General features: G+C 37.9%; 1 protein-coding gene across 1 annotated transcript; it reads right to left on the reverse strand.

The window, feature by feature from the left end:
• Positions 1–11,415: 11,415 nt before the first annotated feature.
• On the reverse strand, positions 11,416–41,881 carry LOC149265037 (calcium-binding protein CBP-like). Its single transcript, XM_089429099.1, has 5 exons — positions 41,204–41,881; positions 40,670–40,716; positions 12,446–12,618; positions 12,066–12,084; positions 11,416–11,806 (listed from the first exon to the last, which is right to left on the reverse strand). The coding sequence occupies exons 1-5, from the start codon at positions 41,628–41,630 to the stop codon at positions 11,702–11,704; spliced, it is 771 nt and encodes a 256-aa protein (XP_089285225.1). The 5' UTR covers positions 41,631–41,881; the 3' UTR covers positions 11,416–11,701.
• Between the last annotated feature and the right edge of the window lie 30,208 nt (positions 41,882–72,089).

The following is a 72,089-nucleotide window of genomic DNA, read 5'->3' on the forward strand; positions in this document are numbered from 1 at the left end:
TGGAAAACCCGTAAATATCTTCTATTCTTATAGATATTTCAATTGTCGAATACCATGACCTAAAGACTTAGACAAATACCCTCCAAGATCAATTTTATTATGACCTCCTTCTGCAATATCTTCGACCTCCTAGTAGATCCGAAATTTTTCCCCCAGCAACTGCTGCAACTATTGTTGCATCTCTTGGAGACTTCAATCTCCCTCTAATAGCCTTCCTCTTGACTTCACTTGTCTTGCATTGAGTCTTAGGGCTAATAAGATACCCTAAGAGACCTTCGCTTTCCTTGCCTTCTCTTCTTCTTCCAAGATCGAACCACATAAATTCCTAGCGCAAAAACCCTAACTTTGATCTTCATAAGAGAGATAAATAAGACCCAAAAACACTTCAACTTCCTCTTCTTCACACTTCCTTCTACGAATAATTCTCTTCTTCTTCTTCACATATCAAGAGATGAGTGAGTGATCCAATGGAGGATGAGTTCCTCTCTATATATAGGCTCTACAAGGGTGGGCGTGGCTCTTCATGTAGGTCAACTTGACAGTTCTTTAGGCCGACTTGATCTTGGAGATATTTTGACACTTTAAAGACAAATAAATTTTTCTTTGAAATTTATAATGTGCCCATAGGGTCTTCAATATATTACAATGACTCTTATACCTAGGACAAACCCTATAAGCACTCAATGGGTGCTTGACCTATAAAATAAAATAACTTGAGCATGAAACCCATGCTCCAATAATAATAAAAATTTCTTTTCATTTTATAAATTACAAGAATACATTTCATACTTATGAAAACCAAACCTAGTTACACATTTTTCAACAAAGATCTCCTCTACAATGAAGAAGGTCATCAAGAAAATTGCAAGCCATCTCAAGAAAGGTATCAAGGAAGCATGGAGTTTATTATTCTCTTCAAAGAAGGCATCATTCAAAGAAAGGGATGAAGGTCTCTTCTCGACCCTCTCTGGAACATTCCAAGATTAAGGCATTTGGGTAATTAATAGTGGTGCATCAAGGCACATGAATGGCCACTCCAACCGATTGAAGACCTTATCGAAAGGAAAATTAGCATACTTTGTGGAACTTGGAGACAACAAAAGCTATCATGTAAAAGGAATTATATCAACTTCCATAAAACTTGAAGATGGAAGCAACATACTCCTCAACAACATTTTATTTGTTCTAGGTTTCCACAAAAAATTACTTTCTATTTCAAGTTTAGAATACAGAGGAGATAGAGTAGCCTTCATTGTTGGAAAAGTAGTTGTTTGGGGAAAAAACTCAATCATAGATCAATCTAAGGTTATTGCTATCCGAGAAGGAAGGCTTTACATATTAATATCTCCTATAAACCAGGTCCTAGTTCACACTGAGATTAGTCCATGTGAACTTTGGCATCGAAGATTTGGTCATCTAAATTTCAAAATACTTCCAACTTTAAGTTCCATAGTAAATGGAATCCTGAATCTAAAGGAGGATCATGAAGGTGTCTACAAGGGATTTTCATTAGGTAAAAATACCAAGAGAGCATTTGGAAGCAGTGCTTCGCGGACGAAATAAATCTTGGATATCATTCACTTTGATGTGTGTGGCCCTATGACTCCAAAATCACTTGGAGGCCATCTATACTATGTCAGATTCATATATGATCATTCAAGAAAGACCTAGTTTTACTTAATGAAAACCAAGGATGAAGTATTTACAAAATTTCAAGAATTCAAGGCTGAAGTGGAGAACCTTATAGAAAGAATAATCAAGATACTAAGATTTGATAATGGAGGAGAATATACATCTAAAAATATTATAGCATTCTGTAAGGAGTTTGGTATTAAGAGGGAGTTGATAGTCCCATACAATCCCGAACAAAATGGAATCACGGAAAGAAAGAATAGATCCATTTAAGAAAGTCTAAAAGCAATGTTACACGATCAAGATCTACCTAAGTTATATGGGGAGAGGCAACAAAGACAGCAATCTACATTCAGACTCGATGTCCTCGCGGATCTCTAGATAACCAAACCCCGGAAGAAGTGTTCACTGAAAGAATCCATCTGTAGATCATCTTCGGATCTCTGGGTGTCTTGTGTATATTCATATACCAAAGGACAAAAGAAAGAAGTTGGATCCTTCTGGTATGAAGGGTATATTTCTTGGGTATAGTAACTCATCAAAAGCTTATAGAATCTATATGAAAGATGGACATCACATTGAATTTAGTTGTGATGTCATACTTGATGAAAGTATAGCATTAAAAAAGTCAAAAGAAATTTCCATAAATTCTGATGATGAAGAACTTCTGATATTTGAGGAGGAAGTTGACAAGGAAGGGGAAGAATCACACCATGAAGAAGAAGGGCCTAGTGAACCTATTCAACCCGTGGTCACCACAGAAACAAGGAAAACACCTAATTGGTTGAAATCTACACTACTTGATGTAGAAGGTCATGGGACAGCACAAGGATCATTTAGAGAAAGTAAGAAGCCCAAGAGATATTTTGGGTATGTTGCATACATGACAAAATTAATAGAATCATAACCATCCACCTTTGAATAGGTTGTAAAACATCGAGAATGGAGAGATGCCATGAATGAAGAGTATCAATATTTAATGAAGAATGGAGTATGGGAGATCGTACCTAGGCCCAAAGAGTGGATCTATAAGATCAAACATGTAGTTGATGGAAGTATAGATAAGTATAAAGCAAGATTTGTGGCTAGAGGATTCTTTCATTTTGAAGGCATCAACTATGAAGAGACATTTTCTCCAATAGCAAGATATACAACAATTCGATCATTAGTCTCTCTAGCAGCATTGAAGGGATGGAACATCCACCAAATGGATGTCAAGAATGCATTTCTGAATGGCACTATAGATGAAGTCTATATAGAACAACCTTTGGGATTTGAAGTCAAAGATAGGAAGGCATATGTTTGCAGATTGAAGAAAGCATTATATGGCCTCAAGCAAGCACCAAGGGCATGGTATGTTAGAACGGATGCATACCTACAGAGAATAGGCTTCACAAAAACTTATGTTGACTCAAACCTTTATATTATGGTTTTAAATAGTGAACTTGTAATTATTCTTCTGTATGTAGATGATTTTCTCTTGACAGGTGTAGAAGGTCGAATTGAAGAATGTAAGAAGCAACTGACAGCAAAATTTGACATGAAGGATCTTGGGTTGATGCATTACTATTTGGGACTAGAAGTCTGGCAAGGACCGAATGAAGTCTATTTGGGTCAAGGAAAGTATGTGGTCGAGATACTAAATACGTTTGACATGATGAACTGTAAACATGTGACCACTCCAATGATAACAAACTTGAAGAGACTAAGGAGTTCCAAATTAGGGCATGTGGATCATTCCAAGTATAAGCAATTTGTTGGCTCATTGATGTACTTGGTGAATACTCTACCAGACATATGTTTTGCAGTAAATGTTCTCATTCAATTCCAAGTGGAGCCAAAGCATGATCATTGGATAGCAGCAAAAGATATTCTGATATATTTGCAAGGAACCATCAACCACTGTCTGAAATATGATAGAAGGAATGAAGTCCAATTGATTGGATATGCAGATTCCAACTAGGGAGGCAGTGAACAGGAGTCCTAGAAGCACTACAGGAGGATGGTTCAGTTTAGGATCCAATGTTTCATGGAAAAGCAAACCACAATAACAACAAATATCACTATATTCACGAGCTAGTACAAAATGGTGTGTTGCAACTACGGTATATCTCCACTGATGAATAGGTAGCTGACATATTGACAAAATCACTTCTGAATAAGAAGCTTGTATACTTAAGAGACAAGCTTGTTTTGGTTTATTTGTCCTCCCTAATTGAGAGGGAGAGATAGACACAACATTCTTGTCTTCACTTGGGAAGAAAGAATGGAGGAATGGGTAACCATCTGGCATTTGATACTCTTTGAGAATGTGGTAGGGAATTCAAGACAAGAGTATTCGTGGGCCGATATTTTTTTTAGGAATAGCTACCCAAGATAAGAGTAGTCCAATGGAAGGTCATACTCTGTGAACACCCGGGTGGAGTATGTACCTTGAAAAACAATGATGATGGTGTCTATAAATCATTGGTCTCGCCAGCATTGTGCTCTAATCTTGTGGAGAGATAGAGTTGTTAGTCAAGGCCTTGCTATGTGACAGTTGGTTAATATGATGCTAGACATATGGGTTACCAATCCGACTCTTCTTATGAGATCTCGTCAAATTGAGAATGACCATTTACCTCCTATGAATACCTCCCTAGTTAAGAGGGAGTGTTGAAAAATGTGTAACTAGGATAGGTCTTCATAATTATGAAATGTATTCTTGTAATTTATAAAATGAAAAGAAATTATTATTATTATTGGAGGATGGGTTTCATGTTCAAGTTCTTTTATTGTATAGGTTAAGCACCCATTGAGTGCTTCTAGGGTTTGTCCTAGGTAAGATTCATTTTCATATATTGAAGACCCTATGGGCACATTGTAAATTGTAAAGAAAAAATTATTTTGTCTTTAAAGTGTCAAAATACCTCCAAGATCAAATCGGCCTAAAGATTTGTCAAGTTGGCCTACATGAAGAGCCACGTCCACCCTTGAAAAGCCTATATATAGAGAGGAACTCGTCCTTCATTGGATCACTCACTCATCTCTTGATATGTGAAGAAGTAGAAGAGAAGTCAAAGAAGGAAGTGCGAAGAAGAGGAAGTCAAAGAAGTTGAAGTGTTTTTAGGCCTTATCTATCTCTCTTGTGAAGATCGAAGTTAGGGTTTATGCATTGGAATCATCTGTGGTTCAATCTTGGAAGAAGAAGAGAAGGGAAGGGAAGCGAAGGTCTCTTAGGGTAACAAGTCAACCGAAGTCAAGAGGAAGGTTATTAGAGGGAGATCAAAGTCTCTAATAGAAGCAACAGCAGTTGTTGGGGACAAAATTTCGAATCTACTGGGAGTTCGAAGATATTGCAATGGGAGGCCGCGGTAAACTTGATCTTGGAGGGTATTTGTCTGAGTCTCTAGATCATGGTGTTCGTCAATTGAAAGATCTATAAGAAGAGAAGAGATTTACAGGTTTTCCCCAGTCAAGAGGAGGGGTTTTGGCCCTAGCTTGCAGCCTATATACTGTCACTATTCTTATTGTTTTAGTATTTGCTTGATATATTGCACACTGGAATAATAATGAACAAAGCTAATAAGTAAAAAATAACACAAACAGTTATCAATTTAAGAGAATTAACATATTCATTGCCCTATTGAATTCTCAACTCTCATGTAGAGTTGATGATGCAGGAGCATTCTTCAAAGCCTATAAGACCCATGAGTCTTATTTCACATTTACTAAAGGGAGTGGATTCCCTTAATCATTTTATTTATTTTCCTAAGTTTAGTTGAGATGAGGGGATTTTAATTGTAACTTTGATTAATGGAGAATATGTTGTGAATGTAGAGATTTTAAAGATAGTTGAGTAATCCTAGGAAGAGTGAGGATTTGAGGGATCTAAATTATTAATTTGGGTTTCTGTTTGAGAAAAGAGTGGAGCTGGAGAGATACTTTGGGAGAGAGTGAGAGAGTGTTGGATCTGAATTAAATTGGTTCATGAATCCATTTAAGTATAAATTATGATCTTTTGAATAATTCGAGAGGTTAGCCAAAGGTTAGCTAGGGCTAGAAAGCTAAGATGATAGTAAGAGCAAGAGTGAGGAGTTAGAAATAGCAGTAGATGGATTTTATGGAAAAGAGTTGAACCAGTCGAATGTGGTTGTTTCATTGTAAATATTATATAAAGATACCAAAACAGTGTGGATTTGTGTATATCATGTGTGGGAATTTGTATTTGTATGTGTCTTAATAGCCTTATGGTACATTGATTGTGAAACTGAGAAATATTGTGGAATTTTGCATTGAATAGCATGAATGTCTGATGGAATTTCCTTTCCAAGGTTAGTATTCAATTGTTTAATAAGCCCTATGTTTAGGAATGTAGAAATCATGATACTTTTTTGAATGGATGGAGCGATTAGCCAGAAGTGAGCGTTGTTGGATTTTACAATAGGCAGAGTAAGATTGAGAATATCTTATATAGTGGAGAACACAGGGTTTTTTTAAAGGATTGTAAAGAAACAGTGGAGGACAAACGAAAGGTGATGATTAGATCGCATCGTTGAAAATGGAGGATGGACGGCTCAAATTAAGTGTAGATCGCATGTTATATTGTTTAACACTTCACAAGTCAACAATCGTGAGTGTGTTGTGATCGTTGATCAAAGGAGATCTACGGGCATTACGTGGTGAAGACGCGCAAGTGTTAAGAAAGAAGAGAAGGCGGTTTTTGTAGGCGGAAACGGATTCTCGCGCGGCCTCAAAACCGTAAGCAAGATCTGAAAAATGGACCCGATGAAGTTATGAACCACAACTTAATTCAGTTGAAGTCCGAAGGTGATTGAGCCATCTGTTGAACCGGTGCGATCGGACGGATATCGCATTGCACGAGCGATAATTTAAAATCAGACAAGATGAGGGTTCATTCAACGGGCTTAAAACCTCGTTTAGATCCAGCGATCTGGATCGTTCGTCGTGGGACTGATCGGACCGTGATCGTGCACGAATATGTGCGGAGGGTAATGGCATTTTCGGACCCGATGTGTTTATCAACGCATGTTAATTTGATTTGAGATCTGGTCTTAAGCGTTCAGAGTGGGACCGACGTTCATTGGCGGGTTTTCTTTGTATTTTCGTCGTTTGTTCGTTTGCGGGTTTTATGTTAAGTCTGCCTATAAAAGCGCTTCCGATGTAAATGTGGGCCCTAACTCACACGCCACACGTGGACAATTTAAAAGACGCAGTTTGGCTGCGTCAGTTGATAGAGGATATAATTTTGCATACTCATCTAAAACAACATGATAAGAGCAGCAAGACCTTTAGTAGAGTGGGTTGAAAGAACAACTTCCATGCAAGGTTAAATGGTACATCCAATATAAGATGGAGGAAAATTTTCCTCACCTCATTCAGTAAAAGATTTTTTGACCAAAATCTTCCCAAAATGGAGAGGTGTGATCTAGATTGGATCAGTGTATTACTTGTTATCCATATTGATGCTTTCAAAGTGCAAAAATTGGAGGAATCAACTTAGATAACCAATTTTACGAAGGGATCTTAGTTTGAGGCATCAAACAGTTTTTTTAGGGTAAAACCTTTTCACTTAAGCGGGGACCCACTAGCACCATTCTACACACAGATATCTTTCGACAAGTGAAAGAATCACCTCAATCAGAGTCCATATGCAAATGTTATGCCACCCGAAAGTTGAGCTTCATGTTTTGACCACCATGATTCCAGAGGATGCCAGGACAACCCTCATTATTCATCGAAAAGGGGCTAGTCACGTGATCATGATGAAGAAGACTCTAGAAGAGTCAATATTGTGGCTCGAGTTAAGAGTTGGAGGATTCAAACTTAACCAATAGTCAGCGATCAAATTGTGGAATAATCAAGCCATTAAGAGGAAAAGGGGTTTCATTCTATTCGAGTGCATTTTGTTCCATAGATGAGAAAAAGTCACTGTGCATGGATCAAATGTGAGAGAAAACAAAGATGGCTTGTATATTGTAGCAACCCACGAGCCACGAGTCTCACATCTTTGTACTTGCAACTAGTTCCATTATGAGAAAGAGAGAGTAGAGCAATGTCACCTTCTAGTTGTGTCTTCTCCCATAAGGGTTTCCCAAGTCATCTCTTATGTTATTATGGTTGTGAGTGCTTGTATGTCTATTCTCTATTTTCCATCATTCATATATCGCATACATAAACATAACACTGTAATTAACAAATCTAGAAATTTATAGAAAAATAACCCTCATAATGTAGATTTCAAATTTTCATTATATCTTAGTAGATCCGTTGGGACAAATTGTCCAGTGGAATATCCACGACAATTTACGAATCACTTATTTAGGAGGATCTTGATTCTCTTAAGGATGCCTTGCAATTTTACATCTCCTAGAAAAGTGTCAAAGACTAGACGACATATTAGATTCCTGGAGTAGCATGTGATGATCAAATTATTTATATTATGGACACATACCTGAAGTAAACCTTGGAAAAGGGCATATGCTTCAACTTGGTTGTTTGTACCATTGCCCCATCGTCCCCCTGCCATGCATGCCACCCTTGGATATGTTCCTTTTGTTATGCATAAATAGATAACCTTATTTCTAAGAGATAGTCGTCTCTTTTGTGAAGCTCGAGAGATAATTTTTCTTCCTTTAAAGAATTAAGAGATAACTTGTTCTTTTTCTTCATCGATAATTTTTCTTCCTTTCAGGAATTAAGAGATAACTTGTTCTTTTTCTTCATTTTTAAATGAAGTTATAAGAGGGAAAGATTACCTCCACTTTTCTATTTGGAAAACATGATTGTATTAATAAAATTACATTTTTCCTTCCTCTTTAAATTAAGCTATAATAAGGTGAAGGATGGATAGACCCCTGTTTTATGTGGAAAACATAACCCTAATAAAAAAATGAAGGATGGATAGACTCCTCTTTTATGTGTGGAAAACGTAACCCTAACAAAAAATTGCATTCATTGATAGTATTCTTTATAAGGTTAAACCATTTTTTTTGGGGTGAAGGGTATATTTTACAAGAAAAGGAGAACATTACTCGAATGTATCAGAGTAGGGGAGATATTACTTGAGTGTGGTAAAATTTGATTTCTTTGTTACATATAGAGAAAGTAAGGCCACCTTTCATATGGGTAAGTGGTCATATTTTACTAAGAAAAAGATAATTTTGTTTATACGTAGAGCGACTTTGATTTAAATGTAGCGAAGTAAGAAATATATTATTCAAGTAAAGTGAAATTATTACTGCTCCTTCACAAAAAACGACAATAAAACCACTTGATTAGTCTTGAAAGTAAGAAATATCTTTACAAAAATAACCTTAGGGGAAAGGACTTTTTTAATATATAGAGGAGGTCTAACCATAAGTGAAAGGGCTTTTTTAATATATAGAAGGATAACCTTGAGAGAAATGGTTATTTTTTTTTATTTATAGAGGGATAACGTTAAGTGAAAGGGCTTTTTTAACCTCTATAAAGGGGGTATAACCATAAAGGAAAAGCCCTTTCCTTTGCAAAAGGGATAGATTAAGAAAAGGGTTTTTTTGGGAAAATGGATAAACTTTGGCTACCTTACCAAAATGAAGGTAAGCATAGGTTAACTTGTGATATGATATTACTTTTACATGTTTAGTTTAATAAGTCCTACGCATCCATATTGACAAAACATTGGTTAGGATATGTATCTTGTTTTCCTTTACAAAATTTCTTAGCATATATACTCATGTTTTGGCATATATCTATTGTACCCTTGAAGGCATACACAATTTTTGTTATTGTTGTTTTGAAAAGATTGTAATCTTTATCTTTCAGCAATTGAAATACAAATACTTTGTGGAGACGATGTTCACTTGACACATTGTCACAAGATTTTACCAAGTAAATCTGTCTTGTTAATATTATTTTGTTTTATCCTTCACATTACTACCTCACAATTAATTTGTCCTGCAAAGTTATATGATTCTATGGACTCACCCTTTTTTTTTTTCAAGAACTAGTTTACAAATTTATATGATTCTATGGACTCACTTTTTTTTTCAAAAATTAGTCAGTGTACATTCAAGTGACTGTGTACATTCAAGTGATTACACAAGTGACTGTGTACATTCAAGTGATTAGTGATGATGGAGTTGAACCTAGTTTACAAATTTATATGATTCTATGGACTCACCTTTTTTTTTCAAAAATTAGTCGACTTACTGTGTACATTCAAGTGATTGTGCACATTCAAGTGATTAGTGATGATGGAGTTGAACCCTTTTCATGTGTACGTGTGAGCATTTTTTTTATAAATAACTCTCTCATACAACTCAGGATTGTTCCAATTTTCTTATTCAAGTGAATAGTCATGTTATGGAGTTGAACCTTTTCATGTGCATGTGTGACCAATTTATTTATCAATAACTCACTCATACAACTCAAATTTCGCTCGTCACAAATTTCTTATTCACTTTTGTAACTAGAAACATTTCGAATTTCTTATTCACTTTGTAACTAAAAACATTTCGAGTGTAGAGTCTGAAATGCTCAACTTGAGTCGAACTGCTATCAAAACTCCCACTCTAGCCTTTTATTCTTCGTGCTCACGAGTCACAACCCTTATCAGAATCCATTGGCTCCTATACAAAATAATGAAATGCCAGGAATGTTGAACAATAGCCAATGCTTTGCTACGAAACCATATTAACCTGCAAAAAAGTAATCTGATTTGCTAATCCACGACACAACTCGAACTGCTACCAAAACTCCCACTCTAGCCTTACACTCTTTGTGCTCAAATCCATTGGCTCCTAAAATGATGGAATGCCAGAAATGTGGAAGAATGGATAATGCTTCCTATGAAACGAGACTAACCTGCAAAAAAATATCAGCTCACACTACACTACTCATTAGGGAACACATGCATTCAAGAAAACATTGTAGGGCGCAAAATTCTATTGGTTCTTCATAACAATTGCTCAATTTACATTGCAAATCAAACATTCGTTGATCTCTTGCCACTTGTCATTAACTCACATTCTAAAGCAATACACTATAACTCAAGCATAAGTTACAAGGATTGAGACTTTCTTTTCATTAATGCATATATAAAGTGACTTTGCTTTATTACAGAACCCAACCGTTTACATGCAAAACATTCTAAGATCACTTAAGAAAGCCATCATTAATCATTAACTTGATGGATTGCATGCAAGCCTTCACCAAACTAAGCACTGCGAGAATCTGTCACCACTTGCTACCATGAGATGCTATCTTTAAATTATTAAAAGAAAATATAGTATCTGAAATATACATTCTTTATAGCCTTAACGATTTCAGCAAAGCTTGAATCGCTGAAAATTCCCCTTGTTACTATTGACACAAACTCAACAATTTCCTGTTGTAAATTTGTTTCATCAATTATTATGCATGATGAATGAATATTAAGGTCCCATCAGGCAAAAACATCCTTTTAAATTCTCATATTACTTAAAATATTTATTTAAGTTCTTAAACCAGAGCGAAGTATTATTTAGAAATATGAAAAAAATTAAAGAGAATAATATTTCAATACTGATCCTTTCTTTTCTATAATCAGACAAAGGGGTCACTTTAATAAGGATAGCTTTTGAAAGAGCAGGAATTTCAATGTTTAAGTTCACAGGCAATTAAGGACCTTCATATTTTGAATTGGTGGAGGACAGAGGGAATGGATTGGAGTTGAGGGAAAGATAAATATAAAAAACGCATATATGAACAACATAAAAATCATAATTTTAAAACATGGTAAGAACAAAGAAACGCAAAACATAGCCCAAAAGATGCTACCTTATCTATTCATGATAACTAATTACTTATCAATACTGTTATACTCAGTGCGATGATAATAATATGATTACTCCATCAAGTACACTACGCTTTGTCTGTATAATGACGCAATTGAATTTCTTTAAGTTGTTATATGTAACCAACTTTAACCAGACAAAGCAAGTCAAACAAATCCTATGCGAAAAGAGCAACCTTTATTATCACACGGCACAATCTCTTTCTAATAAAGTACATGCAACTATGGTATCACAATCAAGTCAAAACCTCTCTAGGCAACAATAAATGGTAAGACTATTTGCATGTACTCCTCATAGGTCAAAGTGGCTGTACCAACATAACTCTTGTCTTTCTCCTTGAACTTATCAGTAAGTCCCTGCAGTAAGTGGACGTAGAATATATCAGAGATTAATTCCAAAAATAAAAACATAATACAAAATCAAAAATTTATATTCAGATATATTTCCTTTCTAGTGGATTTGCTAAAATGAAGTGCCCAACGATATCTGCAACTACTTATAATTATATTTACAGCCACTATCCATTATCACTTCCCATTTTTGTTGCTTTGACAGAACAAGGCATCTTGCTATGTCTAACTGGGACATGGGTAAACTGGTTTTCCTGAAATTTACCTTAACAACAAGGCTGCACCTGCACATTCAAAAGTGATACAGAAATTCTAGTTAGAAAGATATCAAAATGGGTGCCCTCAAACTTTGTCGGTTCCCAGTAAGCACCCCATCTGACATATAATACCCCTGAATAATTCATGAACCAGTATGCCCATGCTTTGGCTCCATGATATATAATTCTTGAAATATTATCGTTCACTTATGAAATACAAGATGCATTTACCAACAAAATGAAGAAGAAAATTCCTATTGCACCATAAAGATATCAGCTTTAAACCAAAATAACGGTCCTTTGGTAGATACCTTTATAGCATCATCATCCATTGTTTTTTAAATTATACATCATAAAGAAGTCCTGATTGAAATGCCACAGAACTTACTCTATGAAGTTATCATAATCAATTCCCCTGGATTGGCCTGTCTTGTCATATTTTGAAACCAGAATTTGCAAAATTGTTGGTGATACCGAATATCCCAAACTAAGAAGTGCATCTCGCAATTCCATCGATTCAATCTTCCCACTACGATCTCTGTCAAACCTCTCAAAGATTGCCTGCATTTATAATACCCAAAAAAAAAAATGATTTGCAATCTTGGACAGAACAACCTCGATATCTCTATCTAATTAATACATTTTAAGTTGCAGATGAAGAAACTAGGCTCAAACAACAGGAAAATATGTAGCATAGCAAAGTATTCACATGTCTAAGTGGGAAATATTAGACAATGCTTTAATTTTAACCTTTTAACTGAAAAAAGATCATTACTTGAAATAGAATGCACACTCTATAGCAACAGGTGTTTCATGGCGAGAACAATTACTTAACAGGTACATTGAGGCAAGCAATTAAACTAGACAATGAGCCCAGTCATTGTCACAAAAGGTGTCCCTTGAATATCACATTTGTCAATCTCAGGGCCCCCACTAATTAGTGTTTATGTTTACTTCTATGAAGAAAGAAAAAATGATTTCATGCCAACCATGTGAAATAATTAAACAACGATGAGACTTGGAAGAATATGGTGGAATGACGAGGGAGGATTTCACCCACCTAGGCTTTTGAAGCCACAATGAACACTATGAAGTCTAAAATGTGTCAACAGTATTCATGCAAGTCTTGCAAAACTGCAGTAATCAAGCCAATGTTGCAAAACTGGATTCAGGAAAATCTCAGCAAGCATAAATTCGGAAAAACAAGGAAAATTTGTCACCTCGGAAACTGGGAAAAAAATTCAAAAAGGTTGTGAGAAATTGTAGAGTTTTGTAACACTGATTCATGGACAAGAGTTTTCAATATAACCAACCACAAATGACATCTACCAAATAAATACAAATAATATAAATCAGGAGTTGTTCAAAGATAATCTAGTCTATAAAATACTTAATGATAGATGAAGAACTACGAGATACACAGACTTTTGGATACTCTTCGCATACCAATTGAAGCTAGAACTGGAGAATTTAAGTCAAAGTAATCATCATTCATAATTTATTGTCATGGTTCAAACTTTGTTTGATGCCAAATAGTACTGCCAATTTTCTTGTTGCAAAATATTGGAGAACAACTCTAGCCAATATTTTGAATGAACTTTCTAACCAAAAGACTAACAGTTTTTTGAATACGAATGCACATACTCTGTAGCAATAGGCTTTTCATGACAGGTCCTCTTACATACCAGGAATAGATGAGGCAAGCAATTAAACTAAAAAATAAGGCCCCCTCATTAATCACAAAAGGTGACCCTTGAGTATCATTGTTCTCAATCTCATTGGTGTTAATTTTCAGCAAACCTAGCACCCAGCAATTCATTGATCTAGAAGATTACAGATCTACTGAATGAAAGCACAACTAGATTCTTAACTTAGTGAGCGGAAGCAAATTTCACACAACCAATCTCAAACAGAATGACAGAAACAGATTCTGCCCAATCAACGGTTCTTCATTAATATTCATAACTTACTTACGCTACCGTCCTGGGATAATGGCCCAACTAAGAAAGATTACAGATATAAAATCTTTTGGATCTGATCGAGCAGATCAGGGCCTAGATCGGTCATCAGTCTCCTTGGCTGATCCAGATCTCCAATGCTCCCTTCTACACTTCCTCGAACCCGACACACTAGAGTATCACACTCCTGACTGAGATGCCTTTCTCAATGTCTTGTGATGCTGCCATGGTGTGTCTTCTCTCCTTAGCTTTGATTTTATAACTTTATAGAGATGAATCCCTAACCCTAATCTCCAAAGTGATTGACAAGCCCTCCTACCTTTCACAGTGCTCAGCAGTTGGGGTTCTGCCACTGTCGTCTAGATAAGATCTAGTAGTTGGGGTTTCTGCCGCCATCATCCAAATCAAATCCAGCAGTTAGGATTTTGGTTTCCACAGTGCAGATTCTTTGTGCAGTTAGGGTTTTGACCACTACAGACCAACTCAAATTTTCACTGGACATTTTGTAGTATCGTGCATTTTGGATTTCGGTCGCCGCAGTATTAATCAGCGAGGAGTAAGACTCCTTTCAGAGTAATTAATACAAAAAACAAAAACAAAGACAAAAAAAGTCGACGAGTTGAACGCAGTGGTACCATTCGCCTATAAGCCCCCCAATTTTCATGCAATCAAAAGATTTTTCCAGGAGCGCCTTCAAGTGACCCACATGAATAGATCCTGAGCTCTCCCTCTTTCCTACCATACTACTCTTAAGTAAACTTAAAATTTGACTAGGGCCAGTATATGACAGGTACCCGGCTCAAACTATGGCTACGGAGCAGGTGGAAAAATTAGAGAAACAATTCTAGGACTTCCAGGAGTCCTTTGATGCTAAAGTCCAAGCAACAGTACTAAGCGCCTTGAACAAGGCTAAAGAACCCATGGGGGATGAGCACAGTATTGATGCCTACGTAGAGGGAGAATCCAGCCACTGCCTTCATTTCAACGGGGGTCACCAATATTCGAGCCACAAGACACCCAAGCTTGACATGTACAAATTTGATGGCTCTAACCCAGCAATATGGGTGGCGCAAATGGAACAATATTTCCAACTCAACAATATATGGGATGATGATACTAAACTACATGTGGGAGCTCTTTACTTGGACCAAGAGCAATGGAAATGGTGGCAATGGCATTAGAAATGTTATCCGGGAGGCCAACTTGGAACATGTTCTCGAAAGCCATCTATGCCCGTTTTGATAGGGAATCTCACTTTTTGGGATGCCTCACTAAGCTTAGACAAACTAGTACAATACGAGACTACATTACAGCCTTTGAACAATTTCTCATCCGGACTAAGGGCCTAGGAGATGCCTTTTACATGGAATGTTTCATTAGCGACCTAAAGGAAGCCATCCAAGCCAATGTTTGAAGGCATCAACCGGGTACTTGGTTGGAAGCATGTCGCAAGGCCTTAGATGCAGAAACTGCGCTAAATGCCCAATCCAACCATCGAACTTTTGCCCCCCAGGATCATCCAACCCAAACACTTCAGGTTCAAAAGATGTCGCCAGCAGAAATAGCCGAAAGACAGAAACAAGGGCTATGCTACCACTGTGATGACAAATACTCCCCTAGACATAAATGCAAGGAACCAAAATTCTTTCAAATCAATGCTATTGAAAACAGCTCCGCAAATGAGGATCTGTCAACTGAACTGAATGAGGAGGAAGAGAGTGCACCTCAAACAGCAACAGACATTGTCATGGATACTACAGATCCACTAGATGAGCCAGTTATCTCACTCCATGCCTTAGCAAGCATTTCTTCTCCACAAACGCTCAAAATCAGAAATTTCATTAACATAGGTCAGTGGTGGTGTTGATTGATTGCCGCAGCACACATAATTTTGTCCATAAGAGGGTAGCAAAGGTCGTTTATTGTTTTGTGAGGGTGGTATCTAATTTCCAAGTCCTTTTTGTCGATGGGCGGACCATGAAATGAAGGATGTTGTGAAAATGTTAAGCTTCATATGGTGGATTATCACCTTAAAAACCCACATGTTTGTCATTGAAATGGGTGGTTGTGACATTGTTCTTGGCGTTGAATGGCTCCACACACTGGGCCCTATCACCATGGACTTTCAAGAGCTCTATATGAGCTTTAAGCAGAATGACCACACTCATACACTGTGGGGACTCCAAGCAAGTGCTCCTACTATCCTCAGCTCGCATCGAATGGAGAAGCTTTTAAAAAAGGGCCATCATGGGGTAATAGCGCAATTCAATGCCATCCATGCCATTGAATCCACTCCTGCTAACATTCATCCAGATATGCAAAAGGTATTGGATCACCACCAACGGGTTTTTGACAAACCCAAGGAGCTTCCACCCTCTAGGGGTGAACATGATCATAACATCCCTTTTCTTCTAGGGACCTAGCCACCTAATGTACGCCACTATAGATATCCTTTTGCAAAAAAGAATGAGATTGAAAAAATTATCAAGGAACTCCTCAAAGCAGGTGTTATTTGTCCCAACACCAACCCTTATTCATCCCCGGTGGTCATAGTTTAAAGAAAGATGGCGAATGGCACATGTGCCCAGACTTTTGGGACCTCAACAAGCTCATGGTAAAGGTCAAATCTCCTATCCCAATAGTTGATGATCTACTTGATGAACTACATGGTGCCAAAAATTTTACCAAACTAGACCTTCACTCAGGCTATCACCAAATACGGATGAAGTTGACCTTCTCTCCCCTCACTCTGCCCATACCAGCTTGGATTGAAGAGGCCCAACATGAATGGTCCTCCCACCCCTCTGTCCCAGCACATCAACAGGTTACGAGTAGATCCCAATTACTCAAAAGGTTACTCTTGGAAGAATGATATTCTTTGCTAGAAGGATCGCGTGGTGCCCTCCCTGAACTCCACCCTCAAAACTCGCATCTTGGAAGAGCTGCACTCCTCACCCATCACAGGACATTCAAGCTTTTGGAAGACTTATGCACGCGCACGACGTTCTTTCTTTTAGGCAGGAATGAAACACGACATTCTCACTTTTGTAGTTGAATGTGGAGTCTCCCAGCGCAACAAAGGGGAAATGACCAAGCTACCAGGCACTTTACAACCCTTTGTCGCTACCTGCTTCCGTTTGGATAGATGTCTCCATGGATTTCATTACAGGTCTCCCAAAGTCAAGCAATAAATCAATCATCATGGTGGTTGTTGACAAACTTTCCAAATATGCTCATTTTTGCGCTTTACCACACCCATTTACCCTGACATTGGTGGCTCAAGTTTTCATGGATCAAATATTCAAACTACACAGCACGCCGACTTTCATTGTGTCTGATCAAGATCCCACTTTCACCAACAATTTTTGGCAAGAATTATTCAAGCTATAGGGCACGAAACTCCAAATGAGTATCGCTTATCATCCCCAAACAGATGGCCAGACAGAAGCAGTCAACAAATGTATGGAGACCTATCTACAGTGCTTCACTTCAGACAAGCAGCGTCAATGGGTACAGTGGCTACCTTTAGCTGAATGGTGGTATAACACTAACTATCATAAAGCCACCAAGATGATGTCATATGAGGCAGTGTATGGCCAACTTCCACCTTCACCAGCTTCTTATCTCCCAAGATCTTCCAAAGTGCAGGCAATTGATAAGCTCCTTCAGAACTGTGCCACCATGATAACTCATCTCAAAGATAATCTCCATCAAGCTCAAAACCGGATGAAGCAACAAGGCCAACAACACCGATCAAAGAGGTCATTTCAAGTGGGTGACCAAGTGTTTTTGTGACTCCAACCTTATAAGCAGACCTCTCTCAAAGAAAAGGGCTGCCAGAAATTAGCCCCAAAATTATATGGGCCTTATCAGGTAATTCAACGTATCGGCATCGTCGCTTACAAACTGGCATTGTCGGCCACTTCAAAAATCCACCCAGTCTTCCATGTATCCTGCCTCAAGAAAGTTGTGGGGAACAATTACAAGGTTCAAACAGTTCTACCAAAATTGGACGAGGAAGGTTCACTTTGGCTCAGACCCGAATAGGTCCTAGATGCTCAAGAAAGACATCTTCGTGGTTGCACGATCAAGGAAGTCCTCATCAAATGGAAAGACACTTCTTCGGAAGATGCAACATGGGAGCCCGCCACTATTCTTCAACAGTTTCCACGGCTTCAGCCTTAAGGACAAGATTGCTTTTGAAGGGGGAGGGCATGTTAGGGTCCAACACTAAGCCCTTTATTTATGTAATAAGCCCAAGGGGCCTCGTTAGATAGCAAAGAAAGTCTTGTCGAGTTTTATTGTAATTGAGCTCTACTTTGTTGGAAATTGCCCCCTCGAAGAGGCAAAAGAACATTGCATTATGCTTCTGAATCAGTGTTACTTGGGAGCAGGAATGAAAGCGGGGAGCGGGAGCGAAAACGGGTGTGGGAGCGACATTTTCAAAAGCTCCCGATATAGGAGCGAATCCCTGAGCGTTTTTATATATATATATATATATACATATATATAGATATATATATATATATATATATATATATATATATATATATATATATATATTTTGATACACATATGTCAACAAAAACATGTAGAATGATGAATTAGATATAAAAAAAAAACATAAATTGAACCATATAACAACAATCATCTAGAAGTTATAATCTTCATCAACCACGTCCACAAGTTAGTAACATACAACATATTGAATCTCACGATTCTTCAATCTTAAAGTTTCAAGCTTTCAAAACAATATATAACATTTATCATCATTGATCACCAAAGTTGTACTTGTAAGCTAAGTGTAACCATTACAACAAATAATATCTAACATGAAATGAAATGTTATAAAATGAAATGAAACAACTTTCAACTTTCATGAAGGATCATATTCATAATTCATTACTAATGAGTTGGAATTGCCAACTTCAAACTTAAATTGTCATATATTGTTTAAAAAAATATCATAATAAATATGAAAGAGTCAATAGTTATAAAAACTACTAGAATCTCGAAATGACAAGTAAATCTATTATCTATTGCTTATGCTTGGGCCTCTTGCCACCACGAGAAATGTATAATTTTTTCGTCTTGTTGGAAAATCAGGATCTTTGTCATTAATATCACCCTCTAAGCATTAATATCCAGAGGTATCTTTGGCATTACCTCTGTATCTGTATAGGGATCTTTGTCATTAATATCACCCTCTAAGCATTAACATAAGATAGAAAAAGCATAGCATGTCAAGTCAAGATTTTGTTTGAGTGATGCCTACATTTTTAGGAGGGTCATGATAGAGGAGTTCGACAACCAATGTCACTAACATCAAGGTACATAGAGGGATTGGTGCTCTTGATTAAATACGAGTTCCATACCCTAATACATGACAAAATTCACTGGAAACGTTGCAATCCTGAAATCCTGAAAAATTGATAAGTCTGCTGGATTTTGAATGAAATCTAAAATTCTACTTTCTCCATATGAAATCCAATGAGGTCGGAACCACTCTCAAACATCCTGAGTCATTTCATGGTAATGTTAAATTCTTAAAGTAAAAGGATGAAAATGAATATTAAGGAGAATGTCACTTTTACTTTAAGAATTTAACATTACCATGAATCGCATATCAATACTAGGGCCATAGACTTGATCATTAAGCTGCCCCACTCAAAACTTATTTGTTTCTTTGAAAAAAATTGCATTTGGAACATCATTGCAAAAAAAAAAATTGCAAAAAAGGCAAAACACTCTCAAAAACGCTCCCGAAAAGATAGGGAGCGTTTTTTTTTATAGGGAGCACGCTCCCGAAATCGCTCCCTTTTCGGGAGCGATTTCGGGAACGCGCTCCCGACCCGCTCCCGAGTCGCTCCCGCCCGAAGCGCGGATTGGGAAGGGGATCGAGGGGGTGGGAGGCGCTCCCTCGCAACACTGTTCTGAATAATATAATATCTTTGCAACTTGTCTCATTTCATGTGTTATTTCTGTGTTTCTGGCAATATTGTCCTCGTATGTCTGGCATTCTAATATTATTCACAGGTCAAGTGTATAAAACAATAGCTAGGGCACTATCCACCATGTGCATACATCAATAATGAACTCCCAAAATAACCAAAGCACTCAAGCAATAAAGGTGGGATGATCCTCAAATGCTTGGTCAAAATGCAGCAAAAAATTTCCCACGACAAATTTTAAAAGCACCATAACTATGTCAATTCTTACGTAATATCCATTATAACCACATTTTGGAAGCCCAGTGACCATTTTGGATCTAATGGCATTGATCTAGTAAAAATCTGGACAATCTGTCAAAACATAAAAGATATTTGCTCCTCACGCTAGATCGCGCTCAAAATATGCAATGAATCCCACATAGCGCACACATGTGGATCAGGTAGGTGACACATTCCTCCTAAAAATAACATGTAACAGTGGTCTCCAAGGTGTATCATCATCTAATTATGTGTAAGTAGCTAGATTCCCCCAACATCAAGGTTAAACCACCTAACTCATCAATCCTCGTCGAAAATGCCAACAACCAACCATAGAAAAGGGTATGGCCCCTTCCTAGCCATAAACAATGATATAAGTGATGAGCTATCATACAAGTCTGACAAAGAAAATCAGTGTTCCATCTAGAAGCTCTTCAAATGTGGAAATCCATATGCTAACCACTTTCTCTAACAGCCAAGGTATACATCACCGCTCCCAATGCAATGACACCACACTCAAATGCAATGTCACAACTCCCAATGTAGCGACAATGCTACAACTCCTAACCCAATGTCATAACACTCAAGGCAATGGCACAATTCAAAATAAAAATCATACTCTCGATGTAGCATCATGGCTCCTAATGCAAGTGTTGCAATGCCCAAGGCAAGTAGTAAATGGATCCCTATGCGTCTACACAACGCCCAAGGTAAGGTGACCCAAAGGTTGCAATTTGTATAAGACTATCAAGATGAGTCATGAGAAGCCATCCTCAAAGCACTAGGGTGCTCCAAAACAAACTCAAATAAGTCAACTATTTGTTGTGAGGGCTAGGCTTACCTCAAAATAGCTACACAAAAAGAGCATTTCACTAGGAGTGAATAGTCCATGTCATCATAAAGTATCCCATGTGTCAAAACCTTTCAAGGACACTTGAGTGCTTAAGAGATATGAAGTGTACATCCATCACAAAGTGCAATCTCAATGTCAAAACGTGTAGAAAAAGCCAAACTCTCTAGCATTAAAGCAATGAGTGGCACATGGAGTACGTTGACCACTCAAAACATGACATATCACCAAAACTATGCTCTATAGGGTGCACTCTATGAAGGTTCTTGTTTATTTTGTCATAGTGTCACAATAGGAACATCACAAACACCTCTAACACTAGAGCACTCTCACTAGCAAGTACAGCATCATCATCCATGAGTACCAAGAATCTGAACCATTGATGTGATGGTGTCACAAAAACTTAGGCATACCCACTATATGAAAGGAGCTCATCATGTAGCAAAAGCATAGCATCAACCAAAGAATCTCATAATCATCAACCAGAACATGAGATGAATCCATAAGACCTAAAGATCCATCAATCATAGATGTGCAACAATAAAGATGAACCATCAACAAAGGAGAAAACACCATCCAAAAATGCTACCTCCAAGTCAATCCCAAAAATCCATGAAATAAAATGATGCACAACTAAAATAGCCTCTACCAAAATTCCAACCTTTGGAAGGCTATAATTACCAACCACCCAAGAAACCTCTGAGACTTGATGAAATCACATGTTAAATCATTGTATCAAATGTTGGATAACAAATACCACAATGAATACAAAGACAGAATTTTCCTTGTTATTTGTTCCTCTACTACCTTTCAAATGTACCCTTTACAAGAATCCCAATGTCGCGATTGACCACATTTTTAATAACTTAGAGAACGATATTGCTACCATGAAAATTAAAAAGTATATTCTTCTTCTTGGAAATTTTAATGCTAAAACTAGCAAGGCTCAATCCAACATTCTAACTCATAATTCTAACCACAACCCATTATGTATACAAGACAATGCTAACATAACCCTTAAATACAAAAGAATCTATGAAGATATTGAAACAAATTCATATGGCATTGAGATTATTGGGATGGTTTTGACTTACCCTAATCATTTGTAATGGGATGGATCACTAGCCTCACTTGCATTCACGAGATGGATAAAAGTGCCAGATTATGTGTCTACAATTCAACTCAATATCAATATTGCATGCAAGGAACATCTCAATGAACCTTTAAATTGTTCACATCAAAATTCAAAATACGAACCAATTTTTCATCAAGTAAACCAAATGCAAATTTATTTGTATATAAGTTGTGGATAACAATGATAAAAGAATCCTCTGGGGGAAGGCACCAATAATGAAATGGAGTTTGCAGCACTGGAAAAAGGGTTGAAGATCCTCCAAACTAATCAAACAGGCAAGGCAGTAATTGAAGGACACTCAGAGGTGACCATTAATGTAGCCAGGAGAATCCAGGGAAGAACGCCAACTAGCAAAGTAACCAAACATTGGCGACTGTCCAAAGTCACAGACAACATTGCCAAAATGATCGGGGCAATGAAAGGACTCATCTTTCATGCAGTAAGGCGTAATGCCACTTGGCTAATCATGGGATTGAACACCCCAACGAAATATGGGACAGTTGTTGGCAGCAGGTCGACAACCCGCAATTAAAGAGCAAGTGCATCCAGCTCTCACAATTGGATATGGTGACGACAGTGGAGCCCGTCCGGAGGGTCGAATAGACCTTCTCCATAATGGCATGAACAGGCTGACTAGGCGTATACCATTTATTCCAAGCAGCATGCGAAGGACATACAGGATGAGGGCAACCATGAAAGCAGCAGGTGACAAAGATTTGGGCAGGGCCATAATCTGGAGTGATATGAGCCGCCGAATCATTACAACGACCAAGGACACATGGCACATTTCGGGGCATGCAGGGCGCGGCGACTGTAGGAGGGCTCAATTATCCCAAATCCCAAACAAAAATCCTTCACGTCGCAATAATGGTGATCAGACGTGCAAGTTGCACAAATTTATCCGATCACTCGCCGGAAACCTCCCCGATTTTGATTATATAATCACTCTCAATTACCCAACGACAGACATTGTTTCTGTGGATAGCATTCTCGTCCCTCCTCTTTCTGCAATTAACGATCGAGATTCTGCTAGGCAAGAAAGCAGCACTATGGCTGGGGAGACTAGCCGCAATCAATCTGCCAACAAAGATTTGCAGCAGGCCAAGGAGATGTTCGAGAGGCGAACCTCGCAACGAAACAAGCGCAGAATTATTGATTTAGAGGCCACGGTCAAGGATGAGGAAATCAAACTCTCTGATCAGCAAATCGAAAATGAGGTCGACTGGATCCAGGACCCGGGAACTCCCAGCACCCGGGCCACTCAGTTCGTAAGAACTCAGGCAGAAGCTTGGCGAATGAAGACCCTCCTTGCCAAAGCCATGGACGTCCAGGGGGAGCACGCGGATCAGCTGCGTAAACTCAAGCAGTTTGTTGAAACTATTGCGCATGATCACATGGCAGTGGTGGAAAGCAGCGAGTTCAAACTGAGTGCAATCCAACAAGTCGACACCATGACGAAGAAACTCACTGTGTTGATCAAGATTCTGCAGCAATTCATTGGGAAAGACAACAAGCCAGCCGACGAGCAGAAGACTGAACCTTCAGGTGACCAGCAGGGTGCCTCTTCCAGGCCTGGGCAAAGCTACATGACAAAACCCATCATCATCAGGTGCTAAATGCATAGAGTTGGAGTTTCAATTAAGTGGAAATCTTCATCAGTTTGACTACAGGATGAGGTGGCATTTACAAGTTTACTTAGAGCAAGTTAGTCTTCAGTCTTGATTGAAGGAAGAACGATTTAGTCTCCAATGTTGATTGGAGAAAGAACAAGTTAAGAACTCTAGTGTTGATTGGAGAAAGGACGAGAAGAACTCTAAGTAGCTCTTAATCAGAACTCAACTTCTAAAAGAGAACTAGGCCTCCTTGCATGTTCGAATTCGGTATATAAAGAGGAGGAGAGAGGCAGAGGAATTTGTAAGTTTTGTGCACAAGGTTTGTGAGACAAGATAGTTCACAAGTTTGTGAGAGTATCTTTGATTATGGAGAGTGTAGAACTTGTGTCCTAAGAAATAGGAGATCACAAGTGTGCTAGAATTTAGGAGATTGATTGTGCGCATAGCTTGTGTCCCAAGGAGTAGGAAGTCACAAGTGTGCAAGAGAATAGGAGGAATTGCACTACAAGATAGGAGCCAAATATGCGCAAGGAAATAAAGGCAAATTTGCGCTAGGATTTAGGAGCCTTGTATGCACTAGGAAATAGGGACCTAGTGCGCAAGGATTTAGGATTCTTCCAGTGCGCAAAGATAAAGGGGAAGAGCGCAGGGTTTGCAGAGCAAGCCAAGAAGGCAATAGAGGAACAGTTGTGTGCTAGAGGGTTGAGATCAAGCAATGATCAAGGCAAGCTGATATCAAATGTATCAGTTAAGATTTGTGAGAAGAAGCAAAATGGTTTATCAGAGACAGGTTGCTTTGTAGTAGATCCAATTGCTCTAGAACAATCAATAAAAATACCACATCAAGGAAACAGGTTTTAATTGTTGGGTTCCCTGAGAAAATAAGTGTTAATTTGTGTACATGTGTTTTTATCACAGGTGTTTTATTCTACTGCTTCTAATTTGTTAAGAAACTCTATATCTTCGTGAAAGTAAATTTGGTTTCACTGTTCAGTGCCCTAGTTTTCAGAAATTCACTAAGTAGTTGTAGAGTTTCATGGAAATTTAACAGTGCATTATTTGTGTACAAATTTCCTAGTTTTGGGCAATTAATTCAACTTCAAAAATTTCACCTTTCCTAAAGATTTCCTAAATCTTAACCCTGTGAGTTTTCAAAGTTAAAGTTGTTGCGAAATATGATAAAGATTGCACAATAGGCAATATTTCACCTCTTAACAACCCAAACCAATAATGTTATCTAAGAGAAAAGATACCAAACATGTGTCCCAATAAGGCTCAACCCTCTAGGCCAAGCTTATCATACAAAAACCAAATCCAAAATTCACTTATGGTAGCTAAATATGCTCTCTTCAATATTAATGCTAAATCATTCAACAATTTCAACTTGACTTATGTCAAATCAGCTTGACATACAAGCGTTGAGTATTACCAAACCATGAAGATATAGATAGCGAAAAATCAAGTATGCAATAATTTTTTAATGATGGACCACTTTATATATATATATATATATATATATATATATATATATATACATATATATATACACACAAAATTCATGTACATACCATAACCTCATCGCAAGTCTAGTGCAATCCTCTAGCTCTCAACTCTAGTTAGCAAAAACCCAAAAAAGACCTAGCCAACACCAAGAAACAACAAGCAAGCATGACCCTAGAAAGTCCTACAAGGAAAGACAAATTCAATCATACATTTTTTGCTCTCAACCCTGTTGTCTTGCTAAAATAGTGTTTTTCAGCATTTGAAGTTACTGTTGTAGCCCCACTTCCAACAAATGGAGTACTAACAAGCACTGAAGAAAATGGAGGGAAAACAACACCAATGGGGGCATTCCTCTCTTTCCTCTGATTTTTTCAGAATGCCCTTGATGATTGAGCCATGATTTCTATGGACTGAGGAAGAGAATGGACTTTTATAGGAAAAAACTTGAAGAACGGTGGATAAATCCACTTGTCAAACATTTGGAATCCCTTCTAACATTGCATAATAACCATCAATTGCACTCTAAAACGTCTCACACCTCCAACCTCTTAAGTGAAATTACCTCAAATGAAAGGGAAAACATGTTTTTATATGTTGGGGGCCTCTTTTATAAGGCCCATAGTGAGGGCACATGTATGACACATAGGATACAAGACATGGGCCCTATTTGGATGTATCTTGTTACTTAGAGCTCAAGTGATAAGTGTCAAATAACGTAATTTGTACAAGTTGCAAAGTGAAACTGTTTAAGCCTTGGTGCATAATAATAACAACTTGTGCGAGTTGTGGCACAAGAGGATAGGGCACTTGCATCACAAGGCATTGTGTATTCCAAGGGAGATAGTCACAAATCTTCTAGAGTTTAGTACTGAGCAGGATGGTGTATGCAAAAGGTGCACACTTGGCAAGCATGCCAAGGTTGCTTTCCCAAGTAGCGAACATAGGTCTAAGGGGATTCTAAACCTTGTATAATTGGGATATTTGTGGAGCAATGTCAATAGCATCCATAAGAGAAAGCACATATTATGTTTCCTTTATTGATGATTATTTCCCAAGACTTTGGATCTACTTCTTAAAGGCCAAATATGAGGTCTCTGGCAAGTCTCATGAGTTCAAAGCTCTAGTCGAAGACAAAACAAGAAAGAAGATCAAAGTCTTGAGATCAGACAGTGGAGAAGAGTATATCTGTAAGGAGTTTGTGGGTTTCTACAAGGAGGCAAGAATCAAGAGGGAGCTAACAATTCCATACAACCCATAGCAAAATGGGTTTATAGAGTGTTGACCACTCTATGTCAACGACCACATAGCAATACACCATTATTTCGCAAAAGGGATCTATCATGTGCAAGTGTTTGCATCATTCAGATTTCATCATCAGTCGACAATTTGTTGAAGATGTAGACGCATTCTGCATGTTTATAGTGTAAATGATCTTAGTAAGACCATCATGTATGTAACAACCTAAGCAAGCATAGTATTCTAGTGACGATTTCTATCCTAAGAGGTTTTTTGTCTCACTGATTCATCTATCTCTAGACACAAATGATCGACAGAGTTTTTCCCTCCAACCTCACCCTAAAGCTAGAGTGGATTTTGTCATCAAAATATTAAGTGAGTCCTAGTGTTTTTTATTGAGTCCTTGTAAATGTAATTTGAGAATAATCCTAGCTAATTGGCTAAATGATTTTATTACAAATTATTTAGTCTACTAGATCATATTTTGAGTCGCAGAATTGAGTAGATTTTTTAGGGTCTATAACAAACAGATGTCCCCCTTTCATGTATTAAATTGTAATATCTTCATATGAAAAATATTTAGTGCATGGTCCCTCATAATTAGACACCATGGCTAAATATTAGAGGATTGGGAAAAAAAATTAATCCTCTCATCAGTCAATTAATTAAATTTTCTGGCAAAATTAAATTAGAATCCTAAAGCCAGAAATTTAATTAATTTTGTGTCCTAGGTCAAATTAAATTCTCCAAAGGTAAAATTCGTGGGTTTTAAAGAAAATATTTTTGGAGGTCCCGGACCAAGGGAATATTGAAGAAATCAAAAAAAATTGGACCCTTGGGCCTTGTTGGTTAAGTCAAAGTCACTTTTTTTAAGAAATCAACTCAAAATAATTAATTTTGAGTTAATTAAAAATCAATTAAATGAAAAATTCACAATTCCAATGGTGATAATTAAAAGTCAATTAAATCTTTATGAACGGTCGAGATTAATTTGACAGGGATCAAGCCAACTAATCATTAGAGAATTTATCTATAAATTAGAAGTTGGTGTCAGTCTATTGGATCTGATCATTGAATGGTGTACTAGCTCTTGAAGCTCTCATAAACTTTTCTGGAATAATAAAACGCAAAGTCTTTGGGGTCTTACTTGATGGCAGTGTTCCTCTATGGTATCTTATGGTAACGTGTGTTTAAATTTTGTTGATCTTATTTATAAGTTGTTGGTTAATAGCTCTTGTAGATCAATTTATTGCACAGGTATCTTGCTTAAATTGTTGGGTTTTAAGATAGCATTAAGATTTTTATTCGATTAGCAAGTATCTCCAATCTTTGAAGATTTGATTGCTATTTTATACCTCTATTAATTTGACGGCTTATATTTTAAGTGTGCAAAAGTCATCTTTATTCAGAGATTTTGGGCGTTTGGGGAATTCCTTGGTTGGACCAACCGACTCTCGAAACTTGGGATTTAGAGAGCCTTCCGGATTAAAATTTTGAGATTATCTAACGATCCATTTTTCTGCAGAGTGCTTATGGGCTAGTACCTCATTAAAAAATTTAAATATATTTTATAACTTGTGCACAACTGATAGATCTGGCTAGGAAGAGCTTTAAATCTACAGATCTGGGAGCGGAGTTGGACTCATACTCCTCAGATCTGATAGATCTATAACTCATTTGTATAGATCTGAAATTATGTTGTATAGATCAGAGATTTTTTTTAATTTGGGTGTTGGGGTTTTATTTATTTTTTGCGTATATCGAGATCTGGGTATTTTTGTTTTCAATTTTGCAAGTGCAAATCTAAAGGAAAATTTTAATTTGGAGCCAGATCTAGACCTTGGAGGGCAAGATCTGGCCTTAATAAAAATTAGCAAGGAAGATTATTCAGAGAACTTTTTTCTAAGGGTTTCAAATTTAGATCGAAGGATTTCATAAGTTTTTCTGAGAACAAATTTGAAGCAGAAGTATATCAATTTAAAATATAATTTTCTAGGAAATTTTTTAAGGTTCTTGGGCTACCATTCATTACTTTGAAACCTTCAAATTTTGTTGCTAAGCTCTTTGTGTTTTTCCTTTCTTTTCCTCTGCTCAAAATCTTTTTTCTTGCTGCGTTTTTTTTTCATTTGTTGCTGCCAAATCACAACCCTCTTCTATTGCGTTTTTCTTCTTCCCCGTGGCCTCCTCATTCCCTCATCCTCCTAGAGCCTCCTTACTGTCTCTTCCTTTCTAGGAAATTTTTTAAGGTTCTTGGGCTACCATTCACTACTTTGAAACCTTCAAATTTCGCTACTAAGCTCTTTGCGTTTTTCCTTTCTTTTCCTCTACTCGAAATCGTTTTTTCTTGTTGCGTTTTTTTTCATTTGTTGCTGCCAAATCGCAACCCTCTTCTATTGTGTTTTTCTTCTTCCCTGAAGCCTCCTCATTGTAGGAATTTACAGGGTAAGTTCCTCAGAAAGAACACCAAAAGGACACCGCTCACAACCAGATCACAGATCAATACACCAGTATTTTGACGTGGTTAAAACCCTCAAAGAGGGAAACAGTCCACGGCCTGTGCCAACGTGGCTACTACAGGCAATTTATTAATCAAAGAATGAAATTTTACATAAGCTTCTCTCATGCACGGATTACCCGAACAATGACCCTCCATGCGCTTTAAATAGAACTCATGGACCAATCGGGTGTCAAGCCACGGATCAAGTGTCAATAATACCGAGGAGAGAATGAACCGTCGGATCACTACATATCGTGACCGTCGGATTGTAAGTTACAAAATGTACAACGGTAAAGAAACACACTTTACCTAACTCTACACTAGACCAAGTTGAACTTAACTATATCCTATGTGTCGGAATATCCTAACATCCCCCCTTAAGAACAACTTGGGATAGGATTGAAGGATTTACAAATATGACACAATAGGAGAAGGAAGGAGGCACTAGAGCCTATCCCCCCTTAGTGACAACTTCCTGAACTCCAAGAATATATCGAAGTTTAGTGAACTTCGCCTCTGTGAGAGCCTTTGTGAAGATGTCTGCAACCTGATCATCTGTTGGACAATATTGCACTTCAAGAACATGGTCATGAATGAGCTTTCTGATGAAGTGCATGTGTAGTTCAATGTGTTTGCTGCGCTGATGCTGGACTGGATCTTTGCATAGCTGAATGGAACTTTGATTATCACACCAAAGTGTGGTTGGATGCTGTTGCTCAAAGCCAAACTCTGATAGGATCTGACGAAGCCACAAGGCTTCCTTACTAGCTTCCACGGCACCACGATACTCTGCTTCTGCTGACGAAAGAGAAATGGCAGCCTGTTTCTTACAAGCCCATGTAATAGGTCCTGAACCAAGAGTGAAAACATAACCGACAGTAGACTTCCGATCATCAGGGTCACCAGCCCAATCAGAATCAGTGAAACCAACTAATAGAGGAGCTGCTTTGGCACTGTAATGAATCCCAAACTGTACTGTACCTCGAACATAACGAAGTATTCTTTTAGCTGCTTTCTAATGACTTTCACGGGGGTTTTGCATAAAACGAGCAACAAGGCCAACAACAAAGGAAAGGTCAGGACGAGTATGGGTTAAATACAAGAGTTTTCCTACAAGTTGACGGTATAAGGTAGCATCAACTTCAAGAGAAGTACAAGAGACTGAAAGTTTGACTCCAGACTGAAAGGGAGAAGGGGCTGGCTTACAGTCTTCCATGTGAAAATGACGAAGAATATCACAAGCATACTTGGACTGGGAAAGGAAAATACCCTCCTTGGATTGCAAGACTTGAAGACCGAGAAAATAGTGTAAGTGTCCTAAGTCCCTCATCCTCCTACGGCTTCCTTATTGTCTCTTCCTTTCCACGTCACTCTCCTCAGCATGAGTTTCCTCCCTTTCTTCCTCATTGCTCGACCCATCTTCCTCGTTCTAACCCGCGACCCTAGTCTCATCTCCTGCTTTGCGTCCATGTCGGTCGCCCAAGCTCCCTCATCTCCTCCCTTCTCTGTTGCATATATCCCTTCACAGCCTGCTCCCTCCTTCCATCTACTGCAGCCTTGTTCTACCTGCGTTCGCTTTCCTCCCTCATCCTCGTCTGCTCCTTCCTTTCCGCTACCTACAAACCATCATTTCTTCCTCTCATTCCATGCTTCATCTGCCTTCCTCCCATCCGCATGAGCTCCCACGTGCCTTTCCCATAACCTAATTCCAAAAGCAGCGAATCAAAAAATCAAGCCTTTGTATTTTTATATTTTTTACTTTGCCCCTCCTTTTTTTAATTTTTAGCAATATTTTAGTTTTAGAAGTTAAAAAATTTAAAAATTTCTTCTTTTTTTATTTTTGTTCAAAATTTTTAAGATTAGGAAAATTAGAGAAAAAAATCAAAAATTTTAATTGTTTTTGTGACTTAAAATCTCAAAAAATATTTTTTTGGGATTTTTATTTAATTTGTATAAAACCTTTTAAGCTAGATAAAGAAAACTTAATTTGTGGAAAATAGATCCTTATAGTCGACGTGACTTAATTTTTTAATAATCTTAAAGTTGTACTATAAGAAATAAATAAATAAATTCTCAATTGGAGTTACTTAAGAAAATCATTTAATTCTGGAATTACTTGAAATAATTACTTGATTAGCATTTAAATTTCATGGTTTCCATGGTAGTTAATTTTCAAAATTTAAGTGCTTAAATTTTTTGCATGCTAAGTTTCATAATCATTGGAATTAGATTTTAAATATCTTTGATGGCTCTAAGTGTGGGTCAATTTACTTGAAATTATTGAATATTTCTTGCATATTTAATTTTTGAGAATTTTTTAGGTAATTATTGAATACTCTTTCAAGGACTTGTGGAAAATTGCATATTTTTCGTTTCCTAAATTGAGTATTTTGAGCATCTATATAATTGGCACTATCTTGAGGGTGATATTAAAGAATTGTGAAGATTTTTTTGTTCTCTTTGATCTATAATTGCATGAACTAAAGTGATAAATTTGTGACTTAATTAAGTTGTGACATTTTAAGCACATTGTTGAGCTGAATGTTTTAAGTGGTTTATCTTTCAATGAAATGATTTTTTTTGGCGATTAAAGGCTTTGCCATATAACTCAGAAATAGATCGTGACATAGTGCTTTCAATCCTTGAATCTAGCTTCATCTCGTTCAATTTCCTAATCATATGCATTTGCATATTAAGTTTGCCTTGCATAATTAAAATTTACTTCCAAGCATAAGCTTGGTTGATAGAAAGATATGTACTCACCCATCTTTGCTTGAGAAGCCTGGTTTAAATAGTACTTAAAACAATGACGTTGCAATCATCAGAGCCATAGCTCTCTGTAGCGCCAGAGGCATCGGGTATGTTAGATTTTCAGGAGAGGTATCGTTAATCACACCTTAGTGTGATTCACCTTATCTTCTCTCTACCACTTACTACGAAATCAAGTTAAATATGGAAAGGATCGAAGGGTTTAAACTTAGATAGGCATTTAACTAAAATTAACCAAGATTCCTGCATCTCACATCAGTTTTAGGATCTGCATTTCATATAAGATAGTTATTAATCAAAGCCGCAGTTGTTCATCAATTACTTGGTCCTAAATTTCATAGCAAGACAATTGACTCCATAATGCACTAGTATCAATCCTTTAAATATAATCAAATCCTATAAGTCTTGCTAAATCTAAAACAAGTACTTGGTCGCATGACTGTGTCTCCCAAACTATTTGGTTCCCAACTAGTTCTCCTCGATTCCATTTTCGTAAGCTCTAACCCCCTTAGCCCATTGTTTGGAGACAGCTTAAATGGAGAGATTGGGGATCAGGGTGACAGCCCCTGATCTGAATCGTCGTCGCAGTGCCTAGATATTCTGTGCGACAACATAGAGCAAAAGAATCAATCCATCATAGGCGCTACTAAGGCCATGATATGTGACCAAGACTTGCCAATCTTTCTTTGGGCAAAGACATACAACCTGCAGTCTACATCCAAAACTAATGTCTTCATAAGAACTTGAGACTAGAGAAGAGTTCCAAATTGGAGCCCTCAAATAGGATGGGTTTATTTGTGGGTTACAATGAGACTTCAAGGCTTACAAGGTCTATATTCGAATGGAAAGGAAGATAATAGTGAATCTAGATGTAAATTTTGATAAAGAATTTGCATCCAAGACTCTTATCAAGAGATCTTGATGGTTCATCCAAAAAGTACGAGATGTTCAAGAACATGTTGAAACTCCTAGGAGCACATTCAAAGAGAGCATACATCTAAAGAAGTTTCTAGACTACAGGGCGTTGATGAGCAACATTCTAGATTTTGAGCCTTCAAGCTTTTAGGAGGTAGCAAACCAACAGGTATGGAGGGATGCCATGGTGAAGGAGTACACCTCCATCATGAAGAATGATGCTTGAGACATAGTGCCAAGATCAAAGTGGAAGTCAGTTGTGAGTTTCAGGTGCTTTACAAGATAAAATAGGCAACAAATGGCAGCATTAAGAAGTTCAAAGCAAGGTTTGTGGCAAAAGGGTTGTCCCTAGAGAGAGGGAGTGGACTACAAGGAGACATTTGCTTCAATCATCGGGTACGTTTCCATTAGAGCAATTACTTCCTTGTTTTGATTTATGGGATGGATAATACATCAAACGGATGTGAAGGCAACTTTCTATAATGGGATCATTGAGGAAGAAGCCCAAATAAAGCAATCTCAGGGCTAAAAATGGGAACGAGTCCCCTTTGTGCACACTTAAGAAAACCTTATGGACTTGAGTAGGCACTAAGAGCATGGCATCCTAGAATCAATGGATATCGACAAAGTATGGGGTTTACCAAAAGCAAAGTATACTCTAACTTATATTATATTCATTTTGGCTTGTTTCTGACTAGTTCATAAAAGCCCATTACAAGTTACAAAGCAAACATGGCAACTCAATTGAATATGGACATCGACATGATGTATTACTTCGTTGGGTTAGAGGTTTGGCGGAAACCACACGAGATTTTCCTTCGAGGTAAGTACACAACTCAAATCTTGAAGAGGTTTCAAATAGAGGACTACAAACTTATGGCCATACCCATGATCATTAATCTAAAAAAGTGACAACTTCAAATTCAAAATTTGTGGATTGCATCCCACTATGTACAATCAAATAAGTTCCTTAATGTATTTGGTTAAGATATATGCTTTGTAGTGAACACCTTAAGTCAGTTCATGCTGGAGCTAAGGCAAGAGCATTGGGTAGTAGCAAAACATGTGCTCAAATACTTGAGAGGCATAGTGGAGTATAGTCTAAGACAAATTGGAGATGGTCAGGTGAAGTTGCAAGGTTATTCAAACAGATTAGGAAGGTAGTGCAATAAACAAGAAGAGCATTTAGGGTGTTTCTTTAGCTTCGGATCAAATGATCATATCATGGTTTAATAGGAAATAGAATTTCATGGCACTTTGCTTAGCAAAAGCAGAATACATGGCAACTACTGCTAGTTGTGAGGCCATCTAGCTTCTCATGTGGTAGTGCAACAGACAAGAAGGGCATTTAGGGTGTTGCTTTAGCTTCAGACCAAATTATCATATCACGATTCAATGGGAAATTGACTTTCATGGCACTTAGCTTAGCAAAAGCAGAATACATGGCAACTAGCATTACTAGTTGTGAGGCCATCTAGCTTCTCATGTTGCTTATTGGATTGTTTGATTAAGACTTGGAACCTACTATCATTTACTATGATAATCAAAGTTGTATCAAACTCTTTATCGATCTAATGTTTCATGACAAGTCCAAGCAAAGTGAGCAATAAAGCTCTAGTATATCCAACATATTAGCAAGTAATTGATATTATGAACAAGAACAAGGGAAGTTTTGAGGCATTCAAAGACAAACCAAGATTGGTGCAAATCTGTTAGGCCCCTATACTACTAGTGTAACCCCTTATTGTTATTAGTAGAACCCACTTATTATATTCATGTACCCATGTAGTGCCCATATTGTTACTATTGTGCCCCATAGAAGCCCACTATTGTTATTATTGTGCCCTTACATTATTATTGTTATGTCGGCTCTGATTATGTTATGACCCCTTAGACTCCTATATATAGAAAGGAGGTGTTTTCATTTGTATCATCCAGGAATTGTTCATTTATGTAATGTAAAGGAGGTTGCCCCCTCGAAGAGGCTGAACTCTAAGGCGTTGATCTATCTTTTCTATCTTTTTCTTGAGCTAGTTTCATAACATTTGGTATCAAAGCTTTGGATTCTAGGGTTTCGCTGCTCCAAACAGGTCATCGTGGCATTTTCGCTATAACTTTTTTTCTGCGATGTTTCAAAATCTAAAGAAAAACCCATTTGAAACGAGATCACACTGAAGCTTGGGTCCAAATTTCAGAGCTTTTTGCGCTATATTTGTGGAGATATGATCTGAGGAAGTTGGCATTTTTGCAGCCTCCTGAATTACATTCCAAACAAATGACCTGGGAAAAATCGTCATAACTTTCTCTCTGAGCATCAGATTGAAATTTCGTAAGAGGGTACAGAAAGAGGACGGATTGTAATTTCTTGTAGATATTTTTTAGAACCAAAGGTCGAAACAATGACACGTGGCACTTCATACAAATTTGCTCTTCTGGAAATGTCTATAATCAGGTCATCTTGGGAGATTGTGCATAACTCTTTCTTGGAGAATCTAATTTGGATCAGACTGGTGGCATTGGAAAGAGAACAAAGAGGGCTACCACAGATCACAATTTCAGAACTTAAAGATCCGAAAGTACAGAGTTACAATCGTTTCAAGATCGAGCTCCTAAAATTAAGAAAAAGCAAGATGAGGAAGTTTGATGGCAAGGATCCGATAAATTGGATACTTCAGATGAAACAATATTTTGATCTACATGGTGTACCACTATTACAAAAGGTATGTATTTCATCTTCATATTTAGAGCCAAATCAATTTTTATGGTATGAAGGGCTTTGTTCTTGTAAACTTGTTACGTGGTCAATTTTCACGGAGGAAATGATAGCACATTATGAGGATACAAAGAGCAACACCTTCTTTAGAGAAACACCACAACAATTGGAAAGAGTAAAAGGGCTTTGTGACATAGTGGAAAGAAAAATTATGGAAACTAGGAAGCCTACCCCTCACAAATATAAAGATGGAAGTGTTGTTTCTCCTAGCCTTCCACAACCTACAAGGGTTACACCACAACAATTGGAAGAAAAAAGAGAAAAAGGGCTTTGTTACAATTGTGATAGCAAATGCACTAAAGGTCATAAGTGTGCGGAGAAGAAATTATTTTACATAGCATATGAAGAGGAGGAAGAAAAGGATCAAGAAACATCAAAAGAAGAAGATATACGCCAGGACCCCACCCCAGAGAAAGAAGAAATGAATCAGGCCATATCTTGTAAAGCATTAGCAAGAATTACCACTCCTCAAACGCTCAAGATAGAAGGACATATCAAGAAGAAAAAGGTGCAAGAAATGAAAGATCACATCGAGAAAGAAGAAATGAATCCAACCATATCTTTTAATTCATTGGTCGAAATTACCACTCCTCAAACTATCAAGATAGAAGGACATATCAAGAAGAAAAATGTTCAAGAAGTGAAAGATCACATCGAGCATCAAGAAATGAATCCGACCATATCTTTTAAAGGATTGGAAGAAATTACCACTCCTCAAACTCTAGCGATAGAAGGACATATCAAGAAGAAAAAGGTTCAAGCAATGAAAGATCACATCGAGCATCAACAACAAGTTCTCCAAATTTTAAAGGATAACGCCACTTCGGTGAAAAATCAAATGAAACAACAGGAAGATCAACATCATAGTGAAAAATGTTTTGATGTAGGTGATTGGGTATTTTTATTGCTACATCTCAAGCAAGCTATTTATGAGAAGGAAATGTTGGCAATACTACATGCACTTAAAAAATGGCGACCTTACCGAATGGGAAGACTCTTCAAGGATGAGGATGTGGAAGCATTGTTTTGTGCTATTTCTATTATCCAACCAGATTGGATAAATGAAGCAAGGGATGAATGGAAGAAGGACGAAGAAGTATGGCCACTTATTCAAAAGTTGCAAAAGATCCCAATTCAAACAATATTGCCAGAAATTGAAGAGGAAGGAAAAATCATATTGGAACCTGGAGCAGTCACAGAAACAATAACCCGACAGCTACGAAATCAATCAATTTCAGAGTATATCATCAAGTGGAAAAACTTACCCGCTGAAAATTCCACATGGGAGAACAAGAATTTTATACAAAAGCATCAAGAACTACAAGCGTTGAGGACAACGCTTTTTGAAGGAGAGGGGCATGTTAGGCCCCTATACTACCAGTGTAACCCCTTATTGTGATTAGTAGAACCCACTTATTATATTCATGTACCCATGTAGTGCCCATATTGTTACTATTGTGCCCCATAGAAACCCACTATTGTTATTATTGTGCCCTTACATTATTATTGTTATGTCGGCTTTGATTATGTTATGACCCCTTAGACTCCTATATATAGAAAGGAGGTCTTTTCATTTGTATCATCCAAGAATTGTTCATTTATGTAATGTAAAGGAGGTTGCCCCCTCAAAGAGGCTGAATTCTAAGGCATTGATCTATCTTTTCTATCTTTTTCTTGAGCTGGTTTCATAACAAAATCCTTCCTTGCTGCAAGGGACTATTGAAAATTAGAGCTCAAATAGGAAGTTTCACATAAGTTCAATGTGAACGTGCGAGTAGTTCAAGATATTTTTGAAAAAGCAATTCTATTTTGTAATTCACTTTAGTAAAAAAGTGGAAGTCTTTTATTTAGTTGTTAAGTCTAAAAATTGTATCTCATGCATGGATGAATTAAACTAGGAATAAAATCAAAAATAGATTAAGGTTTTGGCCTCAACTAGAAGTATAAAGACAAGTCAAGATAGAGGTTTTCACACATAGTTGAGCAATTGAGCAGGTGAGTAGGTTGAGCAAGGAGACAAGAAGGAAGTGTTTTCAGGCAACATATTGTTCCATACGTGCATTACAATTCAACCATGTAGTGTTGTTTTTCTGAGGCTCAAATAGCTTGTAGAGGTTTCCTTGTAAGTTTTTCAAAGAAATGAAATGATGATTTTGAAGAAGTATTTACTTGCATATGTGTGAAATTGATTTTATGCTTTTGCTATTTAATTTATAGCTATTGTCTAATTGATGCTATGGTGTGGAATTTATTTCTACACCAATTTAATTCAATAATTGCATGTGAGGGGAAGAACAAGGACTTTGGAAACATTAAGAGGAAATCACAATATTTTATTGTTGCCCACCCTGTGACGTAAGTTCTCCACTATTATCGATGCTCATTAATTATTCACTAACTTCAAGATTAGTTATCCCAATAGAAAGATATGTGGACATTTCATTCAGGTATGTGTTCTCTTATTAGCATGCAATAAATTACTTATGATACATGCGTGAATGATGAAAAAGAAACAAGCCATTGCTCGCAATTAGAAGTCCTTATCCCAACAGTAGAGATTCCTTGGCCAGTCTAAACTAGAGCATTAGAGCACTAGGGATCCCCTTCTCTGCCACACAGTCCTTTGAGCTATTCCTCTTTCCTCTAGGAATCTCTACTATTGGGATCCAAGGAAGATCCCATTCCCTGTGACGTGTAGGCTGAAGGAAGAGTTTATAGATTGAAATAGGCTTGTTATGCTTGGGCAAAATTTGTAGTTTTATTTCTTGTTGAGAACTTGTGAATTAGAGCCAACTAATAGAAATGTTTCCCTCATGAATTCATAACCATGGTGCGAGGGTGGCCTCTATGATAGAATGTCTACAATTTGATGGAACATTCCTTATTTGTAACCAATTGGTAGAAAATAATATAGAAGATGAATATTTTCTCTTGTTACTAGTGTTTGTTATCTACCTCTATTATGAATCACTAGATGGCAATGAATAGATTAGCCAAAAAATATGTTGGCAAATAGATTTAAAATGCATCCACAGTTGTAAGTATACCATGTGCATGCCATGAGCATCGAATTTGAAAGGCATTGCCTTTTATTTACATGTGCTCATAGTTTAAAATTATTATCACTAAATGCATGTGGTGATAATTAATTTAAACTATGACTAAATATAATGATATGCAATGCTTGTTATATGCACATATATAGGTTCAAACATCATACTTATAATGCATTCTAAATAAATCAAAAACATATTAATTTGCCCAAATACACATTACCATCAAATATCTTAATAAATAATAGAGATGAACAACAATAAGAATTGAAATAATAATCACCTTCATTTTAAGCCTTCACTAACTAACTAAAAAAAAAGGTTCCAACCAACCTTAGACACTATCACAAAGACCACCTTTGAACCCACAAGGGCAAATTGCCAATCGCATGGCTCCAATATTGCACTCTTGGAACAATTACCAGATTTCACAAATAAGGAACTATCACTATAGGCCTTTCCTACTGCAACAGTCCCATTCAAGTTTCAACCAACATATCCCTACCCCCCACCCTGTACAACACCGGGAATGGGATCCCCTTCTACAACCCCTCAAGCTATCCACCTTCGTTTTAATGCTCCAATGCAAACTACCAAAGCAATCTCTGCTATTAGGAATCAAGGATTTACTCAGCTGTGAATGATGGTTTCCTTCCTCTTCAACATTCACCCATAAGCTTGGTTATGGCTTCCCATATTTTCATGGCAGTAATTCTGACCGAATAAGGATTGGCAACAAGGTAGGCGGCAGGAGAGTAGAGGAGTAAAACCAATATAGACATCAACGGAAATTTTAAAGACTTATACTTCACTTATAAGTGTATACACCTGGCAAATCTTACTAATTCTTAAAATCCCAAATATAAAGGTTTTGGACAAAAATTTTCTATAAGTTTTCAAATTTTCCCAAAAAAAATGAAATTGGTGAATTATTTTTTAATAAGATGTGAAAAATTAACCAGATGGCAAAATTTAGCCCATAATTTTTTCCCTAATAAAATGCCAATCTGCCTAACATCAATCTAAGCAAAAACGCAAAAACCCCATAGATCAAAATTAGAAGCTAGATTACGGAGCATTAACAAGATCACAATTTAAAACAGGTGATCAATAACACACATTAAAGCTTTGTTGTGGTTTTCTCGAAAAAAGTACTTCGCTGAGATAGACTTGAAGATAGGGTATACCAATTTATCTAGTGCAGGTAGAAGATGAAAACACTTGGAAGATGACCTGTAAGATAAGAACTGTATAAGAGTGGCTTGTGATGCCACTTGAACTTACCAATGCCCCAGCAACGTCTCGAAGACTAGAACTGGGTGCTTTGACTTGGACTCATTTATGGTTGTTTCCCTTGCAACATCATAATATACAACAAAACGTAGGATGATGGGTTAATGGAATTTAAAAGCACCCTCCTTCAAGGAATTCCATCCGGAATCCGGCCCAAATATCAACCCCAAGATAGTTGCGCTATTATCCAAGTTGCTCTCATGATGGAACTTTGCCCGTGGAAATTTTAGCAATTCTGTATTGACCCAGAACCTCAGCTTTCTCCAAAACTCAATGGATGTATGATGTATGGGAACTTTGCCCCTAGAATTTAGCCAGATTTTGTTTTCCGACGTGAGTGCCCTTTATCAAGCAGCGATAAAAGCTGACCACTCTGCGCCAAATTGCGTGGATTTGGTAGATGTGATAATACTGGATTTGATAGTACTCAGCAAGGAAATACTAGCACAGCTAAGGCAAAGTTGGAGTCTGTACTGACTTTCATGGAGCAGTTACTCTGTTGTGGCATCTCAGCACGACATAGGTTTGACCCTTTGGGGCAGATGACGCTTCACGGCGGCTAAGTCCGCCGAATAGAACTGTTGGTGAATCGTTAAGCATCAACGAAGAAAACAAACTAAAGAAACGAAAAAGGAGCAAAAAAAGACTAGGAAGCTGTGTGCCAAATTGTCACATATTTCCACCCAAAGTTGCAAAAAAGACTAGGAACCTGTGTACCAAATTGTCACATATTTCCACGCATTTGTAATTTTTTTTTTTAAATCTTGAGATATGAGATACTAGAGGGCTTTATGCATATAGAAAATACCCGCCACGCTTGGAGACTGTGCCACAATGATGTAAATTCCTGCGGCCCTGCATGCACACACAAAAGGAATTATGGGAAGCCATAGCCTAAATCCAATTTACCCATCAACACAAAAGATACAAAAAAAACGCAGTATCCATTAAAATATATCAGTGTAACTAAACGAGACCTCAGAATTGGGGAATTTCGATGACCCATATGAAGATAAAAAATGGCAGTCCAGATCAAGGAGACCAGGCTGCCAACAGACATGTTTTCCCTATAACAACAAACATGCTTTCTCTAAGGGCTCCATAATCAGCGTTTATATTAAAAACATAACTATGATTCAAGCAAAATCGAATCAGCCATTCTCCTTGACGCCCTTGGGTTGGGTTGGGTTAGGTTAAGCCGAACCAAATAAGCCTACGGGTAGATCCTGGTAGATCCTTCTGTGAAATAGATGTAGTGGATGTAGCGGTCACTTAGTGAAACAGCAACTTAGTTGAATATAAATGCCTCTAAATAATAAGCCAAGAAAGAAAAACGACTGACCTATTCTCATGGAATTATTTCTGGTGAACTCGACCATGAGGAGATGAACAGTCCGGATGCTGAATGAATGGTTGGCAGACGACAAAGCCTTCTGCAACTCTTTGTCATCTATGAATCCGCTCCCATCTTGATCACACATCTGAAAAGACCTTATGATTTCTGGGTCAGTGCCTGGTGCAAATGCTGGCTGTGCAGGAGGGTATGCGTAAGGATTTCCATGAGGTTGAGGGGGGTAGCCGTAGGGCTGTTGCCCTCCAGGAGGAGCAGGGTGAGGCTTCTGGCCATAAGCGTTCTGCCCATACTGGTTAGGGGGAGGCTGCCCGTATTGGTTAGGTTGAGGCTGCCCGTATTGGTTAGGGGGAGGGGCGCCATGGTGGTTCGGAGTAGGAGCTGAAGCTCCATAGGGAGGATTTGGGTATCCCGACATCGATGAGGGAGGAGCTACTAAGAGAAGAATTCGTTGCCCAGGTCCGGGAGTGCGCTGTCGGTTATATTTGGAGCTACGATCCGTGCAGAAGGTGAACTGGAAACGCAAAATCTCAAACGCACCACGAGTAATAGACAGTTTATTTGAGTCGGAGAGTCTGGATTCAACTCTTTATATGAGCTGGTCACTTTCAAAGTTCCAGAGTGTTTAGGTGATCGGTCGGTCTGAATTCCACGCGGAATCCACATGACGTTCGGGACAGTGAGTTGGGAATCGGGCATCCGACGAAGCGCGTTCGAGAGGCGGGAGGAATTTTAGGAATTTTTTAATAGGTGATCGTACAGTTGTTCCATCCATGTGACTCTTGGGGGTCTTTGCAGAGTTCTGGATTACAGCGTTTGCCATTTGAATATCTCGTTTGGTCGATATTTGCAAGAGAATATAAAATTTATTATTTAATATTTTCAAGGACAAAAGATAAACTTCCAACTTATGGAAAGTTGTTCAATACTGAATATTTTCAAATGGAAGAGATAGATTGTTCAAAAGTGTATAATATTTATTACTATTATTATTATTTTTGTTATGGATATTGTAATGGGTAAATTGTTGACTTTATATTAATTCACTCAAATATTTTATATATTATTCATTTTACCAAAGTTTAATTTGAGGAAGAAAAAAAATTGGTATTATTTTATTTAAATTTATCTACAACATGATTGGTTGTGCACTTATACATGTTATTAGGCATTTTTTCGGGAGTTAGGTGATGTTGTAGTATAGTAACATCTCAGGTTTTAATGAAATGATTTTCAGGAGGCAATCATAGAATATAATACAATTAAATCCACAAACACATTGGCATATGGTACACGAATTTCATATCACTCACCAATCCCCTTTCGGTCATATATGAAGGAAACAAAGCCATTAATGGAACAAAAGGGTTGTCATAATCCTCGTCAAGCAGGACACCAAGGAACACTAGTCGTCGTGACCCATTGAATCAGCCTGAAAGTTCTCTGGGATAATTGATAGCTCACACTATATCTAACTATATGTTAAATGAATTGATAAGGCAATCTCCATGATCCATTAAGTTAATCTGGAAGTTTTTTGACAAAATTGATAGCTGACAATTTATTTAACTAGATGATAAAATGAATTGACGCAGTGTCCACCTATTCATGTTTAATCTCAACATTAAATTCAAATTTGATGTTGAATTTTCCACACATCATGTACATATAGATGATGTCATTCTACCTTGAAATCATGTGCACAAAAAAAAAATCAAAATTATTTCTCATGCCATGCACATTATAGCCCTCTATCCATTTGGGGAGCCTAACAAGTTGCAAGCTATGGGACCATGAGGAATCGGGTGACAAATATTTTTCAGTAAAAATAAAATACTCTTTAACAAAATGAAAAAGAACCCCACCCACCAGGCAAAAGGCCACCATTTCTATGCATTAAATCTATTTGTTATGCGGACCACATGACTTTGAAAATATAATATTCAATATTTAACTTTAATATAATTATATTATATTATATTATATTAAAGTTATATTAATAGCAAACTTTAATATTATTAAACTTTAAATTTAATATAATTAAATTTAAAGTTTAATATTAATATACTTAAACTTTAAACTTAATATAACTACCACTGAGTTAAGTTCTATTTTGCATAAAAATAAAGGCCTTTTTAAAATCTCAACACAATTAATGGTAGTTCCATTGATGAGATTTATGTAGCTTAAATCAATGGGATCATGACTATAGTACAACATGGTTAACAAGTTCAATCATTTAATCATGGTCAACACAATCAACTATAGTCAACATGGTTAATCATATACATCTATAGTTACACATTGGCAACTATGTTCAAACAAACTCAATAATGATCAAACTAACTATACAATGGTCAACCATGGTTACTCCACCTCAATAATGGTCAATCAAACTCAGCAATGCTTAGCTATTGTCTACTATAGTCAATATTGTCAACCATATTCATCTATAACTAAACAACTACTATTACGCTCAACCACATTAGCCCATAGTAGTCAACCATGTTCATCCATAATCACCCATGGTTGACCATAGTTAACCATGGTCAATTATGGCCAACAACACAATCATATTCATCCATAGTTAAACCACCTCAACAATGGCTAACCATGGACACAATGGTTGTCCATGGTTATGATGGTCAACCATATTCATATATAGTTAAATATTGAAATGTGTGAATAATTGAGAGATTTTTAAATAATAAATGACTAATTTTTACCTAATTATGTTGATAGGTATTCTTCTGTGGGTTTTGGCTTGGCGTGTTCAACCAATCACAGATGTTTATTTTCGTCCTCCTCCCTTCAATATGACACATGGAACTATGGTCGATTCAGAAAAAATAAAAAATAATAATAAATACTCATGTTTTTTTAGGACTCCTCTGGATCTGACACATGGGAGCTTGTTACGTCAATTTGTATTTTCTTCACTTTGCAGTTGTTGTGATCATGCAACTGACTTAGGCCTTGGATCTGCCACCGCTATCTAATTCAAGGATGTCTCTGCATCAAGACAAGATCATGGGCAAGGATTCAACTACAGGCTTCAACCAAGTCTTACCCTTGGCCTCGGGACTAGGCGACAGTCATTACACTACTACAAGGTCCAACAAAGCCACGAATGGAATTAAGAAATAACCCCAAAGAGGCCTCGGCATTGCCCAGCTTGAGAAACTGAGGTTGCAAGAGGAAAGTAGGTAGGAACAGGTCTCTTGCCTTACATACGCCAATATGACCATCTTCTTAGACAGAACCAATGGCAACTTTCTGCACTTGCAGGGAGTACGCCCGGTAGAAGGTTATATTGGCTTTTCTCCTAAGTTCACAACAACAACCATAGAACATGCTGGTAAGAACAATAGAAGCCTAAACTCCCTAAGAAAGGCGTGGAAGGAAAGCATACTCTTTCTTCCCCCTCTGGCTGTCAAGGAGGGTTTCAAGCCCATTCATCTAACGAAGAAGTTCCATTGTTGGCCTCACGATATATTCAACATTCTCATGGATGAGAATACATGGAAGGGTTTCACTCGAAGTAATACAAAGATTAGTCGAGAGGTTGGTTGTTCTTTGTCTCTATTTGTTGGTGCCATCACAGGTGTCATTCAGAATTTGTAGCAAGATAAGCTTCTTATCCAAAAGTGGAGAGTTGAGTGTCGGGAATTTTGACAGTGGGGTTTTCTCTATTGTAAATATTTCTCCTATTTTTCCCCTCTGATCCTTAATCATTATCATGTTTGTTCATTGCATTTTGAACATGTCTTCTAATTTTGGTTGGAGTCTCTAATGCAAATTTTGGTAAGGTCAAGACACATCATCGACTTAATGGTCTATTGAACCATTAATTGATATTTAGTCTAGGGGTACAGTGTTTGTGGGTATGGTTGTTTGTCGTGGGTGCACATTCAAGTCAAGGTATTCTTGTATTTGAGGTCATAATGAAACAAATCAAGGTATTGGCCACCTTTAGCTCTATTATCATTTCGATATCTTGCATAATCAACTTGCTACAACATAGGAACTCTAAGAGGGAAACATACATCGAGGTACCCGTGATACCAATGCAGTCATTAAACCTGTATGTAGAACCTTGGATACCTAAGCATTATATAAAGCCAGAATCTGGTACATTCATCAAAGGCTACCAAATGAAAACCCCTTTCAAATGTGTGAATAATATTGCTCCCATGTAGAAATGGTCCTAGCTTTGGGGACATGTACAAGTTCAACCTATTAAGTACTTGTGTTTGCCAACTGCTCTTCTAGAATGCCAAGAAGATATAGAGCACTTTTTGATTTTGTCCGCTGGCAATATATATGATATGGATTATGTGGACTTTATACATATTTGTACATAACTGCATTGCATGACTATGTGCTATGTTCAACAACCATCTCTACATTGCATGACTATGTGCTCTGTTCAACAACCCATCTCTGCATTTTTGAGGGCACACAATTTTGCTTATGCATATGTTTTTGCCTCATCTCAGTGATGCATTAGAAGGTTGTCTCGTTTTGGTGGTGCATTTGCCCCTCCATACTATGGGAAGGTCACTTAGGGCTATGAATGATATGTCATGTTGAGCTTTTGTGAAATAAAATATCTAGTTTGAAATTAAATGCATGGAAATAATTTGAGTTCTCGAGACATAACAAGATAAGAAATATCATAAAATACCCTTTTTCCTCATGCAACACCTTATAACTATTGCGTTGGCTGTAATAATTCACACCTTTAGATAACTTGTAAAGGTGTCTGTAATGAAGAAGGCATGTAACTCAGTTCTTATATCCATTCAACTGATAAATTTGTTTCTATTGTCATGCAAAATGTGAAAGAAGCAGACAGACCATCAGAAGGATTTTACATCTGTTCAGGTATTACTGTAATATTGAAAAACTTCAAAATTAAAGATGGCACTATCATATAGAGGAGTCCATGTCATCGTGAAGGCAAGCGAGTACAAGTATTAAGTTTAGATGTCATATAAAAATTAGGTTCCCAAGAAGATAGTACAAATACATTTGACTTCCTAAAGAATAGAGCAAACATGTAGGAACCATAAAACATTTCAGACATTGTTATATATATTGACAACAGTAGTTGTCAAGAGTTGCACTTGACCAAGTTTGGTGGAGGAATATAATGTTACATGCACCACTGTTTCAAATTGTACAAAGAAATATCAGACCAAGGAAATGAACAAAAAATGTACATTGAATATATATCTCTTTCTATGAACTTAAAGTTGTTTTTACTTGAATTTGAATCAACAACTTCTTGAAGGTCTTTAGTTTTATTGGCACTTTCTAGCTACAATTCTCATTTATGGAATTTGAATCTTATTATTTCTTGGTGTTAATACCAATTGTTGTTTATTTTATTTCGGGTTGTAAAGGAGACATGCATCATTTTCAAATGTTACAAAGAAATATCACACCAAGGAAATGAACAAAAAAATTATGCTGAATATATATCTCTTTCTATGAACTTAAAGTTGTTTTTACTTGAATTTGAATCAACAACTTCTTGAAGGTCTTTAGTTTTCTTAGCACTTTCCAGCTACAATTCTCATTTATGGAATTTGAATCTTATTATTTCTTGGTGTTAATACCAATTGTTGTTTATTTTATTTCGGGTTGTAAAGGAGACAAGATCCTTATTCCTAATGTGAAGTTCAAAAAAAACACACAAGATTTCCACACAAGATTTTCTTTTTCTAACCAGTGAAGATTGCTTATCTATTTTGGGTGTGAACATGAAATTTTCCTTCAACAATGGCCCAACTAGGTTTTGCTTTTGGTGGAGGAATATAAAGTTACATGCATCACTGTTTCAAATTGTACAAAGTAATATCAGACCAAGGAAATGAACAAAAAATTTATGCTGAATATATCTCTTTCTATGAACTTAAAGTTGTTTTTACTTGAATTTGAATCAACAACTTCTTGAAGGTCTTTAGTTTTATTGGCACTTTCCAGCTACAATTCTCATTTATGGAATTTGAATCTTATTATTTCTTGGTGTTAATACCAATTGTTGTTTATTTTATTTCGGGTTGTAAAGGAGACATGCATCATTATTTCAAATGTTACAAAGAAATATCACACCAAGGAAATGAACAAAAAAATTATGCTGAATATTTATCTCTTTCTATGAACTTAAAGTTGTTTTTACTTGAATTTGAATCAACAACTTCTTGAAGGTCTTTAGTTTTCTTAGCACTTTCCAGCTACAATTCTCATTTATGGAATTTGAATCTTATTATTTCTTGGTGTTAATACCAATTGTTGTTTATTTTATTTCGGGTTGTAAAGGAGACAATAGATCCTTATTCCTAATGTGAAGTTCAAAAAAAACACACAAGATTTCCACACAAGATTTTCTTTTTCTAACCAGTGAAGATTGCTTATCTATTTTGGGTGTGAACATGAAATGTTCCTTCAACAATGGCCCAACTAGGTTTTTCTTTTGGTGGAGGAATATAAAGTTACATGCACCATTGTTTCAAATTGTACAAAGAAATATCAGACCAAGGAAATGAACAAAAAATTTATGCTGAATATATCTCTTTCTATGAACTTAAAGTTGTTTTTACTTGAATTTGAATCAACAACTTCTTGGAGGTCTTTAGTTTTCTTGTCACTTTCCAGCTACAATTCTCATTTATGGAATTTGAATCTTATTATTTCTCGGTGTTAATACCAATTGTTGTTTATTTTATTTTGGGTTGTAAAGGAGACAATAGATCCTTATTCTGAATGTGAAGTTCAAAAAAAACACATAAGATTTTCTTTTTCTAACCGGTGAAGATTGCTTATCTATTTTGGGTGTGAACATAAAATGTTCCTTCAACAATGGCCCAACTAGGTTTTTCTTTTAGTGGAGGAATATAATGTTACATGCACCATTGTTTCAAATTGTACAAAGAAATATCAGAGCAAGGAAATGATATATATATATATATATATATATATATATATATATATATATATATATATATATATCTTTCTATGAACTTAAAGTTGTTTTTACTTGAATATTCTCGACCCGCTCTACAACCTGCGAGATCCGGATTCTATGCGAGCTAAAGCCTACGAGCGCGTCCGCTTTTTGCGCGCTCTGAACCTGCGAGCGCGTCCGCCGAGGGCTTTGCTGCAGACTATAGTCGGCCTGGCTGGGTCTGTTGGCTCTTCATGGAGGATCCGACTCCCCCACAGGGGCCTCCCTCTCCTCCTCCGCCTTCCGCCGCTGAGGCCTTCAAAACCTTGTTGGCCTCTCTGCCCAAGAAGAAATGCATGGAAGCTGTGAAGTTTGTGAAAAAACTAGAAGATATCCCTGAGATCGCTCTCCCGCCAAAAGGACCGATCCTAGTAGCCTTGTCTCTGGCAAATCGTGCTCTGGTCGGTCAGTTTACAGGACTTTAGCCTTCCCCGAAATCAACTGAGAACTGGGTCGCCAGGAACTGGGCACCTTTGATAAAAAAACAAGGTAACCTCTTACTTCCTCGGAAGAGGATATTTTTTGTTTGAATTCTCTGCAAAATAGGACAAAGATCTCATTTTTAGGAATGGCCAGTACTTCATGGGCCCTCAAGGTCTGTATTTAAATAAATGGATGCTAGACTTCGATCCGACGGTGGACGTGCCAACAACAGTCTTGGTGTGGGTGAGACTCCCCAACCTTCCAGTTCACTACTGGAACTGGGATTCTCTGAAGCACATAGGAAATACCCTTGGAAAATTTATAAACAAGGCCAACAACAAAGATCAGTATAACTGTGCCAGAATCTGTGTGGAGGTAGATCTGGAGGTCAGACTACCGGAAGCCATCAAAATAGTTGTAGGTCACTAGACTCATGTACAGAAACTGGATTATGAGCAGCTTCCATTCAAATGCTGGAAGTGCCACGTCTACGGACACTTTGCCAGAGACTGCCCGTCCAAAGGGGTGGAAGAAAAAGGGAAGGAAGATGGATGGAACCAGGCAAAGCGCTCCAAAACTTCTCACAAGAAGAATGCAAATGTTAACGCTAAAGCTCCTCAAGTAGGTCCTACTCAGAAACCATCCATGGAAAACCAAGGAAATAAATTCGAGATCCTTGGATCTGAAATCATGAACACCCAAGAGACAGAAATCCCAAAGGAGGCCTCTCCATCTAAAGCCTCCCCCTCCACCAAAAGTGTACCAGAGAGATCCAAGGGGAGGCTATCAGAAGAGGAGGAGGAAACCCAAGAGTCCGAGGAATCGAAGGAAGAAGGGGAAATAGGTGAATCACAATCTTCTCTGAGAAGATCTACAAGAGGACCCAAGTCTGCAAAGGAAAAAAGAGAACAAGAAACTTATAAGGACAAGCTCCAGGGCAGCCAACCAATGTTAGAGAAACTCCTAGCAAAAACCCTGAAGATGACGAGGATTCAATCCCAGGGCTCCAAGGGAGCCCATCACGGCAAAAATAAATGATGAAGATAGTCTCCTGAAATTGTAGGGGAATGGGCACCAAAGCCAAGGAAGAAGCAATGAATAACTTAATAAGACTGGAAGCCCCAGACATCCTTCTCATCCAGAAGACTAAATTGGAGGACTCAGCGTTCCTCCTAGCAAGCAAAAAATTTTGGAAAAAATACGGAGCACATGCAACCTCTGCCCGTGGAGCTTTGGGAGGACTTGGGACGCTCTGAAATCCTAATAAGTTCTTATTAATCTCTGAGTTCCTGAATACTCATTGGATTTTTTTTAAAATGCAGCATTTAGAATCTAAGGAAATTATTTGCCTGTTCAATGTAAATGCTCCTAACAATGCAGGTGATAAAAAAATATGTTGGGACTCCATCAAAAGCCTGGCAGATCTAGAGAATCTAGAAAATATAATCATAGCTGGAGATCTCAACCTCACCCTCCTCTCGTCAGAAAAAAGAGGAGGAAGTATAATCAGGGATTCGGCAAGAGAATTAGCGGAAGACCTCATGCAGGATTGGGATCTGATAGACATTAAGCCGATTGCTGGTAAGTTCACTTCGTCAAATAAGAGAGTTGGTCTGGGTTACATAGCAGCAAGACTTGATAGATTTATGGTTCAAAGTTCCTTCCTGCTTCTTGGATTAGAGGCTAGAATGCGCATTCTCCACAGCAGTGTTTCAGATCACAAGCCCATTAGCCTAGAGCTGCTGACCCCCAAGGATCTGGAGCCTATACCTTTTAGATTCAGCTCACTCTGGACCAAAGAGGCAGACTTCATGGAAAAGGTCAGAGACTGTTGGAAAGATCCAATCAAGGGCTCCACTTTTTTTGTTTGGGAGGAAAAACTTAGAAGGGTAAAAGCCATGCTGAAAAATTGGGCTAAGACCTTGCCCAACCCTGTTGCTGAAAGGAAAAATATCCAAAGTGCTCTAGAAAATCAACATCTCCATCTAGAAGCAGCTGAAATTACCAAAGTTGAATTGGAAAAGGAGGCCCAACTTCAGCAAAATTTCCACAAGGCCTGTCTGGCAGAAGAAGAATACTGGAGGCTCAAGTCCAGGAGTCTTTGGCTCAAATATGGCAACAGAAACTCCTCCTTTTTCCATAAACAAGCCCAAGCCAGGAAAGGCAACAATTCCATCTTTGAAATAAAAGAAGATAATTGCACCCTGAAGTATTTTGCCAGCATTAAAAAGGCAGCCTCAGAGCATTTTGAGAAGCTGTATATGGAAGATATAGAGGCTGGTCAAAACGATAATCTGTTGGACACTGTCCCCAGCCTTATCACTCCCAGAATGAACCAGGCACTTGAAGATAAAATCTCCCAAAATGAAGTCAGGGAGGCCCTCTTTGCAATGGACCCCGATAAAGCCCCGGGACCAGACGGTTTTACTCCTAGATTTCTCCAGACCTGTTGGCAGATTGTTGAGAAGGAGTTCTACAAAATGATCCAGAAGTCCCAAGAATGTCAGAAAATTGGAGGTTGCACACATTCAACCTTTCTCGTCCTCATCCCTAAAGAAAAAGGTGCAAACTCTTTCAGCAGATTTCGCCCAATCTCCTTATGCAATATTGGGTACAAAGTGATTACCAAAGTGACAACTAACAGGTTGAAGAAAATTCTCCCCAAAATCATCCTGGAGAACCAAGGTGGATTTATTCATGGCAGGCAGCTTGTGGACAACTTCGTTCTAGTCCAAGAGGCGATTCATTCCAGCCTCCATCAAAAGGAAAAAGTATGGTTATTAAACTAGATCTAGCAAATGCTTTTGATCGTGTTAGGCATAGTTTTTCGTTTGATGTGTTGCACAAACTGGGGTTCGGTCAAAGTTTCATCAAGTGGATTAGAGCCTGTATTTCGAATCCTTGGATTGCCCCCCTGGTGAACGGTAGGGCTGCTGAGTTTTTCAAAGCATCTAGAGGGCTAAGGCAGGGGTGTCCCCTCTCACCCCTCTTATTCGTGCTACAGGCTTCTGTCCTTAGCTTCTATTTAGGGAAAAAATAACAAGATCAAGAAATCGCTGACCTTTGCATTGCAAGATCGGTAAAGAGCATCAACCACGCCCTCTTCGCTTATGATACCTTGTTGTTGGGGGTTGCATCTCCTCATTCTGCAATAAAATTTAAAGAAGTGCTAGAAGACTACTGTAAGGCTTCAGGCAGCGTATTAAATAATGGAAAATGCCATATCTACTGTTGGAATATCCCTGCTTCAACTGCAAGCTCCATTGCCAGGTGTCTAGGCTTTGCAGCCTCTACAGCTTGGTCCTCATTTAAATATCTTGGATTGTCCATCTTTCACAAGAGGGCCTTGAGCAAAGACTGGTATCCCCAGATAAACAAATTCAAAGCAAAAATGCAGGCCTGGGGATCCTCGTGGCTCAACATTGCCAGAAAATCAGTGCTTAACAGCCTTCTGCTATTCAAATTCTCTATTCTCTTGGCGCCTGTGGGAATCATCAAAAAGATGGAGGAGCTAATAAGAAAAATTTTCTGGAAAGGAGGTAAACAAAATGAGAAGAGGATATCCCTAGTCAACTGGGAAATTGTCACCAGACCGATTCAGGAGGGAGGACTGGATTTTAAAGACCTCAGTGTTCAAAACTTAGCCATGGGAGCCAAATTGATTTGGAAAATCATTACTCCAAATCTAGGTTGGGTCCTGTTAGCGCTTGAGATTGTTGTATTCGGCATTAATCTGAAGCGGATCCTTTCTGATTTCCCATCGATCTAAAAACTGATTCTGAAGTGCTTCCAAAGTGGCAATTCTGTTAGCTGTCAACCCTCTGAACCATTTTCTAACTTCTCCTGCAAATGTTTGCACGAACAACCGCATGGTAACATCTTCTTCATCTAACTCATATAGATCAAAGAAGGTGGTCATTTTGTCGATATGTTGCTTGTTAGTGTCGGTCTTGAAAGCCCTCCATCAGTGATCAAAGCTCTTTGCATTTGCATTAGTAGGTGTCTCATCAGTGTCAAATTTTGCATCCCGTTAGGCATGCCATAACCCTGATGGAGGAGCTGGTTTATTTATACCCCTCTTGGTTTTGCTGAATCAGGTCATATCAGTCATCAAGCTCTTTCAAGCTTGTCTTGTTTTGTCTTAAGGTCAAAGGTCCTAGGTCTAGGGTTTTGGTCATTTATCCCTGCAAGGTCATGTCTTTGAAAGTCCTTGAGTGCCCAGCAAGCCAGAGGGAGGATTGTAAACATGTTTCTTTGAATATTTTCATCATGTACAGTTCATTTTTAACCTTGGATTTAAAAACTCTGTTTTTAAAGCCAAGGTCATGTTAAATTTTTGTAAAAAGAATGAAATTCCAAAAAATCTTCAAAAGGGCAGCAGTAACCCTGGTCTCCTTGCCAAAGTCCCTCAGATGATCTACCTGCAAAAAGAATCAAGTCAAAGCACTCAATGAGTCAAATTCAGGATAAAGGAAACCAAAAAATCAGTGTTTTAAAAGTGTCAAAAATAAACATTAGAAAGTGGGTTTGTAAATGAAATTTTTTCAAATGAGACTTATAAAAGCCCAAATTCCCTCCTTTCACTCTCATTGTGCATTCTAATGCTTGCAAGAGAGATAGAGAGAGTGATTGAGAGAAAGGAGCAAAATTGCAGCGATTTCGGGCAGTTGAGAGAGGTGCGACCCATCGAGAGAGGTGCGCGACCCGTCCAGAGCGCTTCTGCAGTTCTGAAAATCAACGTGCGCGACCCGTTGGGAGGGGCGCGACCCGTTGGGAGGCCTGCGCGACCCGTTGAGCCGGTCTGCTGCAAACTTCAAAAAATTTCCCTAATCTTCTTCTAAATCACCAAATTTGCTCGAGGTAGGTGCTCTAAACATGGATTCATTGCTGTTATGAATGGTGGATGTCATGGGCATGCGTTTATGATCAAAATTTTGCAAGTGGAACTCTTTATATGGCTGCTATGTTCATGACCAAATTGTGCTAGGGTTTGTGTTGTTTCAAGTTACTTTTCCCTTTGGTTGGCTTCCCTTCCTTTCCCTATCACTTACACTCATATGTTCATCTCTCTTCCCATATTATTTTATAAATGAAATGCAAATTTTTTTCCCATCCCTAGCCATTAAAAATGAAAACCCTACCCCTTTCCCAAAGCATCAAAAACAAAAAATGAAAACCCTAATTCCCCTTTACCATATGCTTATGCAAAATAAAAAAAACTGTTGGTAAAATGTCAGCATGTTTTGTGCATGGTTTCCCTTTTTCCCTTATTGAACATGAATACATATATTCCCATGTTTACTTTCATGCATGTTTTTCCCATATGCAATAATCTTTGCAAATGGTTTCCCTATTACAAATATGTGTTCCTATATGCATATGATTTGCAAAATTTCCCTTAAAAATTCCCTGTAATATTTATATATTCCCATTCCTTGTTAAAAGATCCCTCCCCTAACATTTCCCTCATGTTTTGTTCCCCTTGAAACAACATAGATTTAAGCACTTTTTGCAAGCAGAGACAGCAGTTTTATTTGTCCACTTTGCTCCTCAACCATGTTAGAAACCGAAACTTATGAGCAAAGTGATGACCATTCATCATCTACAGAGGTTGAGGAACAGAGGAGGCCTCGTGAGGGTGGTAAGGGTGGACATCATAAGCGAGAGGAGCCCACCTCTCTGGCAGAATTACAGGCTTGCCCCATGGCAGTGACTTGTTTTCAGTATATGTCTTGTTATGATTTCTGTGAGAGAATTTCTCAGATTCAGCATCATAGAGAGTTGGCCTGCTTGTTTGTCTTGCACCTCCATGATGGACATGTCACTCTGGCAGGGGTGAACTTCACATTGACACCGGAGGTGATCTCACAGGCTACAGGGATACCAAATGTGGGTGAGGTATGGCCTAAGCGCAGATTGCTAGATTTTGTTCACTTTGAGCCCTATGTCCGGCCACCATTCGTGAGGCTTTTGACAGGTGTTTTTCCATTCAGATTTCTCCGAAGCGAGTATGCTCCCATCATGAGGCTTATTATGCATTATTTTACCTGTGAGGGCATATTTTCACAGGTGTACTCATATCACATTCGCCTTTTGATGCATTTCACCCGAGTGAGGATGATGAACATCCCGGTCTTCTTGTTTCATAACATTCAGAGGATGGTGCCCATGTTGCAGAAGAAGACCCTAGCCCAGCAGTACAGGAGCTTGTGTCATTATGGTTTGGTTCAGCTCATAGTCTCACATCAGTTGACTCAGCAGGGCATCTCATGGGAGGAGTTCATCTCCCGTGAGTTTTTCACAGTGCCACCTCAACCACACCATGAGGTCATTCATGAGGAGGGAGGACCATCTCAGCAGCGTGATGCTCCCGTCACCCGACATGTCAGCTCCACTCCTTTGGTCACTTATCAGAAAGGCCCAAGGGCCTTATTTGCAGCAGCTAGGCGAGTACTATCTCCACAGCAGGTGGAAGGGGTCTCGCCTTCATCTTCAGCTCAGCGAGTGTTATCTCCACATCAGGTGGAAGGGGCCTCGCTTTCTTCACCAGAACAGGTACTACAGAGGGGCAAAGAGCCCATGATTCATGAGGATCCGGTGATTGATCTTGAGGCCAGTTCTCCTAGCCAAGTGGCGAAGGAGATCATTCAGCATCTCAGGGCTGAAAATGATGTTTTACAGAGGAGACTTGAGGGTGCCCAATGGACTATTACTTACCTGGAGCAGCGGAACAAACAATTGGAGGAGGAGAAAGCACTTGATGAGCTATGGAGGATTCGTAGCGACCGAGTCTTGAACCGTAGAAGACCCGGTGATCCATTGCCTGCTGACCGAGAGTCAATGCTCATTCAGGAGAATGCCCACTTGGAGAGGCTGTTGGCTAAGGCCAACCAAGAGAAACAGCTGCTGAGAAACATGAAGAATCACTATTGGGCAAGGATGCATGTATGCAAGGCCAAAATGAAAATGTTCCAAAGGAGGTTGTCCGAGGCTCTTAGGCGGAGGAAGAAAACCAATCCACTCCGTATCTTGGCTGAGGCATCCCTCAAAGATCATGGCACTCACTAGCATCATCTACAACACAAATCCCAAAAAAATTTGAGAATTTTGGGTAATTTTGGCATTTTTTGGAAATTTACAGGTTTTGGCTCCTCAACGGGTCTCACCCCCGGTGAGACCCTTTGTCATCGTAGCTCCTTTTTGCAAAAACTCAGCATTTCTAGATTTTTCATGCAAAGTTACATATGCCTATGAATGGACTTGAGTTTTTATGGGGTTTTGGGCCTCCAGAAGGTCAAAATACATGCAAAATTTGACTTTCTGCCCCTTTTTTGAGTTGCAAAAGCAGTCTTGGGAGAATTGAGTTTTGACTGGGCAAATGAACTCCAAATTCCAAAATTCTAGGTGGGTTGGAAAGTAGACTCGCAGAACTTTCCAACGAGCAATCCTGCACCCAATTCTGACACCTGGAAGTGCCCCAAACAGAGCTCCAAAGTGCACGACCCGTTGAGAAAAGGGGTGCGACCCGTTGAGGAAATTTTGCCAGATTTGACCAGTTCAGCCCAGAAATTGCAGATTTGACTCTTTTCGACTTTCTGAGGTTAATGATGGTCTTCATGGATGTAATTGTGACACTTTTTGGATACTTTTACTCTTGTTTAACATTTCTAGAAGATTTATTCATGTAAAGGGTAAAAATTGAATGTATGAACTGTTTTCCAAGTTTATAGAGGCAAGTTGTTTTGACTGCCTATTTTGTAGTGCTTAGTTTAGAAGTGGTTCAAACAGCTCCTAGGATAGTGAGCTCGACCCATAGAGGCAGGGAAAGAGGTTAGATAATCTATATTATGTACTTTCTTGCTCATTTTCATGGTTGGACTCTTGAGGGAGAAGCTATCGTTGTATTATTTCACTTGTATCTCTGCAATTTTTGGCTAAGGAAGACCAGGGTTTTGCAGTCATCTTTGGGATTCTTGTGGACTCATGTGTTGATGGTGTGTTTCTTCATGTTCTTGTAAGCTTTGTTATGTGATTCATTTCCTTTCTTTACTGCTGCACATTAAACAAATGAAGTGTTAAAGTATGAATTCATGCTAGCCATGCTCTGCTTTTAAATTTGTTTAATTTCAATGTTTTCTACTGTCTAAAGGGAATTCAAAGTCATTGTTTTCTCTCTTTAGCTCCTCCTCTTTCATTCCTGATCATCCATCTCAGTTTAAGGCATCAATACGGTTTCCTACCTCGCCCCAAAGAACCCCCTGCAGAAACTGTGTCCAATCCCCGCACCCAAAATTGCAATTCCTCAATCTGCCACCAAAAACCCAAAAACCCCCAAATCAACCTTTTAAATCAGTTTACTAGCCTAATATCAGTGTTACCTTGTTGGTCATCTCATCCCATTGAAGATCTACCGAGATTGACCGGAGAGAGCCTTCTCCTGCCTCGTAGGGCTAGCTACGAGGCTGAATGGTTTGATGTAGCCTTGAGGTTTACCTTTCTCAGCCTGAGGTGAAATTTCAAGCGCTAACATTGCTGAGCAGTAATACTTTGTGGAGTGCCATCAAACATGGGAATTTTACTTTGATAATCAGCTGGCATATCATGAAGATTTGCAGGCAAAGCAACTGGGGCAAACCGGGCAGCCATTGCTTTAGGAGGGGGAGTAGGATGAGTATGAGGAGGAGGAGCTGTGATAGCAGGGACTATAATAAGAGGAGGTGTAGTTTGTGGAGTTGGGGGAGTCAGAGGGGTAGGAGAAGTAGGAGGGGTATGGGGTGTAGAAGGAGAACCGACTGTGGATTCGGGATAGGTGATTATAGGTGAAACTGAAACATAAGGAGGATAAGATTCTTCGTGAGCTGTGATAGTGGATCCAATATGATCAGAGATATTCTCAACAAAATCAGCAAGGGTAGTAGCTTGAATATGTGTCTGGAGATGTCTCAAGATGAAATTTTCGACCAATTTGTTATGTTTCTCAAATTCAATAGCAGCTGCAAAATCAGGGTCAAGAACTAGAGAGTCGAGCGCACTTTCAGACTTGGCTTTAAACAGAGACAACTCAAAGCTTTCGTCAAAATCTAAATCTTCAAGATAATCAAAAATAGCTGGGCATGAATGAGATTTGAAAATGGGTCTAGGATCTGTAGCCAGCTTGTTTTTCTCAAAAAGACTAGGAAAGAAAAACCATTCAGCCTGTGAAAACTCTCAACCTATCATCAACGGCCCAGAGTTAACAATTATACTAGGATAAAGTGTCAATGAAGCGCTACGTTCACAAGCTCACGGAGATTGACTGAAGCAGCGTTTATCTACTAACGCTGATGTAAAACAAGAGCGTTTTCGAAGGCTACCTGGCGTAACTTCAGGCTTCATCTAAGACTTATGAAATAACACGACAATGAGCAAACGATTAGTTGTTCTCCCCAGTATGGTCGCCAGTATGTTAGCGCTTGAAATTTCACCTCAAGCTGAGAAAGGTAAACCTCAAGGCAACATCAAACCATTTAGCCTCGTAGCTAGCCCTACGGGGCAGGAGAAGGCTCTCTCCGGTCTGTCTCGTAAAATCTTCAATAGATGAGATGACCAATAAGGTAACACTGATATTAGGCTAGTAAACTGATCAAAGAGTTTGATTTGGGGTTTTTGGGGTTTTTGGTGGCAAATTGAGGAGAGGGCAATTTTGGGTGCGGGGATTGGACACAGTTTCTGCAGGGGGTTCTTTGGGGCGAGGTAGGAGACAGTGTTGATGCCTTTGATTGAGGTGGATGGTCAGGAATGAAAGGTGAAGAGCTAAAGAGAGCAAACAATAACTTTGAATTCTCTTTAGACAGTAGAAAACATTGAAATTAAACAAACTTAAAAGCAGAGCATGGCAAGCATGAATTCTTACTTTAACACTTCATTTGTTTAATGTGCAGAAGTAAAAGAAAGGAAATGAGTCTCATAATAAGCTTACAAGTACATTGAGAAACACACCATCAACACATGAGTCCACAAGAATCCCAAAGAGGACTGCAAAACCCTGGTCTTCCTTAGCCAAAAATTGCAGAGATACAGTGAATAATACAATGATAGCTTATCCCTCAAGAGTCCAACCATGAAAATGAGCAAGAAAGTACATAATATAGATGATCTAACCTCTTTCCCTGCCTCCATGGGTCGAGCTCACTATCCTAGGAGCTGTTTCAACCACTTCTAAACTAAGCACTACAAACTAGGCAATCAAAACAACTTGCCTCTATAAGCTAGGAAACCAATTCATTCATTTAATATTTACCCTTTTCATGAATGAATCTTCTAGAAATGTTACATAAGAGTAAAAGTGTATTAAAAGTACAATAATTACATCAAAGAGAATCATAATTCACCCCAAAAAGTCAAACTGCGCTTTTCTGAGCTGTACAGTGCATTTTGGAAAAATCTGCCTGACGGGTCGCGCGCCTTTGGAGCCACTTTTGGGGCACTTGCAGGTGGCCAAATTTAGCAAAAGTAGGCTTTTTGGAAAGGTCTGTGAGTCTAATTTCCAACCCAACTGGAATTTTTGAATTTGGAGTTCATTTGCCCTGTCAAAAATCAAATCTCCCAAGACTGCTTTCTGCAATTCAAAAAAGTGGCAGAAAGTCATTTTTTACTAGTTTTTTGACTTTCTGGAGGCCCAAAACTTCACCAAATCTCAAGTCCATCCATGAGCACTTGTAAATTTGCATGAAAAATCTGGAAATGCTGAGTTTTTGTCAAATGGAGTTGCCATGATGAAGGGTCGTGCGGGGGGTGAGACCCGTTAATGGGAAAAACCTGCAAATTGCCAAAAAATGCCAAAATTCACCCAAAATTCTCAAAATTTCTTGGGATTTGTGTTGTGGCTAGGCTATTTAGTGCCTTGATCCTTGAGTGAAGCCTTAGCCAAGATACGGAGGGGATTGGGCCTCTTTCTCCGTTTTAGTGCCTCGGTCAACCACCTTTGAAACATCTTCATCTTTGCCTTGCACACATGCATTCTTGCCCAGTAATGATTCTTCATGTTCCTCAGCAATTTCTTCTCTTGGTTGGCCTTAGCCAACAGCCTCTCCAAGTGTGCATTTACCCGGATGAGCATGGACTCTCGGTCAGCGGGCAATGGGTCACCGGGTCTTCTTCGGTTCAAGATTCGGTCACTACGAATCCTCCATAGCTCATCAAGTGCTTGCTCATCTTCCAACTGTTTGTTGCGCTGCTCCAGGTATGTGATGGTCCATTGTGCCCCTTCTAATCTCCTCTGCAAGGCATCATTTTCAACTCTGAGATGCTGAATGATCTCCTTTGCCTCTCGGCTAGGAGAACTGGCCTCAAGATCAACAAGCTCAATATCTGGAACTCCTGATGGCCCCTCATCAATCATGGGTTGCTTGCCCCTCCCTGGTACCTGTGCTGGTGAAGAAAGCGAGGCCCCTTCCACCTGATGTGGAGATAACACTCGCTGAGCTGATGATGAAGGCGAGACCCCTTCCACCTGCTGTGGAGATAGTACTCGCCGAGCTGCTGCAAATAAGGCCCTCGGGCCTTTCTGATAGGTAACCAAAGGTGAGGAGCTGACATGTCTAGTGACAGGGATGTCATGCTGCTGTGATGGTCCTCCCTCCTCATGAAAAACCTCAGGATGTGGCGAGGGTGGTGCTGTGAAAAACTCACGAGAGATGAACTCCTCCCATGAGATGCCCTGCTGAGCCAACTGATGCAATACTACAAGCTGAATCAAACCATAATGGTACAGGCTCCTATACCGCTGTGTCGGGCTCTTCCTCTGCAACATGGGCACCATCCTCTGAGTGTTCTGATAGAAGAAAACATGGATGTTCATCATCCTCACTCGGGTGAAGTGCATCAAGAGGCGAATATGGTATGAATATACCTGTGAAAATCTGACCTCACAGGTAAAATAGTGTATGATGAGCCTCATCATGGGAGCATACTCACTCCTGAGAAACCTGAATGGAAACACACCTGCCAAATGTCTCATGAATGGTGGCCGGACAAAAGGCTCAAAGTGAACACTATCCAGCACCTTGCGCTTATTCCACACCTCCCCAACATTAGGTATCCCTGTGGCATGTGAGATCACCTCGGGTGTCAATGTAAAGTTCACCCCTGCAAGGTTGACATGTCCATCATGCAAGTGTAAAACAAATAGGCGAGCCAACTCTCTGTGGTGCTAAATCCGAGAGATCCTCTCACAAAACTCATAGCAAGACATATACTAGAAACATGTGACTGCCATAGGACAAGCCTGTAACTTTGCTAAAGAGGTGGGCTCCTCTCGCCTATGATGTCCACCCTTACCACCCTTATGAGGCCTCCTCTGTACCTCAATCTCTGAAGCTGATGACTGGTCATCACTTTGCTCATAGGTTTCGGTTTCTGACATGTTTAAGGAGCAAAGTGGACAAACTGTGCTGCTGTTTCTGCCTGTAAAAAAACTGATTTATATGTTGTTTCAAGGGGACAAGGAACATGAGGGAAATGTTAGGGGAGGGACATTTTTACAAGGAAAATGGGAATACATGTATACAACAGGGAATTTAGGGAAAAACACTGCAAATATCACTGCATATGCATCATTAAATACATGTGTTTACATGGGTATTATGAGGGGTAGGGTTAGGGCTTGATTTTTATTTTTTAGGGAAAAGGGGTAGGGTTAGGGCTTGATTTTTATTTTTTAGGGAAAAGGGGTAGGGTTTATTTTCTTTACAAATTTAAAAGGGAAAATTACATGGAAATATAAGGAAAATGAAATGGGAATGAGGAAGAATGATTACAAGGGAAAAAACCATTGAAACAACAACAAACCCTAGCAAATTTTTACAAATTTAATATACAGCCATATGGAGCTTTTTCTCTTGCACAATTTGATCTTTAAACACATTCATGATGTCTTTTAAACATAACTAGCAACCATTTCCAAGTTTGGAGAACCTACCTCAAGCAATTTGATGATTTGGAGGGTGCTTGAACGAATTTGGAATGAGTTTGGAAGGGAGGTCGCTGACGGGTCGCGCGCCTCACCCAACGGGTCGCACCCGTTATGAAAATACACTGCAGGTTGAGCTCTGACGGGTTGCGCGCACCTGACGGGCGCGGAGTCGCGCGCCTGTCCTGCTCCTAATTTCGACCAGTCTCACTCAAAATCGCTTGGATGCTCGCCCAATCTCTCTTGCAAGTGTCTTGGATGCACAATGAGAGTAAAAGGAGGGAGATTGGGTCTTTATAAGTTTCATTTGAATAAATTTCATGCTCAAACCCACTCTGTAATGTTTCTCTTTGACACTTTATAAAACTGACTTTTTGGTTTCCTTTGTCCTGAAATTGACTCATTTAGTACTTTGACTTGATTCTTTTTGCAGGGAGATCATCTGAGGGATCTTGGCAAGGGGACCAGGGTTGCATACTGTCCGCTGAAGTCATTTGAAATTTCATCACTTTTTACAAAAATTTGAAAAATGACCTTGGCTTTAAAAACAGAGTTTTTAAATCCAAGGTGAAAATTAACTGTACCAGATAAAAAATTTCGAAGAAACATCTTTACAATCATCCCTCTGGCTTGCTAAACACTTATTGACCTTCAGACACATGACCTTGTAAACATATTTGACCAAAACCCTAGACCTAGGAAATTGACCTCAAGACCAGACAAGACAAGCTTGAAAGAGCTTAATGACTGAAATGACCTGATCCAGCAATGCCAAGAGGGGTAAAAACACACCAGCTCCTCCATCATGGTTATGGCATGCCTAATGGGATGCAAAAATTGACACTGATGAGACACCTACCTATGCAAATGCAAAGAGTTTTGATCGCTGATGGAGGGCAACCAGACCGACTCTAACAGGTCCAATTTGCACTGTGGAGGAAATACTTCAGAGGATCGAGACTTAGATGCCTGGAACAGCCCAAAAATCAATTCAGAACCCCCTTCAGCATGATCAGCAGCAAAATTGGCTCACTGATAAGAAACCATTCCTTTTGGATTCCAGGAAATGGGAAACGCATTAACCTATGGAATGACAGTATACTAAATAGACCCCCGCTGGCAGACTCGGGATCCATGACAGAGCTGAAACAATGGATGACAGAGGCTAGCATCAACACGATATGGGACCTCTCGAATTGGAATGGTGATGTTTGGACGAGCTGGAAACAACTCCCAGTTCCACCCACCTTACAAACAAAACTAGCAATGTTCTTCACGAGGATGCATGGGTTGGCTCCTATACATGCACGCAGACAAGACGTGAGAGGTTGGGGCTCGAAACTGGCAGGTTACGCGGTGGCTCAGGGCGATGCTAAGTGTCTGGAGCGGCCTCACGTGCCTCCCAATCCAGCTCCCTGGGTAGGCATTTGGAAACTTCCTTCAATTCCAAAAGTTGATCACTTCTGCTGGCTTCTTTGCCACCAAAAAATTCTAACTGAAGACAGGCTACAGAAAAGGGGCATCGCTGGACCTTCAAGATGCTCGCTTTGCAAGGAAAGCTCAGAATCCGTCCTTCACCTCATGATAGAGTGCAAATTCGCAGTTTTCGTCTGATAGGAGCTTCTGGGTTCATGGAATTATAAGTTCATCTCCCCCTCCTCTGTTTCGGACCTGTTTGCGGGCTGGATGGCCAAATATCCAGGCCCAAATCCAAAAATAAAACAGTCAGGGCAACTTGGAGTGCTCTGCCTAAATTCATCAGCTGGCAAGTCTGGCTGGAAAGGAATAGAAGGATATTCCGAAATAAGGAACATGACTTTAGAATAGTTGCCAATTCATTGAAATGTCAGCTAGTTGAGTGGCTGGGAGACAAAGGGGATGATTCTAATCTAAGCCAGCAGGACGTTGATTTGGGAACTGCCCTTACTTTCAAATTTCAAAAATCGAAAAGCACACCTACATCTCTCAAAGACTGGCAAATCAGGGAAAACAAAGAAGACTTTCAATCTTGGCTGTCCAAACAAAAACTTCCCTCTCTTTTATTTGATGGGGCAGCCAAAGGAAATCCAGGCATTGCTGGAGCTGGAGGGTTCATCATAAATCCAGATGAAACATCTTCACACAGATTTGCCTGGGGATTAGGCAATTCCTCAAGCATACAAGCTGTAGCGATGGCCCTTTTTCAAGGAATTAAACTTCTCAAAGAGCTGGGCCTCAAGGAGGCAAATGCCTTTGGGGATTCCCAGGTTATCATCAAAGCAGTGGCGACTAATTCTAATCCAACGGACCTGCAGCTCGCAAGGATAATTACAAGGATTAAAGGAATGGCAAAGTCATTGAAATTGAAATAATTTCATGTCTTGAGATCAAATAACAAAGAAGCAGACATTGAGGCAAACAAGGCAGCCCAGTTAGTTGCCGGAACTATTCTTAGAGATAATGAAAGCTTTTGGGACCCAATACCCTAAAGAGCCATGTTTTACTGCATACTATTGAAAAAGTTCAACAGCAAAAGCTCACTATATAAAGTGTAAAAAGAGGAGCCTGATAAGCGTTGGTGCTATGTTCCTCTTGCTGGAGAGACATGCAGAAATTTGTCACTCTTTTTGTAACCGAACTTGTGGCTCTTTGCCAATCAGTTAATGAAATCCCATAACCATTTTTGTAAAAAAAAAAAAAAATTGTTTTTACTTGAATTTGAATCAACAACTTCTTGAAGGTCTTTAGTTTTCTTGGCATTTTCGAGCTACAATTCTCATTTATGGAATTTGAATCTTATTATTTCTTGGTGTTAATACCAATTGTTGTTTATTTTATTTCGGGTTTTAAAGGAGAAAATAGATCCTTATTCCTAATGTGAAGTTCAAAAAAACACACAAGATTTCCACACAAGATTTTATTTTTCTAACCGATGAAGATTGCTTATATATTTTGGGTGTGAACATGAAATGTTCCTTCAACAATGGCCCAACTAGGTTTTTCTTTTGGTGGAGGAATATAATGTTACATGCACCACTGTTTCAAATTGTACAAAGAAATATCAGACCGAGGAAATGAACACAAAATTTATGCTGAATATATATCTCTTTCTATGAACTTAAAGTTGTTTTTACAGGAATTCGAATCGACAACTTCTTGAAGGTCTTTAGTTTTCTTGGCACTTTCCAGCTACAATTCTCATTTATGGAATTTGAATCTTATTATTTCTTGGTGTTAATACCAATTGTTGTTTATTTTATTTCGGATTGTAAAGGAGACAATATATCCTTATTCCTAATTTGAAGTTAAAAAAAAAAACACAAGATTTCCACACAATATTTTCTTTTTCTAACCGGTGAAGATTGCTTATCTATTTTGGGTGTGAACATGAAATGTTCCTTCAACAATGGCCCAACAAGATTTTTCTTTTAGAAGGTCACGTAAAGTCTTGTAGCATATCTTTTTGTTGAGAAGAGTAGAGATTTTTCCAGTTTATAAATGCCCACTTCTAGGATCCCTTTTAAAGAAATCTAGAGCCCTTTATGGAATTTGCTTTGATTCGGTTCAACTGAAAGCACACATTATGAAATCACGTGAGGATAGTAGTTAGTCCGAAGTAATCTGTAATTGCCATGACATAACTTGAAATCTATCTTTGCAAATGCAATTCATTCCAGTAAGATTTGACGTTTACAACTCACTATTATTGGAAATGTGGCAACCACCGCAAGCTTTTTTGTCAAATCCGTCCCCTCTCGCGAAGCAAATGATCAATTAGTTAGAAATGAGAAACATACCATAAATTCAATGTTATCTTCTTTATTAGTTAGAATGGTTCTATTATAGCGTTATTTTTTTTATTAGTTAGAATGGTTCTATTATAGCATTATTTTTTTTATTAGTTAGAATGTTTATGTTACAATGTCCATCCTTATGGTTTCTCTTGAAAAGAAAGAGAACTCCTTTTCTATTTTTTGACATTACAGTGCAAATTTAAATTATATTTATAGATATTTTTATGTATTTTTTAGATTGCATCTTTTCCATGGGTTCATTTCAATTCTAGCAAGTTGACATGTTTATGTTGCTTCTACAAGTCATGTTCCCACCCCTGCTGCCACATCTATGTTCTTTGTTCAAAGGACAAAACTTGGGGCACAACCTTTCATTTGTTGCATCGCTGAGAAAAGGAAAATGAAGAAGCAAATAGGATCGTGTGCAGGCATCTCTTGTGGGGTGACATCCCCTTTACATTGCCAAAGATAACCCCTTCTACCAAGCAATGTTTGATGTTGCCGCAATTGTTGGCCTTGGATAACAAGCCTCTACGTACAAGTTACAATCAATTAAAGGGGGGCAATCATTCAAATAAAAAAATATATTGTAACCCTAGATTGAAGTTGAAGAAGTCCTCATAGAAGACCACCTGCATTGTTATGTTGAAAAATTGGATTGATGGGAGGGTCAGGACCCTGTTAAATTTTTTCGTTGTGCTAATTATGTGGACTTAACAAATTGATAATGAAGAGACGACCCATATTATTTTTTTCTCTATATGTTGCATTGATTTAAGGTTGGATGATATCATAAAAATTGACGTTGTTAAGGAGGAAATAATGAGAATATGAGCATCACCAAATCCATTTATGACCATGCCCTCACGACGACATTCACAAATAACATAAAGTTGTTGTGTTGTACCATCACCCCTTCAGCTACGAGCTTCAATCCATTCTCAATTGTCAATTAGAGTGGAAGAAAATGTTTGTTTATGTTCCTAGTGAATCTTTGATACAGATTTATTTGTTAATAGCGATAAGCGCATCACAACCGTACATGTATGAGGCCATGGTAGAATCATAAAGAATCTAGCCAATCATTTTATGAGAGACCAAGTAAGTAGGGAAACCTCATGTACGTCATGGGTTTTTCTTAATGATATATGGATCAATATGCTCCATCACCCACTTTATACAAAAGGGGCCATTCTCAACCATACATTGTTTTACTCTGGTAACTTTGACTACTATAGTGAGATTATGATTAGATCCTTTACTTGCGTTCAAAGGATCATGCCAGATTCAAGGGTACATGCGGCCATACAAATTTTGGAGATGTATAAGAGAGTTGTCAGATTAGTTAGTTATGATATAGTAGTTGAAGGACAATTGCAATGCCAAATAAACAATTTGTTGTAAATTTCATATTTGTAAAGATTCAATTATCAACTTCAAAGTCCAATCTTTACATTTTAAATTTCATTAATTTAATTTATTTCATTAATTGCATGGTAACCATAGTATGGAGATGACCGACTCTAGTTTTTCTATGGTACAACTTGTGGAATTATATTTGATAATTGTCTCTAACTTGCTCCCATTATTAGATTAGAATGACATGCAATCCTATGAGGTCTTCACATGACTCTTAGACTATATCATACTAAACCCATTGGGGGTATATCTTCAATATCATTGAGTCATAGTAAGAGGACCTTTCGAGTAGAAAAAAAAATTGATCTGAAAACAATTAAATTTCAAAGAGCTTTGTGTTTAAGAATTGCCTGGGTTACAAATATTTTTCTTCAAGAATAGGAATTATGACAACCTTACTACCTATGAACCAATACCCCATTGGCATATTTAATCTTTTTTGTGTTTATTCCACCAATATTACTCGAAAATTTCCCTATTCCCATCCCTTGTGCCATTGGCATGGTTGTCTGAAAGAAGATGTAGTACACATGTTCCAATGGGTTGTAGGATGGGATGGCCCTTTGACCATAAAACAACGTGATATGGCCACCAAATCAACAAGGAAGTGCAATGGCTCACCCTTATTCAGTCGAGCCCTTTCAAGTGCATTGCGTGGAACATGGGCCATCAAAAGTTAGTTCTAGAAATATTACTGAATGAAGGTGGTGAAATCTCAAAGGAACAAATGAACACAATTCATTTTCATACACCTAGTTAAGATCCTAAAATGCAGTCTCATGGTTGGCATCTACCCATTTGTTCTTACAAGGATTGCTTAGTAAGATTGATTTTCCTAATCAAATGAAACGGTTACCAAACTTCATCTAATTTCTTCGTCGTCTTCTTCAATCATACAGATTAAAAATATGGAATTTCATTTAAAATCTCGATTATTTGGATGAGTTTCTATATGAAAGTGAACAAAATATTATCGTTGTAACTTGTCAAGAATGGATAAGGCGGTGACTACTTTGTAGACTTTTTACTTGGGTAAACAAAAAGAAGTAAAACAATATAAAGCCTTGACAAGTATAATCATATGATGGGCATGGTAAGCAAAAAAATTGAAATTGTTCAAGGAAAAATACATTCCCATATTTTAAATGTTTTTTCTCAAGTAAGATTTATATCTTCTAAATGTAAGTTGGAAGTAAAAAAAAGACGATTAGGTAGATTGTAAATGTGGTTATTGACAAAACATAGTCCCAGGGTTTCTTTCATGGGGCAAAGTAAGGTTCACCAGAATTCAACATTACAAGGGGCATCTTCTACCTTTGAAAAACTCAAAAAGTCAAATTTAAAGTGGTTTTAGGAGCAGGGACAAACAACTATGCTGAGGCAGTGGCTCTTAGATAGACCAAGAAAAAAATGTGAGTGAAATTCAAATTTATGGAGATTCTAGCTTAATTATAAACTGGATGGAAGGTACAACCCAACTGAAAAATGTTATTTTTAGGCCTATAGGAGAACAACTATGGAAATTAAAGGCGATAAAAAGAACCTGCATATACCTGTGGTTACCTATCAAAAATAGCCTTGTCTTGAGAGGTAACGCATAGGAGTAAACAAGGGCCTGGAATTTGCATTTTCTGTAGAAAACACGAAGAAACAATAATCACTTGCTAATCAAATGTGTTTATGAAAAAGAAATATGGACACAAGCTGAGAATTTAACTGGTGGAAAGAATGACTTGGTAGATGACTTTGTAGAAGACTCTGTAAAATCTTAGGTGAAAAAAGGAAGTAAAACAATATAAAACCTTGACAAGTATAACCATATGAAGCGTATGGCAAGCAAAAAAAATGCAAATGTTTGAGGAAAAATGCATTCCCATATTAAAATGTTTTCCTCAAATAAGATACGTCTTCTAAATGTAAGTGGGAAGTCAAACAAAAGAGGGTTAGATAGATTGAAGATGTGGCTATTGACAAAACAAAGTCCTAGGGTTTCTTTCATGGAGCAAAGCAAGGTCCACTAAAATTGATCGTAGCAGGGGACATCTTGTACCTTTCAAAAACTCAAAAAGTCAGATTTAAAGCAATTCTAGGAGCATGGACAAACAATTATGCTCAAGTGATGGCTCTTATTTTTTTTGAATCTGCCAAAGAAAAAAATGTGAGTCAAATTCAGATTTATGGAGGTTCTAGCTTCATTATAAATTGCACATTTGTATCATAAGTTGTAATTGAAGTTTTTTATCAATTAGATTGTGGATATCACTAGCCTTGCTAGCAAAGGAAAAGTTCCATGTTGCAGATGTGTGTTAACTATGAATAGACCACAGTTGGTCGATTTTCGCCTACAATGAATTGTTTATTGTTGATACAAACTTATGAGTATGTTCTTAAAAAAACAATGATGGTTTTTGATGTATTATAATTGTTTTTGTTACTTTTTGTATAGCTTATGTATTTCTGGAGCAATCATATCAAAGTCATGCAAAATAATTTCTCGTTATGGGTGTGAAGCTTGTTATGCCTTTGAATCAAATGTGATGAGTAGGTTATATCAAGTTGTTATACTTAAATATATGGGTACTGCAAAAGAAGTTACTGGAAAGTAGAACTATAGATAGGATACCACCAAGTCGAGTTAGGGTTGAAGCTTTATGAATTTTGGAAGTCGAGCACAAGGTTTATATGATAGGTTCCTTGTGCCTATTTTTCTAATGGTTAAGTGGATGGGATTTACAACTTCATTATGCCCAAGCCTTGGATGACTCGAGTTATGTGAGGTCTATTATAATAAACCTGTAAAATATTTTAGCATTTTTATTTCTTGTGTGTGTTTTTCAAAATTAGAAGCCTTTGTTCTGAGAGAGATGGATGGTTTTAGCATTTATCTGAATTTAATTATCCCGATACCATAATTTTTTTGCCAGGTCCCTCCAGTGAAATCACGAGACTACAGACCCAACATAAAACATGTTCTAATTAGCTTCTTGAGCTGAAGATAAAAAATTAGTTCTAACAATTTTCAGACTTTTGTCGGCAAAAATAGAATATTTTTATTTTAATCTTTGGTGCCTGAAAACATCTTGATAAATCAAGACCTTTTTAATACTTTCATTGTAAAACTTTTTTATTACTAAATGATAGTTAATTGACAATCTAACTCACAATTAATTATTACTTTTTAATTTATTTTTATAGAATTTAAATTTAAATAAAAATAAAAATAAAAATTATTTATAAATTACTGATCCATATTATGAATGTTGAGAGATCTTTTGGTAAAAATCGTGTAAAGAAACTTTAATTCGACACATTTTGAACCATCTAGTGTGGGTTATCTTCACGACAAGATGAAGAACGAGATCATGACATTGGATTAAATAGATGAAGGGAGATGTTTTCTAGCCATTAGAATATAACAACTAGTTTTGACTAAAGAAATATCATTAATTAATAAACCATTTTTTTTAATTAAAATGAAGTAATAGATGAAAATTAGTTGTAAATAAAGAATTAAATTAATTTTATTATTATTATTATTATCTTAATCAAAGCGAAGGTAAGTAATAATAAGGTCAAACTTAATTATTCTAAACGATACAAATGAAAAATAATAATAAGAAAAATGAAAAAATAAACAAACAAACAAAATAAAAATAATAAGACAAATTTAACTATTCTAAACAATAAAACTAAAAATAGTAATAAGAAAATGAAAAAACAAAATAAATAAAATATAAATCAAAATAATGAATTAACTCAATTTTATTATTTAAATAAATAAAAAATATGGTAAAAAAAATGAAAAGTAAATCAATAAGAAATAAAGGAATATACCAACAATTTGATTAAAATAAATAGATAAATAATTAAATATTATAAAAACTTAGGAATACAAGGTAGGGATCCAACACGTGCTAATACTCCAACCAACATCTCTATTAAGATTGATAGGCCTGTTTTCATTTTCCAAGGCCTCCCTAAACTTACGGTTATGAAAATGATCAATTCTTGCAATGACCCTCGCATCTTCAATGCAGATGTGATGTTTTATCTTTTCCGCGTGTTCTGCCAAAGCGGAGGACCAAGACCTTCCATGTTTGATGTCAACTGTGAATTGTACATAAAAATTCACAATAACCAATCTTTTATGTTTTTGGAAATCTACACAATGTTGACAAATATGGAAATATTCCTTACTCCCTCCAAATCACTTTTTAGCTATTGATGATGGTGTCATAATAATTTTAGTTTTCAATATTGGAAACATATGAATTGAACTTTGTTAAAATAGATTTGATATAAATATATGTAAGGGCTATTTATTATCTCTGCCACAAGCAGTAGATATTGCATTTGGTTTTTGGTCAAACCCATATTATTTGGGTTTGACCAAAAAAATTTGCAAAATTTGTATAATTGAACATTGCATATTAAAATTTATTATTTTTTAAAAATAATTTAATTCATTTATATCCAATTTGATTGGATATTAAATTCAACGTGTTATTGCAAATTTCCTAGAAATTGGTGTTATGCATTTATGACATTAATTTTGGGCTATCAACCTACTATGTTGATTAGTATGTGTGCTGAATTGAATTGAATTGAAGGATTTTTAATGATGTCCACGAGACTAAAATGGTCTAAGGGACCGAGATATCCAATAAAAAAAACATCATATAATCGAGTTTCTCTCCAGAACAACCCTCTTGGCGTGAATCATGACCAAAAAGTTTGTCGTCTTGTGAAGCTTTCCTTTCACAAATAGCTCACATAAAGTGTCCACTTTCAAGTCACTTTCAAACAAATTGTGAATGTCCTTATAAGCAGGACACTCCATGATGAAGTATCATTTAGTTTCAACCGCACCCTCGTCACATAAGACACAAGTTCTTTCTTCCCACTCTTCATTGGGAACTACCCATCTACCTGTTTCGCATCTAAGATGATGGGATCTAGTTCTTAGTCATGCTATTAAAATCTTAGCCTTTCCCTTGATCGCACAACTCAAATAGTTATTTTCATTGTGCGACCATGTAGGGTTCAAATTATCAACATATATCATTCTTTTACAGGCAACCTGTTTTTCCTACATGGCAATCCTAAATTTTTCAAGTACCCAGTATTTTTATTTCCACTTTAGAATTAGGACAATCCTACCAATTAATTCCTCATCGTCCCATCCACTTCTAATTCCGCTTCCTCCAAGTTTTCTTCCCGCGCTTTAACTCTTCTGCCACTATCAACTTGGGTTGCCGGTGTTCATCCATGCCATCTACCTTTTTTAAATACGTTAACAAA

The sequence above is a fragment of the Pinus tabuliformis genome, chromosome 6 (genome assembly GCF_031772625.1).
Source record: "Pinus tabuliformis cultivar Carrire ecotype Pingquan chromosome 6, CPIR1, whole genome shotgun sequence".
Taxonomy (NCBI): domain Eukaryota; kingdom Viridiplantae; phylum Streptophyta; class Pinopsida; order Pinales; family Pinaceae; genus Pinus; species Pinus tabuliformis.

What these genes read in the sequence shown, in the direction of transcription:
- LOC149265037 (XM_089429099.1), bottom strand. Translation starts at nt 41,630, where the DNA reads ATGTCGGGATACCCAAATCCTCCCTATGGAGCTTCAGCTCCTACTCCG. An exon ending in AAATAATTCCATGAGAATAG is followed by an intron (nt 40,717 to 41,203) that starts GTCAGTCGTTTT and finishes GTGTGCATGCAG; the next exon opens with GGCCGCAGGAATTTACATCA. An exon ending in ACAGTCTCCAAGCGTGGCGG is followed by an intron (nt 12,619 to 40,669) that starts GTATTTTCTATA and finishes TTATAAATGCAG; the next exon opens with GCAATCTTTGAGAGGTTTGA.